The sequence below is a fragment of the Xyrauchen texanus genome, chromosome 7 (assembly GCF_025860055.1).
Source record: "Xyrauchen texanus isolate HMW12.3.18 chromosome 7, RBS_HiC_50CHRs, whole genome shotgun sequence".
Lineage (NCBI taxonomy): Eukaryota > Metazoa > Chordata > Actinopteri > Cypriniformes > Catostomidae > Xyrauchen > Xyrauchen texanus.
In genome coordinates, this window is record NC_068282.1 from 26692742 (window position 1) to 26751200 (window position 58459).

Sequence of the window (58459 nt, forward strand, 5' to 3'; positions counted from 1 at the left end):
ATGAATCTCCAAAAACCTTGTTTTCTCAGGGGCAAACATCACTAAATAATTCCACAAATTGACATCAGCCTTCAACATGCTCCAAATGATCAAAGGTTTAGTGTGTTCCAGTTAACCCCAATGCACGTCTTCCGCCAGTAGTGGACACTCGCGCAACATAAGCAGTGACGTAGCCTACATCCGAGTCGGTGAGACGGCCTCGATAACGTATGAGGCCAACAAATGCGACTTCTGGAGGATGCAGGCTTCGTAACAAGACACAGACGATTTTTCTCATGAATTTAATTCACAGCTTGGATGGAAGCATAGCTATTTTCAACATATTTCTAATAGATATTCTTTATGCATTTATGTGTAAAACATAAGCAAAAAAAATAAATAAATAAATAAAGCTAACAAGCAAAAACTTAGCGTACCATTTAAGAATCATTAAACATTCGCAAATGGAAACTTGCTATTTGTCAGTTGCAGGCTATAAATGTATGTTACTCAAGATAAAAGACAACGAGAACATGCTTGTATTCTTAATTTTAAAAGAACTGTTATTTAGGAAATTAAGAAAAATACTTTATATTATCCAGCTTTGAAATCAGTAATGTGAGAATGTCACTAGATAAGATGTAGAGGTGTACGATTTGTACCTCATAATTATTCATGAAGCGGTGGCCTTTATAAATCAGGCACTTTTTCTGCCATCCTGAAGAATCTGCCGATGTTCAATTGCATGGTGCAAAAGCACAAAGTTGCATGTGACCACACCTCTGTATTGTTTGTTTGCAACATGTTTTTTTTACTCAAGATTTTCTAAACTTATGGACAGGTGGACAATGGCTTGTTTGAAATACATTATTAATACAAGCAGCTTGGTATTTATTTGTGCATTACTTTAGTAATTTATTTTAAAACAGAAACCAAATGCCCTGTGTGTATTTGTGGATTCCATTAAGCATTTTTAATTGAGTATCAATTTCAATTGCTCCATAAAATTCAGACCTCTCAGATGCACTAGTTATTACCTTTGACTGATTGGTGATGTATTTAAGAATGCAATCATGTAATACATAAAAAATTTTCTATTACACTACGATTATGCACTTTATAAAATTTCATGGAATCCAATTACTCTATTTTTTAATCTGGTTACATAATACAGATTACATATAATCCTTTAATACCCAGCAGTATGTAAATAATTATAATAATAATGTAAAAGTTGGACATATAGTAATCTTTTTTTTTTTTTTTTTTTGTGAGAATGGATGTTACCATAGGGCCTAGTCTTCTTGAGTAATCCTGAGTAATATACACACCACACACATGACAGTCCTTGTTTGTTTTGTTTTGGTTTCGTGAGAATGAATGGCACCAAAGGGCCAGGTAGTATTGATTAATCTTCAGTAATACACACCATGCACATTACAGTTCTTCCTCCCTTTCAGTCTCTTGCTCTGTGAAGATGCCCTGTTACGTTAATGAACAGGAAGCCTTGCTCAAATATTAGAAAAGAGAAGCAAAGACAGTGAGTAAGTGCTTGATTGAGAGAGAGAGCGAGAATCTGCTGACAGCCCACATTTTGAGTCACATGATGAGAAATGAGAACCTAAAGACTACCACAGTCACTTCAGTCTGGTGGTTTCCGTCTTGCCTTTCTCTCGCACATGTATCAGCGCGCACACATGCACACGCGCACACACACACACACACACACACTGTAAAGAAAGCAGTTATGTTCTATAGGCCTACTGTAAAGAAGACCTCTGTGGTATGTTTTCACAAGATTGTGCCTATTGTCATTAGCAGCTATCACACGAGAAGATACTCAAATGTCAAGTGTTAATAATACTAATGGGAGTTGTATGCACCGTGACAATGTTCTTTGTCATTGGGGTAATGACTATGGAGAAGTTCACATGTTGCATCCCTCTGAAAAGAGAGATGTTAGAAAAACAGTTGCACTGATTCTTTCCTCTGGTTTGGTGAAATTATGTATTCATAATGTTGTTGAAATTGCCAAGATCACATTTCCATAGCTCTGATATGATGCTTCTTTTTAAACTTAAAAAACACCATAACCATTTGAGGTTGAATTTATTGTGGAAAATGTACACACATTTACAAAGTGATTAACCTGAATGGATGTTGCACTTGAAATACAGAAAGCATTTAAAATAAGACAACAAAAAGGCTCAAAGTAAATAAATACAGTAGATATAGATGGGCTTAAAGTACTTAAAATGCACCACAAAAATGTTAGTAACATTTATTTGAACAAGTAAAAAAACATGTAAAAACTTTGCCTGTACCTTAATTAATAAGAGGTTCATTACACATATTATATTATTAATTTCACATATAGTGTGAAGTATACATCAAGATGGCTTAATAACAAGTGTAGCTGTCATGGAACGTAAAAATAATTATTAATTTCCACTCCTCACGGTTTTGGCACCCTTTCACGTGCTTTACCACAGTTTAACCTTTATTTTTTGTGTAGTGTAGTATTTACACAGAGTATTAAATGGCTCATTAGTCAGTTTCACACTGATGTTATTATAGCTGCTCAAGTGCTTATAACAAGTATGAGTCAAAGCATGTCATCAGTAAACAGGTATTATGCCTATAAAACACGTTTTTTTTTAAAAATTTAAGGCTCCGCACTCTCACATACACTTTTGTAGGGAATGTCAATGTATTTCGCCACCCATGATTGCTAAATTTGGCATTTGGCTGATACACTAACATGTCACTAGTACTGAAAGTTCAGTCACTTTAGTTTTTTCCCCCCGCCCAAGTTACTTTTACCTAAACATGCTCATATGACATGCTTTCAAAACATTTCACATTTTGTTTGAGTGAACTGTGCAGCTAAACACAGAAAGACCAATCTAATCGCAATGTAAATTCGCTAAAAGTACGTTGAAATTTCTACTTCTGAAATTGGTCTTTGCATACCGAAATTCGAACAACTGTCCTTAGTGGCCGAAGCAGGAAGTATTGTTGAACAGATGGGCACTGGTGAACTGCAGATTCCGGATGAAATGTCCACAGAGTGATGCCAAATCTAGTTACAACAATTTTTTGTTGTAAATTATGTAATAGAGTCAAAAGGAAGTCATATTATATTTACCCCCAATCTTCAACCCTTAACCTAACCTTCAGTGGAGTAAAAATGTCATTTTAAAGCGAAAATGCAACAACTGCTGTTTAAGCAAATGCGATTACTTAATGGTTTCCACAGTAATGCCAGAGATAAAGGAAAACGCATTTGAAATTATGTAAAAATGTCTGATTGGGGATGCCAGTAATTTTTTGTTATGGTGTCAATTTTATGGCACACAAACGTTCTGAAACAACATGTCGATTTCCTGATTGATCTTGTTGGCAATAGTGGCTCAACCAACGGTATGAGTTTGAGGCTTGACTATCTGTTTGTCCAACCATTGGAAGATTGGGTGTTTTCTGGAATCTGTTTTTTAACAGTGATTATTTTAGCAATTCTGTTTGGTGCTGCTAATGGCGCAGAAATTGCACACTTCAGCTTTAATTGACCACCAAACAAAGTGTTTATAATCAGGAAGTGTGAGCCGAATCACTTAAACGGATGGTAAGTAATCATACCACTGCAAAAGCAAAACCACCAATGTACCAATTACCCATTCTCTCAGACCTCAGACTTTGCACTCAGAGAGCTCTCATGAGTTCCTTTCAGATCTCCGCTATTTGCACTGGATCCCCCTGACTTCTCTCTGCAGAGAAGCCTGCGAACACTCCCCCTGAACTTCTCAGCAGCAAACAAGTAGACCAGGGGATCCAGAGCACCATTTAGGCAGGTTAGAGAAGAAGTAAGCCGGTTGGCCAGAGCAAGCCCTCTTTTTATTTGGCAGGACAGATCTGGGTGTCCATAACCCAGAATAAAAATTGCACGACTTAAGTGATAGGGCAAAAAGCACACTATGTAGATTAGCATGACCAAGCCGATCGTGCGGAGAGCTCGGAGTTTCAGAGCAGGTTCCAACCTTGAGCCCTTCCGCAGACTGTGCACTATTAGCAGATAGCAAGAGAGGGTGGCAAGGAAAGGGGGTGTAAACGCCACAATGAGGGAGACAAGAGCACGGCTTGAGGCCTTTTCTCTGTACAACTGCAAACATATAGTAGAGCCATTCACTTCTGCAGTCTGATGGGTGACCAGTAGGGGCGCCATAGACACCGTCACCAAAGCCCAAATTGCAATGCTGACTATGTGAGCATAGCGAGGGTGTCTAACCTTGAGGGAACACACAGCATGTACTACAGCAAGATATCTATCACCTGCAACACAGGCCAGAAAGTACAAACTAGCATACATGTTGACATAGAAGAGGAAGCCCGCGAGACGGCAGGGGATTTCACCAAATGGCCAGTGTCCACCAGTTAAATGATAAGTGGCCCTGAGGGGTAAGATGAAGACATAAGACAGGTCAGCTACAGCAAGATGGAGCAGGAAGACATTGGCTGGAGAAGAGGGGCCTCTCTGGCGAGTGAAGATCCACAGAGCGAGACTATTGCCATTCAGTGCCATGAGGAAAATGATGATGTAGTAGAATCCAAACACCATATTCTCCACTGTATTATCCACAGGTGGACAGCTCTCCATGGAATGATTGGACAGCACGGTGGGAAGCTCTGTCAGGGGGGACTCCATCTTCATTACTAAAAACAAAAGGGAAAGTCAAACCAATTTATACATTTTTACAATTTATTTTAAGTGACGTTAGGGTTATTTTGTTGTCTATTCCAGAGATACCTTGCAGCCTTTCAAAGAGACTTATCACTAGAAAACCAAATAAATAACCTCAGGCTATTATAACATAAAATGAAATAAACTGTAGGTTATTTTACATACACTGTCACCAAACCGTAATTGGACACATTTTTGGGACTTTTTCAAACAAAACATTTGTTAAAAAAAAAGTTTGTTATGTTTTAAATTAAACAATATAAAAATATGTAACGCCCTAAATTCAGATTAAAAAAATGTGTTTGGACACTTTCTGATTGCCATACTAAAGGGAACATGTGATGTGATAGACTGCACTGTGGTTAATCTGATACCTGTATAAATTTAAAGGGGACTTCATACATCTATTAAAAATCACCAATTGGTAAATATTAATCACAAAAAGTAAGTCAGTTCTTATAAAAGGTCTAGCATCATTTATTTCTGATGCCACTTGACTTGATATTTTGTTATTAATGTATTTTATAAGGGTAGTTCACCCAAAAATGAAAATTATTTTCCTTTGTGAAAGTGGAGATTTGGAGTAAAAAAAGACTTTGATCCTTTTCTCCCCCATGCTTATATCACTTCTGAAGACACAGATTTAGCCACTGGAGTCATAGATTACATTTATGTGTCCTTTATGTGATTTTTGGAGCCACAAAGGTCTGATCACCATTCACTTGCATTGTAAGGACCTACAGAGCTGAGATATTCTTCTAAAAATCTTAATTTGTGTTCGGTAGAATAAAAAAAGTCATACACATCAGTGATAGTATGAGAGTGAGTCAATGATTTTTGGGTGAACTATCCCTTTAAGTGTGACTAAAGTGTCCAAATACATTTGAGGGCTACTGTCTCATAGATTGCGTTGAAAAAATATCAACAAAGATTAAGTTCCTAACTGTTTTGGGAAAGTTTCTCATTGCCATAACATTCTCACGAAAACTGAATGAGGACACAGAAGAGATACATAAAGTAACAATTTATATTATGCCAGTAATAAATATTTTGCCCTTCTGCTTTGGGGAGTAAGGGAGGGAGTGTCTCAGCTCCTTAGAAATAAGATATTTATGTGTCTCAGGGGACTAAGCAGATGTCCCTGTGGAACAGTTGACTACACACTCATTGCACCTCCACACTCCATACATGCTGCACTTACAGTGGAGGGCTGCATGTAGGTGCTGGTCATCTGGGGGCCACACCTTTGTCATGGGACCCCAGATTCACTCCCTGCTATCTGCTTACCATCTGATCCAGCTGTCCTCATGGAATTCTGTTTTTTATCTTTGGCAGCCTGCCTAATATTCGATAAGCACATTCTGTATGGAAGAGGCATTCATTGAAACCCGCCAACCAAATAACAGTTGTTCTAATAATAATCAAGCCAAAGAGATTAATTGAAATAAAGACCATTTTAAGATAGATTGAAAGTAGACACAAAGTTTAGCTTTGCCTGCTATGTTGTACATTTACAATATTGTAAATAAAATTGTAAAATGTATTATAAATAAACATGTAAAAATGTAAAATACAGAGTCGTTGCAGAAAGGAGTAGTGATGTTTTTTGTTTTTTTGTGACATTGCTAAAGTTTCAATTAAAGTCAGGTTGGAAGTCAGGAATTGACTATATAAACATTGAAAACATTCAGTGGGAGGGTCTGAATTGAAGGAACACAAATATGTTTTACATTTCATTACCATACACCTTGCAATAATTAATCAATAATCAATAATTTTTAGCAGTTTGTGTTAAGCACCAATAGAGCTAAATAAAAATCTCTTCATGACTAAAATCTTACAAATCTCTGCCAACAAAATGTTTCCCAATGACCTCCCAGTAATGTGCTGGAATCATGGATAGACACATTATTAATATTTTCACAACATTACAAAGAAACAATGAAATGGGTGTGTACAAAGGAGTGTCTCAAGATCCTTTGGGGTTTTGCCATAGAAAAGTGCTGCAGTATTTGGAACAAAGGGGGAGGCAAATATCCAAGTCTCAGAACATGCTGAACCCCCTAGTAATTTAAACAGATAAAAGATAAAAGGAAACTAAAAAACTTACATAGAATGAAAACAAAAAGATGTTCAGAACTGCAGTTCCCTATAGAGACAAGGAATGGTGTGATTGTGTGGAGAAATCCAGATGTTGATAGATGACTCTAGTTCTTGGGTGTGTGGAATTAAACAGACTATGGGTATATTGTGTGGTCCAGGACAAAAATTTTTTTCAAAATATTAGAATTTCAAAAAACCTACAATCCAATAGCACTCCAAAAAATATTTTAGCCTATTTTCAAGATGTATCAATTTCAATTGTATAACAAATTTCCATCTAATTTAATTGCCTAATCTTTAACAAATTGAAATGTACAAAAGTTTCAAGTATTAGTTACATTTTCTTCAAGACTATTCAATTAAATTAGATGGAAATGTGTTATTCAATTGAAATGGATACATCTTAAAAATAGGCTAAAACATTTTTTTGAGTGAGCGCTAATACAAGTCTTTGTGTGGTTTTAGCTGCTAACGTCTTGGAAAGCATGCTACTAAATAGAAATCTTTGCAGAACAAGGCAGCTCCAATGACTGGCAATAATACAAAATCACTTTTGTATTAAAGAAATAAGTGGGGTCAAGCTGGGGTTGCGCTTTGACACTAATGCCTCTATACTAGCAGATCACACAAAAGAAGTATAATCACAGGCATGAGGTATTCTGCAGATTAACCAAAGCTGAACTGAGGCTCAGTGTGCATGAACATGCTTCCAGAGCACAAGTTCAAGCCAAGCCCTAATTTTTTGTCTCACACACAAGCACATGAAATGCGTCCTATTAGAGGTTTTAAATCTGATCCCAAGTATGACTTGCTCTTGTTTCACAGACATAAGCAAAGAAAATGTTGAACAACTTGTAGTTGCTAGGTAATCCAAACCTTCAGCTTTCTTGTTCAGTGCTAAAATGAGCTTCAAACACTTTATACCTTATACTTCAACCGAAAGCAACCTAATAATTATTTAATCGATAACCAAGTATAACCTAAAAATACCTTGAAATTAATCAAACTGGTTGCTCATGTCCTTATTAAGTGCAGACTTTAAAATAAAATCTAAAAAGTATATTTTGTTCATGTCATAAACTTTAACCCATGAAAACAAAATATAGGGTCAATCAGTAATATATAGAAACAAGTAAATAATTCTTAAGTAGATGAAAAACAATGCCAAATGAGCAACCTCAAGACAGCAGTCAATAAGAGAAAGTAAGGAAGTATATTACCAGAGTGTTGATCTTTCAACAGCCTGTGCAGCAGTAAAGGACAGTAGTAGAGCAGAGGAGATGGAGCTCTGCTGCTGGCGTGGCTTTATTACAGCTGGTTGAGGAGCAAGAGACTAACCAGTAGCTTCTGTTCAGGGGCAGAGTTTAATGGAGTTGAATCTCTACTCTCCCAGGCTGGGCTGTGGTAACTGTTGCTGGCATACCATGCTGTCTCTACACTTGAGTGTGTTTGATATATGATACAGTGACTTTTTTGTGTCTCCATCAAATTTGATCACAGAAACGTGGTTCCTGATGGGAAGGCTCAAATATGACCCCTGACCTCAGCCTTTCTTTGCAAAGCTATTTTCTTCTGAGGGCCACTTGTGTGCTCCACAATAAATTGAGTCAGAAGAAGCGGCACATTTTGATGGGGGGTAATAATGGCATGCCTGGCCGCAATGTGGATCTGTGTGTGGTGTCATGGCAACGGGGCTTAGTGGTCTGCTGCATGCCTTTAAGTTAAAAGCCCCCTTAAGCAAATCAATAAACAGCTGAAGATGAACTGAGCCTTTAAAGGGCCAGTTTATGAATAAAGAGAGAGATTATCTATTGTAGATCATCGAAAGCCAGATAGAGGAGGCCCCTTGGAATGAGTAAGAAGCAATTTGAGCAGAAAACACAAGGACGGGTGGGTCTGAGAAAAACAGACTGGGGTCCTTGTTCCTCGGGTCCCTGCTGTGGACTGTTGGGGCATCATACACTGGGGGGCAGAGGGCAGAAATAATTCCATCACGTGATCCTTTGACAGATGTGGAGAGGAGCCCCATTCGAGCAGCAAGAGTAATAATCTGTCTTTCATTCTGGAAGAGCACAGCTGTGTAGAATACACATCAACTATTTTTCTTCTGTCTGGGCCCGTCCTCAACGATATGCTAATATAGTTCACTTTACTGAATGAGCCCACTATCTAGTCCCCTCTATTCTACAAAAGTAGGGAAAATAATACAGTGCCAAGTCTTATATATATATATATATATGTCTCCAAGCCCCTTTATCTGCGGCCCCACCTTAATCAAGATTTTGTTGTCCTTCCCCTCTTGCCCCAAAGGTTGTATTAATAACATTGTTTTCATATTTGAGCTAACACAAACCAAACAGACATATCCCTCTCCCTCCATGGGAGAATTAGCATATCAAAATATCAAATGCAGGGAGTTCCCCATCTGTCACTCACTTCGACGTTGTGTCGAAGAAGCGACACTAGGGGTCTCTCTTGAGCACCGAATATACCTCTGATCTATGAAAAAAGGCCAATGAGAATTTGGCGGACAGAATTTGCATGTCCCGCCCCCGGACATACGGGTATACAGGCGGGGAAATGCGTCTGTTGCATTCAGAAATTTTCTTCGGAGCCGATGGTCGTGTATGCAGTGAGCTGCGATTCACACACCTGTTCCTCTTATCTCTGGTCGAATCTGCTGTTGGATCTATGGCGCACATCAGCGGCTTTCTCCTTCTCTGCACGGCAGTGCAGTTTGCCCCTGGGCGCTTTGACAGCGCAAACTTAAAAGAGTTATAAAATACTGATTTTCTCTAAAAGAGTATTTTCCTCTTAAAAGAACAATACACAGCGGCGTTGAACATCCTTTTCAGGACGTGTCTTTGTAAAGATGCCTTTCTGCCCCTGTGTAGTTCCTGGACGCTATAGAGTGCTCTCCCATTCAGACGGCCACAGTCGCTGTCTTGTGTGTCTGGGCTGCGATCACACCGAGGCAGCATTTGTAGATGGTTCATGTTCTCACTGCGAGAACATGACCATGGCAATGTTGGTGGCTTCTTCTACCGAAGAAATGCCACTCCAGTCCCCTCCGCATCGCTCCTTCTTCCCACGGGATTGAGGATGACACAGCTGGCAATGGAGGCGATCCGGGGATGGCCGCGGGCGCGGTTTTGCCTGGTACGTCCCCGCAAACCTCCCGCCCCCCGGCACGCTCGATGACTTCCATACGGGCTCAAGGCAACAGTGGCTCGCCTCACAGCCAGCCTGCCTATCCTTTTGAGCCCCCCGAGCTGGATGAGCTTGCTGCTGCATCAGAGAGCAGTCCGGCATCTGAAGTGGAGGACTCGTCTGGGCTGCCGCCTTCGGGGTTTCACTGGAACCCTCCGTCCTCCCCACAGCCGTCGCGGCTGGATTATTGGTTCCTGGGGTCTGCGCAATGGAAGTGCATGATGAGCTGATGACTGCATGGAGAGCACCCTTCTCTGCTTGTCACAAAGCCCCTCGCTCATCCACTCTCACTACCCTCGACGCCGGAGTGGCCCACGGGTACACGATGATTCCCCAGGTGAACAGGGTGGTTGCGATCCACCTATGCCCCGAGAACGCCGCCACCTGGTGGGGTCGCCCTGTGCTCCCTTCCCAGGCCTGTAGGACAACGTCATCATTGACCGCCAAAGCCTACAGCGCCACCGGACAGGCCACTTCCGCCCAGCATGCCATGGCTCTCCTGCAAGTCCACCAGGCCAAGGCACTTAAAGGCTTAAAGGGGGGCCCCCGCTCCCCTTCGCGGGCGTCCGCTTTTGGCACGGCGAACATGCCAAGTCCCTGCATGTGAAAATCGCGCTCATCGTACCCAAGAAAGGCGGTGGCTTACGACCGATCTTGGACTTGCGAGTTTTCAACCGGGCCTTACACAAACTCCCGTTCAAAATACTCACGCAGAAACATCATTTAACTTGCGTCCGGCATCTAGATTGGTTCGCAGTGGTAGCCCCGAAGGACGCGTACTTCCACGTCTCAATACTACCTCGAAATCGACCCTTTCTACGGTTCGCGTTTGACGGCCAGGCGTATCAGTACAAGGTACTCCCCTTCAGCATGTCCCTGTCCCCTCGCATCTTTAAGAAGGTCGCAGAGGCAGCCCTTGCCCCACTCAGAGAAACCGGCATTCGCATACTCAACTACCTCGACGACTGGCTCATCCTGGCCCACTCCCGAGAGTTACTATGCGCCCACAGGGACCAGGTGCTCAGACACCTCAGCCGTTTAGGGCTTCTGGTCTACTGGGAAAAGAGCAAGCTCACCCCGGTTCAGAGCATCTCTTTTCTCGGCATGGAGTTAGACTCAGTCTCAATGTCAGCGCGCCTCACCAACAAACGCACACAGTCAGTGCTGAAATGCATGCCACTTTCAGGCCAGGTCCAACGGTCCCTTTAAAACTATTCCTGAAGCTCCTAGGGCATATGGCACCCACCCGGGCTTGGTTCTCAGACCTCATAGTCCTCGCGACAGCCCCTCCCTAGCAAATTCCCCTGAGGAAAGACCTTCTTTCTCAGGGACGGGGCATGCTCTGGGATCCGCACCCAGACCTCTGGAACCTCCACGTCTGGCCCCTGGATGGGATGCAGAAATCTAGCTGATCTGCCACCTACAGACACGATCAACCAAACCAGAGCCCCTTCTACCAGGCAACTTTCCACCCTAAAGTGGTGCTTGTTCGCGAATTGGTGTTCTTCTCGGGGCAAAAACCCACAAAGTTGCGAAGTCAGGTCAGTGCTCTCATTTCTGCAGGAGAGGTTGGAGGGGAGGCTGTCCCCATCCACCTTGAAGGTTTATGTAGCTGCTATCGCAGCCCACCACGACGCAGTAAATGGCAAGTCTTTGGCTAAGCACGACTTGATTATCAGGTTCCTAAGAGGCGCCCGGAGGTTAAATCCCTGTCAGTCTCATCCAGTGTTTTCTCAGGTCTGAGCCGGTGGAACTCGGTACACGCTGACGGACTGACCGGGTGAATCGCTTGCACCTAGCACCTTTTCCCTCGGCTGAGGTAATACCGTGCGCTTTTTCTCCCAGGAGAGCCCACTCACTCGGCTCCCTGGATGACTCCTCCCTAGCCCTGTGGGTCCGCAATTCGACAGAGGAATTCACCGACCCAATCCACTGCGGGTACTCAAATCTACCCTGTACTGGAATAGGTGTTCCACAGGTTAGGGCTCCTACGTGGACATTCAGCCTGTGTGTATTTTCCGCAGTATGGTCTCCTTATGAGTGGACCCGCGTCTCCCTTGGGCAGTTCCCACTGCCCCCCAGTCGCCGTGTCTGTAGCAACTCCTCCCTCCGAAGAGGCGGGATCTACCACCGCGCCACTTCCCACATGTGACCTAAAAGCCCATGTGGTGTATTTTGCCACTTTTACCTCCCCCTCTCTGGGCGGGTGTGGTCTCTGCAATGTCCTTTCCCCCTGAAAAAATAGGGAACTGGGTAAGACCCCCTTCCCATGATGCGTGTAAGGGCCCCAGCCGTTTTGCTCTATGCGAGAAACATAGAGTGAAAAGAGGCCCGGTTACTCTCGGCCTGTTCCCAGGTTGTCAAGCCTCGCCTTGTTCCCCTGTTTAGGGTAACTATAAGGGTTCTGTCGACTTTATGGGGCATTGGGGAAGGGTACGTGCAGTCTGATACAGCTGGTCGTTTTGGCACGTCAAGTACCTGCCCGCTCCTGTGTCAGCAGTGCACGTACACGGCTCAGCACATGGCGTGATTTAAATTGGACCCCTAGTGTCGCTTCTTCGACACAACGTCAAAGTGAGCGACAGACGGGGAACGTCTAGGTTATGGATGTAACCTCTGTTCCCTGATGGAGGGAACGAGACATTGTGTCCTCCCGGCCACGTCGCTGAGCCGAGCTACTGTTGTGGCCGGACCATTTCCGGCTCCTCAGAAAAATCCTGAATGAAACAGACACATTTCCCCGCCTTTATACCCGTATGTCCGGGGGCGGGACATGCAAATTCTGTCCGCCAACTTCTCATTGGCCTTTTTTCATAGATCAGAGGTATATTCGGCACTCAAGAGAGACCCCTAGTGTGCTTCTTCGACACAATGTCTCGTTCCCTCCATCAGGGAACGGAGATTACATCTGTAACCTAGACGTTTTGTCTTATTAATTTATTAGACAATATTTAATGAGTAAAAAAATTAATAAAAAAACATGAAATACATCAATAGTATATTATTGTAGCATATTTCTATGATTATGACTGATTCATTTATAACATTAAACATAATTTAAAAGTGCACTTATACCATAAATAAATTAACTTTTGAAAAATATGATTCAAATCATGTAAACTCTCATAAGATTAACAGTGCTGTAAACAGGATTTGAAAATTAGTGAGGTTTGGCATGAAGTGACAAGAATTGTACCAATTTTACACCTACAAAAGCAATCCATTCTTTACACTACATATTAACTTATTATCTATTATTACATAAATAGAGACAGACATGTAGCTGTTTGCAAAATATTTTGTACTTGAGATTTAGGGATGTGAATGAGTAATCGACTAATCGAGTGATAGTTCTGCACCAGCTAGTTGACTATTAAAAACACTACTCGGAATATCGCAAATTGATTTTCCTTTGTGCATTTGCCTGCAGTGAGCAGTTTGGAGATCTCCAGGCTGCAGCAGTACCAACTTGGCTTACTAAATATCACTGTTAAAATTGTGTCCCCTGGGGAAGCTGTGGATGTGTGTCATCAAGGTTTTGGATCAGAGAAGGAACTATTTCTGGACAAGTGTGAAGTCAAGTGTGGCAATACTTGTTATATTTTCATATTATTTCTTATTGTATTATACTGTATTGATATTCGGTTCACGTTGGAGTCATGCAAACCAACAGATAAAAGACAGCTTTTGGTGGAAGAAAACGTGAAGCAGAATGAGAAATTCGGAAGCTTATCAGACAAGTATGTGTGTATGTTTATTAAATCTCTGAACACGGGCAGAGAGCATTCTATGAAAAGCCAACTTTTACAATTTATTTATTTATTTATTATAGAAATGTGACAGTCTTTACATAGACAGAGTTTATATATGTGCATTACCCTAATGCCATCAGTAATGGTTTCTATATAGGCCCTGGGTGAATGCAAATGTTTTTGCAGTTATTTTTAAATCTTTAAAAAAAAAAAAAATGTTGAGACCACATGACCACCAGCTAAAATTTACTGACTTTATCTCTGTAACCGCCTTATACTAGTGGACATTCTCTCTCAGAATAAATTAATCATGGATGACTATGTATTGTGCATTTATTCATTGGCATTGGTAACTGAAGACCTTAGCTTTTACATGATGCTGCATAAACACAACTAGTTGCTAGTATAAGTTCAAGACAACAGCCAACACAACATAAAACATTACTGAGTGCATCTTTAACCAGAAAACTTACATAAATTGTAATTACAGTCTTTTACAGGGAGCAGGGAGAAAGGGGTATGATTCTGTTCTTAAAAAAAATATTTTTTCCAAAAAGTTTCTCTTATTAGCTACAAAGTTTTTAGCACATTTGTGAGTGTATGGCATTAAATGAAAGACAGAGAAAACTCCTCATTGTTGATCTATTATCATTAGTCATAATGTTGATTTCTTCTTGGTCCTCTCCTGTCAATAAGATACATGTTGACATAAGAAGTCAGCAGGTCATCCATTTTATAGCCCTTAAAACAAAAGAAAAATATTTCCATTATTTTCAGAATATAAACATGTTAAAAGACTATAGCTGGAGAATAATAAACCTGTTTTCCTTGATATTAATTCTTATGAATTTAGTCACTTACCAGGGAGGTTTCACATAGGATTTTGTTCCCTTTCACAAGATTTCCAATAGTCATGTGGAAGTAAGTGCTTCCACTGCACCAGTTTGCAATCTTGTTATATGGATGCACTGCCAAGATGTCCTTGAAACCCAGTGGAATTCAATTAGTCATTAAGAAGAATTAGTAATTTCTAACAAAATAACTGAAACTAGTGACAGTGTAATGATACTGAATTTAAGCTCAAAATGTAATTTTTAAATTCAAGCTTATTGGAACACAGATCTGTAGTGTAAAATAATTTTTTCTGAGGGCAATTCACGTACTCAGAAGATAAAAAAAGAATACAATGCTCACTTAAAAGAGTTATCAATTGCTGATACCTTTGTTTTGGGGTGGATGATTGTGACGCCCTGTTTGCTGATAGCAATCCTCAATATGTCAGGAAAATTGGGCTCTGATGTTTGCTGTAATATCAGACATAATCTTACGCACAGGTTTTCAAGCAAGTAATATCAGCATAAGTGTCTGTGCAGTAGAGTCAAATGTCCTTACTTTCACATCAAAAAATGCGCAGCCAAATGTGGGCCATTTATAAACAATCTTTAAAAAGCCAACCATGGCCTGTTCCACTGTCATGCCGGCCTGTTTGTTGTACTCCGCAAAAATGTTCTGTTGATGAAAGTTTGTATACAAGAATCACTTGAGAGAAATAATATTACTGATATATACTGATGATTTTAAGTTCAGTCACGAAACTCTACAGGGCGCAGGCAGATAGGTCCTTTGACTTGAAATCTGTCAGCCAATTGACTCACACACTCAATGGTGCAAGCTAATAGGTCATTAACTTGTAATCTGTCAAACAATCATTTTGCATACTCCCTCTTTAATTGTCTTGCAAGTAAGCTGGTCTTACTGCTGTGCTCTATGAGAGTTCTCTCTCTGAAATCTTCCTCCTCCCCAGCACAACCTGTCTAGATCTACTTAGGGGACATTGTATGTATCTCTAATTATGCAGCAACATGTCTTACATGATGTTCTTAGCAGTAGCAAGTCTTAGTACTTGCTCTACAGCACTAGTGTAAGCAGATCTAGTTTGCCTAGACTAAGCCTACTCACTCATAGGGCTGGACATGAGAACTCGTGTACTCATAAATGACAGCAATGATCAATCATGAAAATGAAGATCAATCATGCGTGACATATTTCACTTAATTCGAAATTTTGTGACAACTAAACACAAACCTGTCAAAGAGGGGCCTTATTGTTTAAGAGTTATCTTACACATACATACATACATGCCTAGATATAGTGAATTTTCTTATTTAGCGACTTTTTGTGAAAAATTTAGACTTTCGAGATTGTTTCTGGAGATTTGCAGAGAGATGAGTTTGGCAACATTGCGCTCAACACTGGAGAAGCGCACACACACACACCAGGCAAGTTCTTCCTATCAAAAAGCTAGATGGAGCACAGCTGAATGGAACAGAACAAAGGGTCTTCAAAACTATTTTAAACTTAACATGCCATATTAAAAACACGAAGGTTATAGTGTCTCGTTCACCCAGCCTCAAAGAAACAGTGGTGCATGCTTATTAAGATAATTATGATAACTTGTAAGAAGAGCAGAGAGACACGATTTCTGAGCAGTTTTTCATTGAGCTGGCCAGCGAGTCTTAATATAATGACAAAATACGATGCATTATATATTGATTATACCATCTTTTGTACTTTTTGTAACAGATTATGTTTTAACAACATATAATAATGAATAGGCGAGGCACTGGAACAACGAGTACTTGAGCAGACAACCAAAATTTCCATCCCTACTAACTTGTCGTATACATTAAAATACTTCATAATTTTTTCCGATAGTTGTCATGACTGAAATGCATTAATTATTTACATACTCATATTGTATACTCATATTGGGATAAATAGCAATGCTTAGAGGAGCATTGTTCTGGAAACTGACCTTCTTCCATTCATCAGTAGACATAGCTTTAAGCTGGTCATTAGGAACCAGGTCTTTAAGCATCTTAGGAATCATGGGAAACTGAGTTTTATCATTGTCCACCTTCACTCTGAAGAGCAGAGCACCGAGCTGCACCATGTCTTCTTTCTTGCAGCGATGAAAGCCTCGCAGGTACTTGGGCAACTCCTAAATAGTGTGATAAATAAAATACCTCCAAAAAATCTTGTACGTTTATCAAGGCTTCAAGGCATTAAGGAACTGTTTTCTGTGAAACTTCTTTTAAACAATAAAATAGGTACTGTGAAATGTGCTCTACAAATAAAACTTGACATGAACTAAATGGAATATTAAATGTAGAATCGTCTCTAAGCTTTTAATTTTCAAAATATACTTCCACCAGTTTTCAGTTTGGTGTTTAAAATACACATAGATGACACTCAGTAAAACACTACAAGATTATTTGTACGGTACCTGTGGGTAATGAAAGATGAGATCAGCCTCCACATCTCTCCCAGGGCTAATGTTGAACCATAGTTTTCTCATAAAGAACACCATGTAAGAAACGTTCACTGGACCACCTACCATTTAAAGGGTATATCAGATGTTTTAAATTTCAATTAGATATTTTCTATTTGACTCAAACGTGATCTGTTCAAGCTAAGACGCACTTAAACTGATATAGACCAGAGGTGCCCAAACGTTTTCCTAGGGTGAAAAATCAAACTTGATTAAGGGCCGTGGGCCAAAAGAGGACATTGCATCTGTACTGTATTGCATAACAAACAGTGGATACACCCCCCCCAAATGACTCAAATGGGAGGCATTTTTTTTACATTAACAAAGGTATTTTTTTTTCTAGCATTACGACTCCGTCATCCCATTATATGACATATAATTCAGCTTAAACAATTCATTCAATTTCAATCTGCCATGTTTCAATAATTACAATTGCATGATCTCTACATTGCATAATGTGCATTGTTACTGATACAATTTTTCTTTCTCATTCACATGTTTCCAAATATTTTGGCTATTAAATTAATAGCCTACAAAACAAATGTACTGACCCAGAGGAGTAGATGACAGCATTTCTCCAGATTTGTAATGATGGGCTTATATATACACACACAACAGTTAGTTCTGGTCCTCAAATCTGATTGGACGAGAGATGTTCCATGAGCACTGATGGTGTGACAGCATCAGCACTCGGACGCTTCACTGTGTGAGTGTGTGTATCAATCCGCTTGTGTTCGTGCTGTTCATATGTGTTTGGAGTTACTGTCTTTATTTTTGAATTACATATGTTAGCCAGCAGGTGGTGGCAAAAGATAATTTTTGTGTGTAGTATGAGCCAGCTGGTGAGTGAATCCGTTAGTCATTGTTTACATAGAACAGTGCTCTGTGATCGCTTGAATTACCACAACATTACTTAAGCTAGGACATTGTTTAAAACGGCTTTAAATGAACAATTTCAGGATTAAGGCTCATCACAGCTGAGAGACACAACAGACTGTTTGATTACAGATCTCGAGGTACTTACCGAGTTTCCACATTGGATACACTCTGTTTAAAATGGCGGAGGACATCGCTGTTTCTATTGTGAATGACTCTTGCGCGGCTACCGCGAAATAGAGAGAAATACCCCCGCTTGGATGCTATTTTTCCACTGAGAAAGCTGACCTTCAGAACGCTGAGAGCATCTTTGCTTGGGAGTGGCAACAGGTGAACACACATGCTCCATCTCTCTCTCTCTCTCTCTCTCTACACACACACACACACACACACACACACACACACACACACACACACACACACACACACACACACACACACACAGACAAAGACACATAGACACGCACACACCCATCAATCCATCCTTGTTTATCCAATGACTTGTTAGAAACAGCACAGGCCGTGATGCTATTTCTGAAGTGAACTTTTTGAATTACTAATGGAGGCTTGGACACATAATTTGTTTTGAACCAGCAACGGCAGATTCTGATCCATAGCGTTCCATGCACAAATGCGTTTTTATGACCTTGGTTTTTCCTATTTTTTATTTTATTTACTTGTTTATTGAACTGTTGTATATAAGCAATATCACACTCGCATTCATGCTGCCCTACATCAGCACTGCTGTGTTTACCTCATGCCTGCGGCCAAATCACAGCAGCGCTGATGTAGGGCCATATCGCACTCTTGCTTGTGATATTGCTTAAATATACGTATATATAATTTTTTTTAGCAATTCCTTAGCAACTCCAAGTCAATTTAATAAAACAATGAACATTAGACAGAGATATGATTCATAAAATTAGAGTAGTTAATGTTCTGTAAAATTATTATCGTATCCTTAATAACGCTTTATTTAACACATCCAGATATTATTATTGTTAATATTATGATTAAATACATTGGAGCATTTGATAATTTTAGAGCGTGAGCACGACATCGAACTGATGCTGAGTGTTAGAATCAGAGTGCCCATGTGTGCTCGTTTATGGTGCAAGCATCTGCCAATGACTCGGCACCACAACGGACGGCACGAAGCAAATATTGTTAAGCAAAAATTCAAATGAAGAACGCAATGGATATATTAATTTGGAACTATATCAGTTTGCAGGGGTTTTTATTTTTTTTTTGTCCAGAGCCTCCATTAATTTCCGACCCTGAATCGAACGAGAGCTTTTACTGTTTCTGCCTTTCTTGCGAATGTGCTACATTATGAATAATAAAGGAGCGCCAGGATATGAAAGGAGCACGCGCTTGCATGTTGATTATAAAAAGGAACTATATAGTTTTATCGCATCGCTCGTGGAGATGTGGTATAATGCCTTTTGCGTGTCGAATTAACAGGTTTAGAAAGTTTTATACATCTGTAACAACTTCAATTCAGTAACTACAAAGCACTTCCTCACGGCGCGAGCTTACACTTCTGACACTGCTGACAGCTGCACGAGAAAGAGAAAGAAAGAGGGGATTTACTCGCGCAGCTTCTGGAATTACAGTTTGATACAAAAACATGTTTATTTGATTTGTTAATCTGCATCTATTGGTTTACTAATTCACAGCAGCACTGTAAAGTGAATAAAAGTGTGCGGGAATTTCCCGCAATTTGAATGTGGAAATTGCGGGAATTATTAAAATGATGTGTAATACCTGCAATCCCGCGACAAATTTCAGGCTCTGCAAACTGTATTATATTAAAATATTAAAGTTGCCCTTGTTCTCCTCCTTTATGATTTCATTATACAAAAAAATAAAATAATAATAATAATAATAAAAAAAACATTACTCTAAATTAATGCAATGAAAGCTTTTTTCCCCCTCAATTGTTTTCCACTCTTGTCATTTATGTCAAGGTGGGCCAACTTTGGGGCCCAAGTTTGGGCATCTCTGATATAGACTCACTCTGATTTACTCTCTTTGCTCTCTTAGACCAATCAGTAATCTGTCTCAGGCTGTCAAAGAAGTAGTCAGTTTCATTCAAACTCAGAACCTGAAAGGGAGAGAATATCAGGCAGTTAACATGCAGACAAAAGCATGTACTTTTTACACATGGAAAAGGTGCGTGATGTTGCAGTATATTATTAAAGAAACAAGGATATTGTGCTGTTGGTCACAAACCATGGTAGCCTTGGTACAAACCTTATCTGGAGTTTTCACAAAGAGGCTGAAACCGTCAGCTGAGACTAACATGAGTTTCTTGGCAATGGTCTGAACCAGGTCTTTTATCTTGGTGTTGGTTGCCACCTCAAAAATCTGTCCAGGGAGAGAAAAAGAGGTTTAGGGACACACGATTGATTATGTCATGAATAAAATTCATGACTTGCATTGGGGATAAATGTTGATAAATCTGCTGCAATCAGTTTGCCTGCAGTTATGACTGCAAAAATAAATGCCAGCACAGTACAAAAACAATTGTGGTGTGATGCAATACGTGATACTGCATTCTAGTCTGTCAGTTACCTCTTGAGTGTCATTAGGGAAGAAAATTTTGTGGAAGATCTGGGTGCTGTTCTGTTGAATGGCATCTACTTCTACATGGTGAGGTGGAAGCTTCCTAGGTTCCATTCTAACACAGAAAAACAGAGACAAATTTCATCATATACATACTCAAACATATGGATCCTATATATAAATATGATTGTACAATGCAATTCACATTATCTGTGACAGCTTTTAAATGAGGTTAACAATAGAGCTATATTAGTGTTTATCAAATGTGAAAGTCTTTGAAGCAGTAACAGATTAAGCCACTGTAAATTCTGTACTATCCTATCCCTCAGCACTGACACTTTCCTGGCATTTGCTCGAGTCTGGCAAAGGCTAGCAAATGAATAAAAGTAGAGGTGTTGCTGTACTAACAGACACACAGTGCCTTACTTTAAAGCACTGACATGCACAGAACAGGGGCAGGAGGGGTGCAAGCCCGTCCCTCTGCCACTTTCGTTCACAAATCTAAAGGAGCCCTTTCGGTCATCCAGAAAAAGGGGAGAAATGTTAATAGTTAAATTAAAATAGATAAATAAAACAAAATTAAAATTTCGTCATAATCTCACAATAACAGTAATAGTGTGTTATTATGAAATTTCTTTGTAAATCGCGGGCGTATTTAAGAAAATTAAGCGGAGGTGCCTTTAAGAGCGTGTGCTACAGCAGATTGGGGCGGATTCCAAGTGATGATCGCAAGTGATCATCCCTATGCCCTATACTCGCTCCGTACTGCAGAGCCCTTGAAGTTGGTACTCTGAAGGAAACATGGCATTACTGTATGAATGTACCCTTCACTAACAGTCTTGTGGAACGAGCATTCGTGCCATTACCTCAGACGAGTATAGCTGCGTTCACACTGCCATCGACATGCAGCGACAAAACAACCTCATCTCATTCATTTTCAATGAGAGCTGCCGACATCTGGCAACAAGAGCGAAGGCGACCATTGGCTAAGGATGTGGGCGTGGTCAGCGACGTGACAGTTGAGAAATGTTTAACTTTATGCAAATGAAGAGCGATTTTCAGGCGCGACAGCCAATACGAGAGAAGATGGTAGAGCTCACGTCATCCTAATATTTTAATAATAATATTTATTGTAAAGAAACACGTGCTGTTTAGACTCTCCATACACACCACTAGCGACCTAACTGCCAGCCACTGGCAACATGCAGCAACAAAGTAGCTGGCAGTGTGAACACAACTTAACAGGTCAGATTAAAAAGTCCACTCCATGTATTGTGTTGTAAATTCATCAAAAGAATAATACTTGATTGCTACCAAATTTCTGACATCGTGTACCACAAGTGTATACAGATTATTAATTATAATGGGAGCGGTCACGTTACTTTCAGTGATATAAATTCAATTATTCTTTTATAGAATGTTGACATAAACTGAAGGAGCTGTCAGGTTCATCCAAAGCCAGTTTAATTTTGTTGAAACTACTAAGCCATCAGAAAATTATAACTTTCAGAAAAATATAATTAAGCTACCAAAGTACCGCTATATGCACATTACGCAGTCTGCTTAGAGCATCAACTCTCTAGGGGGGCACCAGAAACTCCACGGGCTGCCCTTACTCGCATGTTATACATTATTCAAGGTCCCAGTAGCATTTGTGGAACACAGTCGATTGCCCCGCCCTAACACTTTCTCATCGCGCCTTTGCACCGTGCACCACGTTACCAGGGTCATACCATGGACCTGAATGATTGATCATGTTCATATCTCATGATACTGTCATTGTACTCCTAGGTATTTAAAAAATACCATGGTTTTAATATGACACATGTCATAAACATGGGGTTATCACAGACCATGTATGAAAATAAATAAATAAACTAGTGTATTACCATTGGTTCTTTTTGTGAGAAATATAACCGAATAGGCTATTATTTGTGATAATTGAAAAATTGAACAAATTAATGTAAAGTATATACTGTAATACACAAAATGGTTAAATACTCAAAAAGCAAAGAAATTTGTTTAGTATTTATAATTACTACTCATTCAAAAAAAAATAAAAATAAATAAAAATGTGCTTTTTTATCCTTATGCCCCTGTCCGTGCGAAGGTCAAATAAAGGATCAAATAATTAGAAAATACAATCACTAAGTTGTATTTAACTTACGTTAGACCATCTATGTGCTAAGTTGCCTTCCCAACTTAACACACCTATTCAGTAATATAACACAGTTCATACACTAAAAGAGCACACACTTTCTATTCACAAGCTTTTATCTAGAGTTTAATGGTGAATTAAAAAATTAGGCAGAGGCTATAGATGAATATATATATACATATATATATATATATATATATATATATATATATATATATATATATATATATATATATATATGCTTTTAATGTATAAAGATGCCTTTATAAAGACGCTATAAATGCTGTAAAATGCTATAAAATATATATACGTTTTTTTTGTTGCTATTTACACTTAGTGTGATTGGAACTTCAAAACTCTAGATAGCCCACCACAGCAAATGATGAGAAGTATGATATAATTTGTAATTATAAAGATGTGGATTGAAAAGTTCATTTTAAATGTCATTCAAAATATGCTTAAGATTCTGACCATACCTCCGAGCCCCTTGCAGTCTCTGGAGGCAATCTGGGGCAAGTGGCTCTCGTTTCCGTGTCTCAATGAAACGCTGAGCATGTTTCAGCAGAGAGTTACTCGGAGAGAAGAGACCACAACACAGCCACAGCAACTGCCAGCCCTGCTCCACACTGTACCTGAATGAGAAAAAAACACTTGCACTGTTAACTTACCATCTAAATCAAATATACTGTGAAAGGCCAAAGCTTACAATGATGAGGCATATTTAAGCTGAACTGACAAGGTAAATACCTGTCAAGTGATAAAACACCACTGCAATCTATACTTCAAACCTAATTCTAACAGTTCCAAGCTTAGATAAATAAAGAATAATACTGAGAAATCTGAATATTAACAGTGTTAAAGGTTGCATAGTGTCCCCTCAAAGTTACAAAAGGCAAGATGATTTTGTAGCAACACAGAATTATTATTTTACGTCCGTATAAAAAGATTTGTGAATGCGTTCACAGAGATTGTGATTTTAACAGATGTGGCTCTTTTAATGTAGTGTTTACCTGTATAAGTATTACATAGACTCAACAATTTAAATAAGAATGACACATATGACATTAGAATATACACAAAACATTTATTTCTGTTTGAGCATGAAATGTTCTTGTTTACCGGTTGTTGTTGCTGGACATTTGTTTCATGATCTGGCAGTAGATCTCATCTCTGAGTGCTTCATTCTGTGTAGGTGGTCCAAAGATCTGGTCTGTGAGTTCCAGAGGGCTCTGGATCTGTCTAGTGGGGTAGTCGCCCATGTATTTCAGGATAGGTGCACACCATTTCAGTCAAGGAATCAACACTTTCCTGGATTATACCCTACCTGGAAAACAGGCCCTATTAAGTTAGGTAAGCCTTAAAACCCCACACCCTCACCACTGAGGTACTGCAATGATCAGAGCTTACTCAATTCATCTCATTCTGATTCTTTCCTTCTATTTATCCATGATCACAAAAAGGATCTCAGAGTGCCTTTCCAAGATCTCAAAGTGGAGTACTCATCATCTGAGGTTCAATTTGGTCAAATCCCTCTCTAACTTAGTCAAAGGCCACACAGTCAAAAGCTCCAGGTTTGTTAAAGGGGTCATGACATGAGAAACCAAATTTGCCTTGATCTTTTGGTATATAAGAGGTCTTTGTATCATTAAAACGTCCTGCAAGTTTAATATTTTAAGACGTCCTCCCCATTCTAAACGAATCATTTATTTAATCAAGCTCAAAATACAGCTCGTTCTGGATTCATGGTTAGAAGTGACGTGTCGGTTAGAAGTGGCGTAACAGCGTTTGCATATGACCGCCTCCAGCACAAGATAACTACGCTTTAAGCGCCAAGACAACTACGCTCATTTCAGTATCGCCGTCGCCTCACAAGTGTTCAGTCGATGGACAGCGAGCTCTGACAGAGACTACTTGTGCACAGGAAAATTACGATGCCACACAGATGTGCTGTTCCTGGCTGTGGTCAAACAAAACCTCTGAATAAGCTGCTGAAAGATCCAGACGTCAGGGAAAAATGGATGCAGTTTATTTTTTGAGGACGTCCTAGTCACGGCAGTGTTAACTTAAGCGTTTGTTCTGTACATTTTAAGGATGACTGTTTTGAGAACAAATCTCAATATGATGCTGGCTTTGCCAGAAAACTGTTGCTCAAAGATAAGTCCGTGCCGACTATTCTGGGAACAACGACGGCGCTAAACTGTAAGTAATCTATTTTAAACTTTAAACTACTTTTTAAAGCGCAATTTCATTCATTATGAATAATCACAGTGTTTTTACTTAGTTTACTTGCATATTGTTCTGGCTGGGAGCGTCAATAATTGATACATAGGCACTGGCGTTAGCCAATCATAACAGTGAGCGTTAACACTGAAGTCTTAAATGGAAAACGCCCCCAAAACAGACTGTTTGAATCAGAGGATGAGAAACAGGGTGGGAAAAGGTCATAAATCACTAGATTTTAAAAGTTTTTCTTAAAAAAAAATATATTAATACTATAATTGCACCTAAGGGAACATAATAATACAATAAAAAAAACCATGTCATGACCCCTTTAAGATGCTTGGTGTCATCCTAGATGACCAGCCCTTCTTTGACTGACCCTATTAACTTTCTTCATGCACATTCCTGGTCTTATTGTGAAAGGTTCATCAGTGCATACTTATCTTCGTAATATTTAATCAAAATGTAATCCTTTGTTTATACTCAGAAAATACTTGTCTTTTCAAATGACAACAGTTGCAGTCATGCAGGCTATATGATAATGTTCATTTTATCAGAAAAGACTCTCTGGATTATTGGGATTAATACGAACAAAGAAATACTTATATAATTTGGCATAAACCTCATCCTATGGTTCAGAGCTCGGATACTTGCTTGAACCATCAGATCCTGACGGAAGCGATGACTGGACCAAAACTGGTGGTGAGGGGGTGGAGGGGGGTGAAAACAACGGAAGTATGCCAACAATGAGAGACAGCTGAGTGGGTTTATAAAGTGGTGGCTGTATTGTGATTGGATGAGATGCCTGACTGAACGAATCCCAAATTCTTCCTGCTAGAACTACGCTTATTGTTTTAGCAAACACACAGAGGGTCTGGCTTCATTCTGGTATGTAATACCCACTTACATAAAATTCTGATGGATAAAAAGTCATGCCTTACATGATTTTGTTGTTGTTGAGAATCCTGTTTCACTCGGAAATATGTCACATTACAGAAGTAAAATGTGTTGAGAACGGCAATTCATGTTGACCTTAATAGTTATGTTTGTTAACGAGAAGTTACATGTAAATGAATCCCACATTTTAAACTCTTCTACAAATAGTTTTTACCATGGCAATAAACCTTAAAAAAAAGTTTAAAAAATGTGTATCTCCCTATTTCTCCCCAATTAGGAATGCCCAGTTCCCAAAGTGCTCTAAGTCCTCAAGGTGGCGTAGTGACACAAACCTCAATCCACGTGTTGGAGGAAGAATCTTAGTTGCCTCGGCATCTGAGACCGTCAGTTCACGCATCTTAACACATGGCTTATTGAGCGTGTTACCACTGAGACAGTGCATGTGGAGGCTTCGCGCTATTCTCCGATGCATCCACGAACAACTCACCACACACCCCACAGAGAGCAAGAACCACATAATAGCACCACTAGGAGGTTACCCCATGTGACTCTACCCTCCCTAGCAACTGGGCCAATTTGGTTGCTTAGGAGACCTGGCTGGAGTCACTCAGCACGCCCTGGATTCGAACTCATGACTCCAGGGGTGGTAGTCAGTGTCTTTACTCGCTGAGCTACCCATACTGTATAATGTCTCTATAAAGTGTGCCAAAGGATATCAGTGAAGGCCTGGCAGGCTTGTGGGCTTAAATCTGGATTTCCAACCAGTCTCTTGAGCAGGGGCTGTCTGATAGGTTCTCTGGAGTTGGCCCACAGCCTTTCAGGTGCTGCATTCTTAGCGATCACCTGTCTGTTCACATCTTTAATGGGCTGCCTAGACACAATGACAAAAAAAACTGGTTGTTACTGTTGTTTGCTTTTGAAATACTATTGTGTGTTAATATGCTGTTGCATCACAGTTCTTTAACTTCTGAAACGGCAATACCAAGTAGAAACAACAATGAGATCTAACAGCTAATGCAAGTACCTGAAATATTCAATGGAGAACTCTTGAAGGGTTGCAAGTGCCACTCTCTCAGTCACAGTTCCTTTGAAAGTGTTATCTATGATGGTCTTTCTTTGATCTGGGGACAAGCTGATCAGGCTCTGAAACAGACAAAAGAAGCGGGAGAGATTTGGTAACACTTTGCAGAAGTTTTAGGCACAAGATGTTTCACAAAAACATTTGCTTTAAGATGGGCATTTACATATATCTTCAGATTTAGTATGTCAATAGGAAATATAAATGTAAGACTCCCAAACATTCCTTTAGCAAACAGAATAGAATAAAAGAACAAGGAGCCCTGCAACAGATGGCATGCCCCCCACAGAGCCCTGATTAAGTCTAGGGTTAAGTTACACTTCATTGTCCTTTTGCAAGGAAATTTGTCTTTGACACGAAAGCTGCAGTGATACACATCAAATACCAACACAATACTAAACAGTGACAATTAATACAATCATAAAAGATTACATGAAGAGATAGAGGCAATTGAGACTGCATACATGGATAGAAGAACTGTGGCAAATTCTCCAAGAAGCTTAGAACACCCTATTTGGCAGCAACCAAGAAAAACTGTGTTAAGGTGTACCTAGGAGTATTAGTGCTGTTTTGAAGGCAAAGGTTGTCACAATAAATATTAATTTGCCTTATTTATGTTTACTGGACTTTGTATGATCTGATCTGATAAATGAAAATTATTGAAGACATCATCACTATGCAACATTTTTCACACGTGCCTAAAACTTTTGCACAGTACAGCATATATAGGTATCTTATAAGTGCTGTCATGCAAAAGCAGTCACTGTACACAAGGTTTTAAGATGTAGTCATATACCATTATAAGGGGTCTTGGCCTGCTTTAAGTACATAACCAGTGTATTAATATAAACAGCCATAACATAAACTTGTAACATGCAATACATTACAAGTCAAGCTTATGTAATGGAAGTTAGATAAAAATGCACAGAACAGGCATTCACAATGTACATTTTGAGACTTTAAGTCATTTCCCATGTAATTTTGCTCAACACGGTGTAATAGAATTGGAACTTAGGCCATGGGCCTAATGAAAATTTATAATAAAACATAGCATTTATCATAAATCAAGACAAGTACTGAGACTAAACAGACATTCTTTGTTGAATTGAATTATATATCTGGGTTTATGTCTTAAATGGATTGGACGATACCATACTTGTTTTTAAATCTAGTTCAATTAAATCCATTTGTGCATATCAGGACATCAGCAGTTCTGTAGGTATGTTCACAAATAATATGCACAAACATTAGGGTTTATTAAATAGAGTCCAGTATAGAATCAGTTTAATTTGTTTTATTCTTGGGTGTGTTTTTTATTAGTAATAAGATTTGGTTACATGTGTGATCAACATGCATATTATTTTTCAAATGAGAGCTACTGATATGTTTTGATATAATATAACAGTGTTTAAGTAGGCAAGAAATCAAAATGTGTATTTTCCTTGAGCATGTTACTGGTCTTTTTGTGAACGATATATCCATGCATAATTGATTTTTTATTTAAAAAAATGTTGACCTTGCAATTTCAAATCAAAATGTCATAACTTGCTCTTCCACTGATATATGACTGACTCTGCAGACGTATGTAAGGTTTCTCAGCATTTAAACCAAAAGTCATATTTTTTTAACCCCTACCCTTTAATATTACAATTTGATATTGATCATAAATTTTCCACCACTTTGGATTGTTTTCAAAATCTACTTTTTAAACTCATCCTAGGCCGTTTGCCTGATCGGAACCAAACCAGTGCAGAAAGATTCTCTGGAGTCCCATTATCAATAACTATAAAAAAAAGTTTTATTTATCATCACAACGGTATGTCAAAACTTATGTAGCGAGAGTGGCCACTTTAGCTTAAATTAATATAACTTGCAATATTGCAATATTATCACCAAATTTGGTATACTTCTGTATGAAAAGTTAGATCATATGTCGATTCACAAAATATTTTTGTATGATCAAAACATTTGGCACTTTGTTGGGGTGCCACTTAATACCCAATATAAAATCTGGGTCCTGAAGCCAAATAATTTGAGAAGCACAGCTTTAAATCTTTTTCAGAGCCATAACCCAGCAGCATCAAGACTTATTTAATCACTAAGCCTAATGTAGACCTTAATAGATCTAAATACTGTATAATAATATCAGTAAGCTTTGCAATAATCAAATTTCAACATATAATAAAGTTCTCACCAGGACTTCATTGGACGGCTTGGTAAGAGTAGGAATAATCAAAACAGCATCTGCAGGCACTGCACCGATATCTCCAGTTCGTTCATTCTTACCCTTCAACCAGCCACGGTCAAAAGAAAACTCATCATCTTTAATGAGGAGGAGTAGCTCTGCCTTCTTAAAGCTGAGAAATGTCTTATCATCTTGAAGAAAAACCCATATAGTTTCTTCATTAGACAATGATACAAATACCCATTTTCAAACCTTTTATAACAAAAACGATTTTCTAAAATGTATGCAGCTAATTGTCTCTCCTGACCTGGTCTGTTAACCTCTTTTAGAGTAACAGCATAATGTGAGCGTTCTATAAGACCTGCCAGGAACATGGCTACCAGATCAGAGATGTCCATAGCCATTATTGCATTCAGTGTGAAGTCTCCTTTCAGAGTCAGCAAACACACAGACTTCCTATCTCTGGAGGAAATGAGACAGGGGGAATTCAGTTAATTCAGATACAATTAGGAAATTAATCATGCATATTTTTGTCAAAACTAAATCGAAAACCAATAATCAAAGAACACCTGACAATATTTTTATATTGTAACTGACAACATGATACAAGCACATCATACATTAACTGATGCACAAACTAACCTAACAGTGTTGATCCCGGTGACTTCTGGGTAAGACAGTACCAAAAGCTTCTTTTCGCGTTCATCTAGGAATGTTATTCCCATTGAGTTTATGGCCAGTATAAACCTGTTCTTGGGTAGGGCAGGACCTGAATATAAAATGCTAAAATGTTTATTTCATACAATACATACATATAAAATAAATATTAATAATATATATATATATATATATATAATTAAGGTTTTTACAGATTTTTTAAATTATTAGTTATTGTGGAAAACATCTAATTTCTGAATTAGTTTGCAATGTATTTAATACAGAATTTATATAAATAGATTAATAATTCATACCAGATAACTTTGCAACTTCAAAAAACTTGGAGAAGAACATGGACCACTTCTGACGAGCATAGTCAACCACCTCGGCTTTCACAAGAGCAGATTTGGTCCGAGTGTTTATAAATGGGCCCTGAATAAAAGATAAAATTCTGTCATAATTTACTCACCCTCACACTATTCCAAACCCATATGACTTCTTCCATGTAAAAATGTATCAATGCATCCATCTGAGAAAGAAATTTCAATCCCAGTATTTACAAATTGATTATCACCAAAGAATATTGGGATAAGGAGCGATTTCAGATGGTTCTGAAGGGAACTAACTAATTAGCCAAATGTCTGTTGATTACAGTAACCTGTGATTAGTTAATTACACGTGGCGACCGCAAAAATATCAAAACATTTTAGCTAGCGCTGAGTCTTGTGAATGGAGCTGCCACCTCCGTTCAGCCGCCTCACTTCCTATCCCAAAATGAATAGGAAATTGTAAAACCACCTTTATACTCTACTAATAGATCGTTTTTAAATCTATGACCCTGCTCGATTTAAACATGGATCTTATCTGCCTGTACACAAAATATTTCATTCTTAATTATGGGTGCAATTAATGTTAACGCTGCATATATGCTAATCATAATGCTTATTCCACAGTTTACATACTGTCTGTTTGCATCAAGTCATTGTGATGAATCAGACATTGTTATCCTTTATTCATATTGGATATCTATAATGGATTTAACATATCTATATGTACCATATCATGTCTATATACAACATATAAATATTTATAACCTTGTGCGACCCTGAGTACACATGCCTGGACATATTATGGCTTCGCTACACACAATGCATAATTTTAATTAATTTAAACTGACTGATCTCAGTTCAAAAGACTCTGAGCTGTCAGTAAAGGGTTGAACTTTCGATGTCTGGACAACATTGCAACATGGTGAAAAACATGGCACTGATCACAGCGGAGTTTATCTTTGGGAGAAATGCCAACAAAACTACATCTGGTAAGAAACCTAATTAAGTTTTTACATTGAAACCTGTTTGAGTCAAAAAATGAGAGTCCCTAGTTTCATCCGATATGCCATTTTAAAGAATTGAGAGATTTATCGTGAAATGCCACACTGATAAACACAATGTACACTAATGTGTATAATAGTACAATGTTTTCATTTGAAATCCTATATTTATTGTGCATTTTCACATTGAGAAAAAAAAAGTTGGCTTAATTAGGATGAAAATATGGTGCATTTCGAACTGTTCTGAGACCATTGCAGACAGACAGCACAATGGGGCGGTTAAGTCATTTACTAAATAGGGAGCAAGCTTTCAATACATTGGTATTATTTTAAATTTCACAAATTAGACTCACTGTCAACATATGTGAACATAATTTTTTTCCATATTTTTTTTTTTTGCATGTTTATTAGGTGCTAATATTTACAAATCAAAAAGTGAAATTGAAAATGCACACAGCAGTCACGTTTGGATCTCAGGAGGATCATTATTTTTCTGTTTATATATGCAGCCACATATATTAGCCAAACTTTCTTGGTACTAAATGCATCTGTGACTCTAGTGCTCAAGTCTGGTGCATGTTTTTAGGCAAGTTTTTACTGCCTAAATTAAGAAGGTTCAGTAAAAACTTGAATCTTTTCTGCATACTTTTTACAATAATTATGAATCATTCCAAAATAATCGAATCATGAGCAAATTTCAGATTTCATGAGGAACTGTTATCGATAGGTAAAGAATCGTAATCAAATGGAATCATTGTCAGAGCAAATAATATTTACACCCCTAATTGGCAGAATTTTAGCCTTCAGTCACATAAAATTAATTGTGGTTTGGAACAACAAGGGTGAGTAAATGAAAGAATTTTCATTTTTGGCTGAACTTGAGAAGTAATCGAAACATCTCTACCTGGGCATGTGCTGTGCTGATTATTTGGACCCACTTGGCTTCAGACTTAGCTTCTACAAGTTTTGAGTTAATGCACTCCTGAACTACAGTTTTGGCACTCTCCATACTGCAGTCCGAGCCAAATTGCACATAGAAGTGCTTTGCTGCCAGCTCAATGTGGTCCGTCTCCTGATAGGCACATGAAAATAAACTCATATGAATTAATGGCATATAATATCATAGTATTTCTATATACGTTTTATGGTAATAAAAAGCTAAACAATAATTTTTAATATCATTCATACTGCGGTTGTCCTCAAGCACACCTTCTCACACTGGTATTCTCCATACTTCAGGCCTCTGATGACCTGTCTGTAGATGAGGTCTGTGCTGACAGTATCCTCGCTGCAGTCATGCCAAGGTGTAAAGATCTCTTTACGGAAGTAGAGGCGCCAGGGGGCGTGTTGCTCCTGGCCACCCTTCCTCTTCACTTCCTGCTCACACTGAGAGATGGCATCCATCACATGCTCACGGCCATTACCCAGAGACCACACCTACAGAGAGTACCATACAATCAGTGTACTACTGCTCCTAAATCAGATGAAGTCTTGAAAAATCTTGAAAGTCATTTGAAGTCTTCATCATTTTCTTCAAAAATAACTGAGGGCTCAATACCTTGTCATATAAAGCCACATAAAGTGAGAAGCCAAATATGTCTTGAAGTTTGACCTTCTGTGAGAGAACTTGGCAGACCTCTTTGGATGTGGATGCAGAATCTACAGGCAGACTGATAGTTCTGCCATCCATCAGAGTCACCGAGATTGCCATGGGTTTCTTGGACTTTGTGGCCTATGAGTGAACAATAAGTGCATCAATTATATAGTCTAGCCTAACCATAACCTTTGTGCTGGACCACAGGGTAGTTAAGTTTCAGTGTCTTCACCTGGAGTTCTAGCCAGCTGGGAGGCTCTCCACGCACTCCATTGGCAACAGTACGCCTCAGTCTTTCTGCACAGTAGGGCGCGTATCCCACAGGACCAAAACGAAGGAAACTTTGGAGGTACTGTGAGAATAAGTGACATTATATTCTTATTCTTATTTTTGTCTTATTTCCAGTTAAAATATATTAACATCCTTAAAACATGATACATTTACTTGAGAAGCAAAATTACCTAAGATTTTGTTTTATATGAGAAACATAACAAAATTCAGTGAGATTTATGCTTTAAATAAGAACAAATAATTATTATTTGCCAATGGGGTAAGAAAAATAAACTTAATTCAAAGGGAAAGTGTACCCCATTGGTAATATATATATTTGTATTTTATTTTATTTTTATTTATTTATTTTTTTAATCATTGCTTATTGTTGCTGGATTTATATGAAAATATAATCTCTTAAATCATTTTGGTTTTCAAAGAAATGGTTCTTGTTTAAAGGATGTTTAGATATTTCATCTAGAAAACAAGATCAAAAGGCTTGAACACACCTTAGAGACCATTGCAAATGTGTTACTATGTAAAGACATGATCAACACCTAAAAATACCTTTATAAAGCGCTCATTAGGAGGGAAGATGCCCAAGCAGATTGACAAAAGGATCCAGCCACGGAAGAAGCTTCCACGATTCGGGTTCTCCTGGAGCTGCTTACAGATCTGGCAGTAGATTTCATCCCTAACCAGAGATGGTAAGGACTTAGAAGAAGAAACATCTGACTGCTAAACAATAAATTCCTTATTATTTTTAGCAATTAGTAACCTGAGGTCGCGTCTGACAATGGCATATCCAACGATAATATGCAGCTTTTCTAGAGATGTCATTGGTCGGTCCAGGGTGAGTCCCTCTCCATTAATGATTTCATCTTCTTCATTAATAGTTTGTACAGTGGGTGGTTTGGAAATTTCAGACCCTTTCTCTGACTTCATATGAAGAGTAAATGAGTTAAGATGATGAATAATTTATCTATTTGAGTAATTTTGAGTTTTTTATCCATGTTCTGGTAAGAATGATTAGGTGTTGTATTAGTGCAGAAGTGTATTTACTTTTTACAGCATTTATGTCTGTCTCACCTCTTCTTCAATGGTAGATGGTTTTCTATTGGATCTTCTGTTTGGTGGCACCCCCTCAGGTGTTGAGGAGGTCTTTCTGTTACGGGACATTAGATCAGTGAAAGTAGAAGTCTTTCTGTTTTTAGGACCCTGCTGAGCCTCTTCTAGGATAGATGTTTTTCTGTTTTGAATTGAAGATTTTCGGGAAGCCTCTTCCGGAATTGTAGAAACATTTGTGTTCTGAGTTTTCCTTGTGTTTCTTATCCTCTGAAAATAAAAATATGGCATTATATTTAAAATAAACGCTTTCAGAACATCATATACTCTGGACTGAAAACAAGTTAAACTCAATCGACAGAATTTGTGGCATAATGTTGATTACCATTTTCATTAAAAAAAGCAAAAATCGAGGTTAACGTGAGGCACTTAACATTTTTGGAGGGTTTAAGGCAGAAATATGAAGCTTATAATTTTATGAATGCACTTACATTAATTATTCTGTTAAAACAAGTGTATTATTTGAGCTGTATTGTTGTTTAAATCATAATTTTTACAGTCAGTTTAGGCTTTAATTACATTATATCGTCATGGCAACAAAGTTCTAAAATTGGCTATAAATTTACACAGAAAAGGTTAGTTCGCGATTTTATCACACTAAAATCACGTTAACATGCGTACTGTTTACATCTTGTGGCTATACTTTTAAAACAGTTCGTATTTTAATGTTTACCAGTTGGCCCCCATTCACTTCCATTGTAAGTGCCTGACTGGAAAAAATAATAAAATCATTTTTGTGGTAATGAATATTATGCCACAAATGATGTTGATTGAGCTTAACTTGTATTAAACCTGGAATATTCTTTTAAACATACAACTGCTGAATACTTTTCTTTTTAAAGAAATAATTAACCTAAAATATACTCGCCCTCATGTCATTCTAATTGCATATGACTTTCTTTATTAGAACAGAAAGGGATAATTTTTGCTATGAAAGAAGCTTGTTCACAGTGGCTTGTTCAAATGAGAATGTGCTGTTAAACATAAGTTATCACACCATCAAACATGCCACTTTGAACAAGTTTCTCTAATGCCCTCAGGAATGCGCAACAGATGTCAAGATTATCACAAAAAAATTACTTAAATCTCTTGCTTTTGCCTTCAGAAGACTTGGAATATGATGCATGTCTTGGAATACGAGTTGCATGGACTACTTTTATGATACTTTTGGGTACTTTTTAAGCTTCAAAGGGATATTTCACTAAAAAATTTAAATTCTCGCATCATTTATTCACGTTTATGCCATCCCAGATGTGTATGACTTTCCTTCTGCTGAACACAAACAAAGATTTTTAGAAGAATATCTCAGCTCTGTAGGCCCATACAATGCAAGTGAATGGTAGCCAAAACTTTGAAGCTCCAAAAAGCATATAAAGACAGCATAAAGGTAATCCACATGACTCCAGTAGTTAAATCCAAATCTTGTTTGGATGAGAACCAGATAAATATTGAGGTCTTTTTTTTACTATAAAGCTCCACTTTCACATTCTTCTTTTGTTTATTGGCGTTTCACATTCTTTGTTCACATCGCCACCTACTGGGCAGGGAGGAGAATTTATAGTAAACAATATTAAATATTGATCTGTTTCTGACCCACACCAATCATATCGCTTCTGAGGATATATATTTAACCACTGAAGTGTTATGGATTACTTTTATGCTGCCTTTATGTGCTTTTTGCAACTTTAAAATTCCAGGCACCATTCACTTGAATTCTATTGACCTACAGAGCTGAAACATTCTTCTAAAAATCTTTGTTTGTGTTCAGCAGAAAGTCATACACATCTGGGATGGCATGTGGGTGAGTACATCATTAGATCATTTTAATTTTAGGGTGAACTATCCCTTTAAAGTAAGTCACTATCAACTGCCATTGAATTTAAAAGACAGGCTGGGATATTCATAAAGAAAATCTCATTTTGTGTACCAACTAAGGAAGAAAGTCATATGAGTTTGGAATGAACAGACAGTGAGTAAACTATGAAAGAAACTTTTTTGGTTAAATTATCCTTTTAAGAAGCAAAATGTGTTAACAAGAGTGGAGTGTTGCAGAACCCCTTGAGTCGTCATTAGAGATAATTTCACATCATTGTTTAGTCATAATATGCAAGAGTCCTCTAACCTGGTCCAGGCCCACCATATGGCTGAGGCGTCTATCCTGTCTGGATGCCACATCCTGCTGCAAGGAATGATCAGCAAAGTCTGGTCTACTTCTTGAGATCTGCTGAGCCTTAGGTTCGGGGAGATCACCCATAAACCTCAGAATCATCCACCAAACTGTTAGTGAAGCCTTTGGAGAAACAGAGGAACAGTAGTACTAAGTTGTGATTCTTCATGCCTTGCCAGAAGAAAAAACACAAAGCAACCAAAGATTACAGCACTGGTCAATGTCAAAGGTAGATTTACCAGGACATCATTTTCCTCCTCATGGTAGAGCAGGGGCTGACGTATTCTCTGGCGAATATGTGTGGGTGTGGCAGCACCCTGGAAGTACATGGAAGCAAATTTGAAGAAAGAATACTCATCCAAATCATCATAGTCTTCCTCTGGAATGTCCATCATTGGAGCATCATCAAGATCCACCTCCTCAAGCAGTATCCGTTTTCCCTCTAAATCCTGAAAAATGCAACAAACAAATCTTCAGCTGGCACCAGTAGTTCTTAAATTAGTGTTTATATTATGCATCATTGATAAGCTTGATCTCTGACCTCAAAGCCCACAGGTGCCTGTCCTTCTAGTCCTCCAACCATGCTAGGCAAGAAGCCAAAGATATCATCCACCATTTCTTGGTCATTGATGGATTCTAAGCGCTCAGACGCCTCTTTTTCTTTTTTCTGACGCAGAACTTCCTCTAGCTTCCTCTGTCTCTCTAGAACAGCAAACTCTTCTGCCTTGCGTTCCTGAAGTGAGAGGAAAGTCTACAAACAACAGAGACAGTGAGTAAGACACAACAGCCACATTAAGGGATTTTGTGATTAATTCAGCCATTTGACCAAAAGTATGTGGACATCCAAACACCTCACCCATTTGTGCTTACTGAATATTATATTTCAAAACAATGGACATTTATAGGGAGTTAGACTTCCGTTTTTTGCTATAAAAGTTTTTACTATTCTGAGAAGGCTTTACACTAGATGTTGGAACATAGCTGCTTAGGATTCACTCCCATTCAGACACAAGAGTATCAGTGAGGTCAAGCACTTCAATGGGGTGTTCAATAGGGTTCAGGATTAGGCTTTGCATAGGCCAATCAAGTTCTTCCACACCAGATTCCATAAACCTTTTTTAAGGACCTCACTTTGCACACAGGGTCATTCTCATTGGAAAAACTTTGTCTAAGGAGTTTATATGGCTGCATGCTTCATTTTATGCACCTACTAATAATAGGTGTAGCTGAAAAAGCCAAACCCGTCAATTAGAAGGGGGTATCCACATACTTTGGGCCATGTTGACAGCTTGAACTACTGTATTTCACAAACTGTCATCTAATCATGGCAAGTCTATCTATCGGGAAACAGCTTACATCTCTCTTCATCTTATTGACAGCTCTTCTGGCTAGAGTTCCTCTGGTGTAAGCCTGCAGGAGGACAACTGCCTCTCTCTTTCGTCTCCACTCCTTTCTCGCCAGATAGCCACGGGTCTGAGTCTGAAGCACTAGAGTTGCCTGTCGTTTCTGTTTATACTGCCAGGCCAGCTGACGAGAACGCACTTGAGCCCGCAGACGGGCAAAACCCAACTGGACCTGCAGAAAGAGAAGTGACACTCTACATGTACAGTTCATGCACCAGGGTTATGATAGCTTGAAATTTTAATTGATAGTTTTCATTTTCAATTTAGTTTTATTTTAGCTAGCTAAAACTGTACTCTGACTTTTTTAAGTTTAGTTTCACTTTTAAAGTATATATATATTTTTTATTGTAATTTAATATTTTATTGTAATTTAGCATTTTAGGTCAGCCAACATGAATGTGTTAAATCATTAATATAATTAAAATATGTTTAATGTTGTAAAATTTCTCAGGGCTTTCTAATATAAAAACTGAAGTATGTTATTTCTGCGACAGTAGCGCCACCGAATGGAATTGCAAACATAAACAATGTTTACAGAACAGATTCATGAATTCTTCCCTCAAATGCTAAAAACTGTAAAAAAATAAAATAAATAAATTAAAAAATGATAGGCCCTCCCCCATCTTACACCATTTGTTGAGTAGCGTTGTTTGGGCAGGTCGATCAAAACAAACAGAAACATTTTCATAGCGCTACAGAGACACAGTGTTTACAGTTTTTGAGAAAAATAACCTAATTAATGGCTTACTTATAGTTTTCTCTGCATATTAAGCTGGGATAGAAGAAAGTATTTTAACACTGAGAAAGGTACATACCAGTGATGTAGTACTCGAGACCGGACTCATATTCTCATGGTCTTGGTCTTATAATGGACTCAATTTGACTCGATCTTGACTCGAACTCAAACAAGTGTGGACTCGGACTTAACCTAGAGTACAGTCTACTTACAATACCTTTTGACTTACAATAACAAAAAACTTACAATAACAGAGATCTTGACGTTTGTCCCTTATTTTAATCTGCTGTGTACAATCAGAACTAGTGATGCAAATAAATAATTCTATTGAGTTTTTTCAGCAAATTGGCCAAACAGGTTAGCAGAAATATCTGAATCGATTGGCTATTCAGTCTAATTCGATTGGACTGCTATCTCACTGAATAATTTGCAGCAGCTTCTCACTCATTAAAACAGCATTGCGATATTTTAGAAAATGGAAAACAAACCAATTGTTGGATAAAGTGGATATTAAACAACAGTCAATAAAGACAGCTTTTTTGAGAGGTAACTTTGAGAAACCTCTATTGGTGCTGTGCCTTGTTAATAAGGTGTTGTTCACACCAGACACTTTATTACATCCAACCATGCAGTTTTTCTATGTAAACATGCTAAACTGATGTCTTTGACCATTGCATTATGTATCGCTGTGTTTTTGGCATCTTGTGCAGGAGAGCCACAATTTTGTTTACGTTTCTTTTTTAAGTTATAAAGAACAAAATCTAAAACGTTAAAAATGTGTCTCAAGACACCTGTGTTCCCTGATGGCACAAGTAGCACAACACCAATACATCTATTTGATGTGTGTGTTTACATCTGGAAGACATCTATTTTATGTTGTTTGCTCATCTGCAATACATCTGTAAGGCGTATGACAATAAGTATGTCTGGGATGTCAATAAGACATTTCGCAAATGTCTTTGAGACATTTATGATTTAGAATGATTGTAAATTTGATATTTTTAAGATATTTTGCAGATGTTAGATGCTTTCCAGATGAAAAGATCTAAAACAGACATCTTGGAGATGTACAGGCATGTGTGCTTTCTGTGCGTTGGTCTGAATGGCCACTAGTCTTTTAGAAATGCTTTAGCCATATATACTACATGCTACACAAACTGAATAAAAATAAAATTTCTCTCAATGTCAACAGAATCAAAAGGAAATTGTTAACAAATTGAATGGAAATGTTTATATTCACTTTCTGCATAAACATTGTCATATATAACAGATTATTGTTTGGTTTTTAGGCCCATTTAGTTAAAGTACAATAATACTGCATTTTGTAAAGCAGAAATGTTTTCTTGAATGGAATATAATAGTATACAGAAGCTGGTAATTTGTATTGCCATGCTATATGCACCTTTAATTTGAGTTTTTCACTTTGTTAACACTGACATGTCCTAATTGTAATACCAATTTGTTCACTTGACCTAGGATATGTCATGTATTTAATTTTTATACTCAACTGATAATATTGTTTAACCAACATAAGCTTAAGGAATTAATATATTAGGTTTCTTAGATATATACGCCTAGAGTCAATAGTTCTTTAAACTATACATTTAATACAATCATAAAAAACTCCTGTCTTAGACTCAGCCTTTACTGGTCTCCGTCTCAACTCAGACTCGACCCTCTCCTGTCTTGGTCTTGACTCGAACTCAACCTACTCTGGTCTCAGATGAGCTGGTTTCAACTACAACACTGGTACATACATTACCTTTAAGACTATCTTTTTGGTATTTTCATGTTTTATGAAGTAAAAAAAAAAAAACTGTCAACGGTGTAAATCTGTGGTAAGAAGACAGCTCACCACTCTGTAAAGTTTTCTGACTTTGTATCCACGCCAGTTTTTCTGTATGACCAAAGCTCCTGCTCTCTTTTTCAGGAACAGTTTCCTGCAAGAGAACAAAATTATAGAATATGTCTGATATAATTTACACTAGAAACTCAAGAAGATAAGCATCTTGCTTTTACCTGTGTTTGTACCCTCTCAGGACTCTCTGAACAAGAAGAGCTTTCTCATTCAAAGCTTTGTCTCGTGCCAGTTCCAAAACAGTATCATGGTAATCCTGGCACAAATAATTATAGTACATTATAATTCTGCTTTAACAATTCCATAAAAGTACCTTTAAAATCTTCTCAGTACCTTCAGAAAAACTTTGGTCTTGCCGATCTTCCAGTCGTCTTCCACCATAACATTCCCACAGATGCTTTCACAGCAGGTCCTGACACTCTCCTTTATCAAACCAAAAGGGCATTTAAACACAGACCATTTGGAAAGAGGGCATATGGCTGAAGTTATAGAACTGAATCTATCGGAAGTTAGCAAAATGGCTTCAATCGCAAAAACAGCTGTAACTGATGTTGAACAGTACAGATACAACACATCTTTATAATGTAAAGCATATCTCACAGTTTTTGGGTCACAAACACTGGATTTGAGCAGTGCACGGTAGCGATCCAGGAACTCGTCGAATGTGTGGCGGATGGGATAGCCGGCCTTCCTGATGCGAATAGTCTCCATCATGCCTGAGTAACGAAGCTGACGGATGCACAGCCCCCTGTCAAAGAGCTGAAACAGAAAGCTTTTCTCAGTATTGTGGAGAGAAGGCAACCATGTATGTTATCTGTGTATGGAACCTACCATAGGCTTCTTGTAATCATTGGGTTTAATGCAGCGAATGAAGAAAGGCTGACAGGCAGTTAGAGCCTTCATTAAAGAGTCCAACGACTGCCGAAACTGACCAGTTAATGTGGGCACTCGCTTCTTTGATTCTGCTGTTTGCTGAGATGGTGGCAAACCAAAAGGAAGGAGTATTCATCAGTGTACATCATGTTTATACACTTATATTAGGATGATGCTTAGCATTAGCTTACCCGAAGTGAGTTTCTTGGGGTGGCAATCATGCAACTAGTTTTTATATCTGTGGTGCTGAGCTCATTGTGGAAAATCTGCTTTAGGAGCTTATTGGATGATGTTTGGATCAACTGGATGATGTCACTACTTAGAGCATCTCTGTTCTTCTCAAGGAAACCTATAAGTACAGCAAATGTCATCAAACATTAAACTTTTTGATCGTTTTAAACCCAAAGACAAATGTGAAAGTACTTCATCAGATCAACTGACAGCTCAATATAAATTACTTTTAGAGTCATAGTACACAGCTCCAGCAAAATGCTTGATTCCAAACTGTGTGTCGTGATTACTCTTCGGAGGGATGTAAATATCACCCTTCCCGTGAACGTGATTCATTTTGTTAAGTAAAGTAGTGTCTGTGCCCTGGAAGAAATCAAACATTGAGATATATAAATGGGTAGTTCATGTATAAATGTTTTCAACTGTACATACAATTTAAATATAACTACTATATTGCACATTGCAATTATAGATGTGACATTTTAGAGATAGAAGTTAAAGATTAAAGGTAAGTTTATGTTTTAAAAAAGAGCAAATACATTTAACAACCTTAGGGAAGTGGCTCTCTTCATCAATCAGGGCGAGAATGTTGAGAGGCTTTATGGCCAGCACATCGAGTGTGCGTTGGTTGTCGTTAAAATCAATGTTATTCCAGACAATGTCTTCACGGGCATATTCCTCTTGCTCAATCTTAAAGACGTATTTCACAAAGAACTGTTGAAGCTGCTCATTGGCAAAGTTGATGCAGAGCTGTTCAAAGCTGCAAGAATTATACATAAGATTCAGATAACAATGTTCACAAGATTCGACAACACTTTATTTGACAATGTCTGTTACACATATTACATGTGACTAAACTCAGTTACTATTAGTAATAACTATATGAATATTTACATGTGTATTTACATGCAAGTGCACAAAACATGTACAAAGTATGAACATCTAGGTTACGGATGTAACCTCCATTCCCTGATGGAGGGAACAAGACGTTGTGTCGAAGATGCAACACTAGGGGTCTCTCTTGAGAGCCTTTTGCATCTCTGATCTATAAGAAAAGGCCAATGAAAAATTGGCAGACAGAATTTGCATGTCTGGACATACGGGTATAAAGGGAGGGAAATGCGTCGGTTTCATTCAGGATTTTTCTGAGGAGCCAACAATGAGGTTCGGCCGCAACAGTGGCTCAGTTCAGCGACGTGGCCGGGAGGATACAACGTCTCGTTCCCTCCATCAGGGAACGGAGGTTACATCCATAACCTAGATGTTCCCTGTCTGTCGCTCACTAGTCTTGGTCGGCAAATTCCTCCGCTGAAGGAAGGAGAGGTCTGACCAGGGTTTGAAAGTTTGGCGGCAGGCGGGGGTGATGAACACACGGTGCGTGCCGCGGCGCCATGCTCGTCTCGGGACTCGAGTCTGGAGCCAGTACTGAAGCGGTCTCATATGCATCAACCCCAGCGGCACAACCGCCGCGGAGCCTCTGGAAATGTTTTAAGGGGACCGCCGTGCATGGCCTGAACATGGTGAGGCATTTCAGCACTGACTGCACGCGCTCGTTGGTGAGGCGCACTAACACTGAGACTGAGTCTAACTCCATGCCGAGAAAAGAGAGGCTCTGAACCGGGTGAGCTTGCTCTTTTGCCAGTTGACCTGAAGCCCTAAACCGCTGAGGTGCCTGAGCACCTGGTCCCTGTGGGCACATAGTAACTCTTGGGAGTGGGCCAGAATGAGCCAGTCATCAAGGTAGTGGAGAATGCGGATGCCTGCTTCCCGAAGGGCTGCCTCTGCGACCTTCGTGAAGACGCGAGGGGACAGGGACATGCCGAAGGGGAGGACCTTGTACTGATATGCCTGGCCATCGAACGCGAACCGTAGAAAGGGATGATGTCGAAGCAATATTGAGACGTGGAAGTACACGTCCTTCAGGTCTACCGCTGCAAACCAATCTAGATGCCGGACGCAAGTTATAATGTGTCTTTGCATGAGCATTTTGAACGGGAGTTTGTGCAAAGACCGGTTGAAAACTCGCAAGTCCAAGATCGGTCATAAGCCGCCGCCTGTCTTGGGTACGATGAAGAAAGGGCCGTAGAAACCCTTCTTCATCTCTGTTGGAGGGAGAGGCTCTATCGTGTTCTTGAGTAAGGGTGTTGCGATTTCCGCACGCAGGGATTTGGCATCTTGGCTGTGTACTGCGGTAAAGTGGGGGGGGGTGGTGTCTGGAAAACTGAATTGCATAACCGAGTCGAATGGCCCTGGCCAGCCAGCGTGACGGATTGGGAAGCGAGGCATCCTACGGAGGAGTCCTCTAGACTCGTCTGGCCCGAAGACGGCAGCCCAGTCGAGTCCCTTCAGGCGCGTCAGACTCTCCGATGCAGCGGTGAGCTCATCTGGCTCGGGGGTCTCAAGAGGATAGACAGGCTGGCTGTGAGGCGAGCCGCTGTTATCTTGAGCCCGGACGGAAGTCAACGAGTGTGTTGGGGGGCGGGTGGTTCGCGGGGACATACCCGGCAAAACCGCATACGCTGCCATCCCCAAATCTCAATCCCGTGGGAAGAAGGAGCGAAGCAGGGGGGGCTGGAGTGGTGTTCCTTCTGAGGAAGGAAAGCCGTGACCGCAACGTTGCCATGGTCATGTTCTCGCAATGAGCCATCCACAAACGCTGCCTTGGTGTGATCGCTGCCCAGACATACGAGACACCACATATGGCCGTCAGGAGCGGAGTGCACTCTACCGCATCCAGGAACTACACAGAGTTGGAAGAGCATCTTTATAAAGTCGCGCCCTGAAAAGGACGTTCAACGCCGCTGTGTATTGCTCTTTTAGTGAAAATACTTTTTTATTGGAAATGTCTCTTTCAGTGCGCTGTCGAAGCACCCTGGGGCAAAGCTACACTGCCGTGCAAAGAAGGAGAAAGACGCTGATATGCGCCGTGGATCCAATAGCAATCACACTCAGAGATGGGAGCTCACTGCATACTCAACCAGAATTAAATTAATGAATGAAACCGGGGGCGGGACATGCAAATTCTGTTTGCCAATTTCTCATTGGCCTTTTCTCATAGATCAGAGATGCAAAAGGCTCTCAAGAGAGACTCCTAGTGTCGCTTCTTGGACACAACGTCGAAGTGAGCGACAGATGGGGAACAAGTAGTTAATGAATTTTACTTTGTACCTACCTACCTACAGTAGCTAAATACACAGTAACACAGATGCTGTAAAATAAAATGTGGTCTAAGATTCCCCAAGAGAACTACCTTATGCATGCATTTACATTACAAACCTGTTGTTTTTGAAGTTTTCAAAGCCGAAAATATCCAACAAACCAATTGAAAGCCGGAGATATTTGGGGTCATCAGAAGGCGGTTTGAAAATGGCACTGTTGATTTTCTCCACAATCCACACAAATAGCCTTCCATAGATGGCCTGCTCACACAAAGAACATGACAACTCTATACTAGAGTGGGGACACTTTTTTATTTTTTACATTTTCCTTCATAACTCAGACTATTAAAAATCAAATTGCCTTTATCCTTTGGAAAAAGATACATTTAAATGTGTCAAAGTTAACTGTACCATTAATAGACTTATGATAAGAAATACTGGTAACACATTACAATAAGGTTGAATTTGTTAACATTATTTAACTACATCAGTTAACATGAACTCCCTCCAAACCCCCTGTGTAAACTGCCCCAGAAAACCAACCCATTCCTTCCGAAAAATGGACAAGGTAAGTCAAACCAGTTTTTCCTCTATGAACAGTAGAAATCTGAGTAGAATCTGAATCAATGATCTGATTCAAGAACTACAAATCCAGAAAATCCTTTATTCATCACTACTAAGGGTCACTGCTATGAACAACCAACCTGAGATGGACTCATTACTGAACAAACTGTTCTTCTCAAGCTACAGATTGGCATTTTACAAACAGATATAATTTATTTCTATGTCATTACTTGCCGCAGGAATCCTGTGGTGCTTTGCTATTTATGGCTAACTCAACATAAACCAATCATCATCATGGAAGGATGGTGAAATAACATATGGTCCAACCAAAAGGTTGTTGTGCACATTGTTCCTTGCATATCCTCTATTATTGAGGGTCCTGAGGTAAAGAAGAAAATTAACATTCCTGAAGAATACCAAGACCTAGTGGAAGTGTTCAGTAAGATAAAAGCCACTTTAGTCCCAACCAATCAACCATGGGACTGTAATATCGAGCTGCTGCCTGGAACTTCTCCACCAAGTCAAGTTTATCCTTTGTCATCACCAGAAAGTCTAGCTTTGGAAATGTATGTGGAAAAAGCACTTTCGATGAGATTCATCAGACATTCATCCTCCCCTGCAGCAGCTGGATTCTTCTTTGTTGAGAAAAAGGATGGTGGTCTGCATCCTTGCATCATTTACAGAAATCGCAACGCTGTCACAGTAAAGAATCAGTGCCCCCTTCCGCTCATTCCATCTACACTGGAGCAAATACTTGAGACAAAGATGAGTACCAAATTTGAATTGCGAAGTGCATATGACCTTATTAGAATCAGAGAGGAGGATGAATGGAAAAGTGCATTTCTTCACCACTAGAGGGTACTACGAATATCTCGTCATGCCGTATGGTCTTTCAAATGCTCCTTCAATCTTCCAATCTATCACTAGTGAGGTCCTCAAAGATGTGATTAACCTCTTTGTTATTGTATAGATTGATCATATTCTCATTTATTCCAATGCAAGGGCATACCTCCCACGTAAAAAAGTAGGAAACAGGCCCAGTAAAGCCATTTCCTGTCCTGGGTGGAGTATGATGAGAACTCTTTAACCCATTCCTTTACAGGACTTTCACCATTCCAATGTGTACTGGGATACCAGCAACCACTGTTTCTATGGTCAGAAGAGCCCCTCTGAGGTCCCAGTGTTCGAAGATTGGAAGAGGAGAAGCGAAGAGACATGGGATTCTTTCCATGAATGCTATCAAAGAGCTGTCAGACGAGAGACAACCACATGGTATGGCTCTCAACAAGGGACACCCATCTGTGACTCCCCTGTAAAAACTCAGTCCCAGGTACGTAAGTCCATTAAAGATTATCAGACAAGCAATAGCTGAGCCTGCAAGGCTCCCTCCAAACTGCCATAGGGAGCCCTCCCTTGAGTACTAACTGTGGTTTCACTTCATGTTTCACCTGTTTAAATAGTTCACCTCGTTCACGTGTAATCTTGTGAAGTCTGAAATTACTGTTACAATTGCCCCTGTCTGCCCTATACCAGATCTGTCATAAAACAGTGGTCTACATTCACTTGCACAACCTTAACAAAGGCGTCTCTGCCATCCACTGCTTGTGCTGTAGTCAGAGGTTTAGATACACTCTCCCTGTTGGTCATCAGAGAGCGCTGTGTCAAGCTCACCTCCAAGACTTTTGGGGTTACCTGCAAAAAAACAGGTTAATGGGCATGATAGATAAAATGGTTAAAAAGTTATGTGTGTCTTTTGTGTGTGTTCATGTTGTGTCTTTTTGTTTAAGTTCTTATTTAATATTATTTTGATGGTTCGTCCGGTTCCCGCCTCCTCCTTTTCCCATTTGAACCATGTTACAGATAATTACACAACAGTTAATTCCAGTCATCTAATTGGACAAGCAGCATTCCAAGAGTGCTGACATGACATTGTGTCTAAAATTTTATTTTATTTTATAGTAACTTAACTTCTATTACAACAGAACTGTTTGTAAAAAAAAAAAAAAAAAAAAGAAGCAATATCACGCTTGCAGTTGTGCTGTTGTACTGAATATCAGTATGGCTGTGATTCAGCAGTAAGCATGATATTAAAGTTATTGATTCAGCAGTAAGCATAACACACAGCACTCTTGCTCATGTGATATAGCATAATTATCTAAATAGATATGAAAATAATCTCAAATTGTAAGATTACCTCTATTAAATTTGCAGTCACGTTGAAATGGGAAGAAGTTGGAATATCACAGCCCTCCATGTTGTCCTTAATGGTGACTTAAAAATTTAAAATAAAGCCAAAATAAGCATTAACTTAATCAAAGTCTAAATTCTCTTGCATTTACACTTGAGTATACCTCACCTTCAAAGTCTAAATTCCCCAGATGGAGGATGGCTGCCAAAAGCTTGCTAATTTCCCAGGTGTCATTTTCCGTGAATGTCAGGATCTTCATTGCTGAGCGGAAGCTGGCGTACTCCTTTATGTCATCCCGTCCTTCACATGTAGTGCTCTGTCCCTAATCCAACATAACCATGTTTAATGCTATGGATGACGATCCTTCAGTCATATCGACTGCCTAGTTCATATACTCTTAGAATGGCTTTGATTAAACAACTTTAAATGTACACATGAAGAGTGTGTGAAACAGATCAAATATGGACTTCATGATGATCAATACCATAGTGAGATAGTTGTATTCTACTGCACTTCCCAGTGACAGGACCTTCTTTTGGTCAGGTGGCATGCCCATCAGCATGCAGTAAAAGATGTGGTAGTTTCTCTCTTCCTGGGCCTGTGCCAAATATACTATCATTTATTTGGTGATAAGGCAGTTCTACTTGCATAACTTCTATTGTTACCTTTATCCTAAAAGACCACAAAACATTAAGCATAGGTTTCCCACTCTTTTAACGATTAATTCCCATAAATTGTAATTAGTGGATACAGTTTTTCAAAAATCATTCAAATTCAGACTAATTTGCTAACAAATCATTCAGACAGATTTGTGAATGGGTTCAAACGAATCTTTGAAAATAAGTGACTCAAAAGAATGATTTGCTAACAAATCAGACATGCTCTACCCAAGAGCAATATGTAGCCTAAGAAATATATTAGAGCAAAGCATAACTTGCAAAAAATATATATTCATTCATTTATTTGCCCTGACTTATAAGATTTAATTATAATAAAATACAAAAATTGGAAAGCACAATTTTGAAATTCCCTGATATTTCCTGAATTCCCATTACTGTGGGAACCCTGATTTAATTATAAACTCTGATCATATCACTGTGGTGTACCTGTCGACAAACACGAGATTTCTCCAGCAGATACTGTTCAATGCGGGCGCCCTCTATAGCTCCACCTTTAGTGAAGTGGATGTCAACGTATTTTCCAAAGCGGCTGGAGTTGTCATTGCGAATGGTCTTCGCATTACCAAATGCTAAAAAATAAGAATTGATGTCAATACTAAAATGCTTACAATAAGTGTCTGGAGAACTTAAAGAGTCAACTCTTTATTTATTTCAAGACCCCATGAAATCAAAATTAGAGTTGTGTCTATTATCCCATATCTGTTAGCTTTGATGCCATATATATGCTAGTGTACTCTGAAACGCTAAATTAACTTTTTGCAGATATACACATTTAAAATTTACAATCTTTAAAATATTGATGACTCATCTTGCACTAAATAGATTTTTGTCCAATAAAAAGCTCTCTACAATGAGAATTTCCCTCCATCTGAAACCACTAAATATTGGCTATTTAAAAAAGGGGAAAAGCCTTTCGATATGTCCTGCCCAAATTTCCTGTTTCAATATGAAATACGTCAACATAGGAAAGAAAATTTAATGGGGTCTTTAAATGGTTTTTTTTTCTCCCCAATTTGGAATGCCCAATTCCCAATGTACTCTAAGTCCTCCTGGTGGCATACTGACTCGCCTCAATCCGGGTGGTGGAGGACGAATCTCAGTTGCCTCTGTGTATGAGACTGTCAATCCGAACATTTTATACCCTTCCTAGCAACCGGGCCAATTTGGTTGCTTAGGAGACCTGGCTGGACTCAGCACACCCTGGATTCGAACTTGTGACTCCAGGGGTGGTAGTCAGCATCAATACTGAGCTGAGCTACCCAGGCTCCCCAGATCTTTAAATGTTTAGTGCCCAACCAAATCAATTAACTGTACCTTCCAAGATAGGATTGGCTTCTAAAATCTGCTGCTCAATCCAGGAGCGCTGTCCACTCACTGCTGCAAGATACTGCAGCATTAATTTGGTGTTCTCTGTTTTTCCTGCTCCAGACTCCCCACTGACAATCACAACATACAGACACTCTCAGAATGCATCAAACACAATAACGACAGATGTTTGATGTTACAATGTAAGTCCACCTTTAAATCAATATACAGTTTTTACTGGGTATTTGCACAGCTGCCAATGGCACATAATCATGCCATTTGCAATATTATTGTTAAAGAGATTTTCACCCAAATGTGAAAATTCTGTTATTCTTTACTCACCCTAATATTATTCCAAACCAATGTGACTTTGTTTCATATGTAGAACACCGAAGGAGATGGTAGGCAGAATGACAGTCACCATTTACTTTCATTGTATGGAAAAAAAGATGCCATGAAAATGAATGGTGAGGCATTCTGCCTATCATATCCTTTTGGGGTCCATAGTAGAAAGGAAGTCATACATGTTTGGAACAACATGAGGATGAGTACATGATGACAGAATTTTCATTTTGGGGTAAATTATCCCTCCAACTTTTTTTCTTGTGACTAAAAAATCTGTCTTTTAGCTGGGTACAGAAACAATGAGCAAGTAAATTTGTTCTAATGCAACTGACAGTAAAATTAACAGAACATATCAATAATAAGGTAATACATGTTTTTTTTAACCCAAAATAAATGAAGCGAATTACACTATGTAGGTATAAATGACTGAAAGACCTAATAATGCAGCACTGATCTTTGTGATTACGGCGCATGTTAAAGAAACAGCTCTCTGCAATGGCGAAAACGTGAGGGGGGAGATCACCCAAACGCCGGTTTGTGTACTGCTCCACCTGATCTGGAGTGTAGATGGGCAACAGCTGGTAAGGGTTCACTGCGACCAGAATGGACCCTGTGTATGTCTGATGAAGAGAGAAAGAGAAAGAGAGAGAGAGAGAGAGAGAGAGAGAGAGAGAGAGAGAGAGAGAAAGAAAGAAAGAAAGAAAGAAAGCACACACATTTGTTTTAATGTTTTTAAAATCCCTGGGATATTTGTTATACACCTACTTTTATTTTTAAGTCCACAGTTTGGGTAGTTGGCAGCTTAATATATGTTTGTGGCTTTTAACTTTAAGCTGATACACACATTTACATTTTACAGTCTCTATCTTTCGAGAAACTGATGAAAATTATAGATGACTCATCTCACTACATAGATTTTTCATCAAATGCTCTCTAGAATGAGAATGTCCCTTCCCCTAATACCACCTGCAACAGAGTTCCCACCCTTTTTGACCAATGGATTTCCATGACTTTTCCATGACCTTTCCAGGTGCTTGTGCTAACTTGATATAGTTTATATACAGTTGAAGTCAGAAGTTTACATACTGTTAGTTCGAAGTATTTAAAACTACATTGTGGCAGGGCGGAGGGCGGGGCCAGGTCCTACACACCCGGTCCCGTATTAGGCTAATTATGCCTCCGTGAGGGTTAAAGGTCGACTGCAGAGGATCGTGTGGGAGAGCGAGATCGTTTACGGACATGTCCGTCATGTGTGTGTTTAGGTTGTCTTTTGAGTTTATCATTAAACTATTATTTATATTGAAAAGCCGGTTCTCACCTCCTCCTTTCCATTGATCACGTTACACTGGTGCCGAAGCCCGGGAAGGAGGAGGGATACGCCGTAGTAGAGTTCTCGCCACTACCGTCCACCCCAACGGAGCAGCCATGGCCATCTGCCGGGGGACGAGGAGCCCAGCCGCCTGAAAGAGGACGATGGCCGCCGCTGCCAGGGGCGCAGGAGTCGCCTACCGGCCGACTCCTTCGTACATTTTAACCACTCCACAGATTTCATATAAGCAAACTATAGTTCCCCTTCTGTCGCTCTCTCCACGTTGTGTCAGAGAAGCGACACTAGGGGTCTCTCTTGAGCGCCGATATTCACCTCTGGACTATGAAAAAAGGCCAATGAGAGTTGGCAACCAGTATTTGCATGTCCCGCCCCCGGACATATGGGTATTTAAGCGGCACAAATACGGGAGTTCATTCAGAAAATTTCTTCGGAGCCGATGGTCGTGTCTGCAACTGCTGCGTGTACACACCGAGTTCCTGCTATCCCTCTGCTGCATGCTGTTGGATTCTACGGCGCACAACAGCGGCTTTCTCCTGTTTGCACGACTGTACATTCCTGCCCCTGGGCGCATCGACAGTGCAGATTAAAAAACTCTCACAAGTTTTTTCCCTAAAAGAGTGATTTTATTTAAAAGAGTAATTTCCTCTAAAAGAGCAAAACACAGCGGCGTTGAACGTCCTTTTAAGGACGCGTCTTTATAAAGATGCCTTTCTGCCCCTGTGTTGTTTCTGGTAGTTGCTCTATGCGAGAAACATAGAGAGAAAAGAGGCCCGGCCAGGCTTGGCCCATTCCCAGGTTGGCGGCCAGCACCTTGTTCCCCCCTCCAGGGTAACGATAAGGAATCCTGATGGCTTAAATAGGGCATTGGGGAAGGGTACGTGCAGCCTGATACAGTTGGTCGTCCTGCACGTAAGAATACCTGCTCGCTCCTTTATCAGCAGTTCACGTACACGGCTCAGCGCATGGCACTTTTATAAGTGGACCCCTAGTGTCGCTTCTCTGACACAACGTGGAGAGAGCGACAGAAGGGGAACGTCTAGGTTACGTATGTAACCTCCGTTCCCCGATGGAGGGAACGAGACGTTGTGTCTCCCCTGCCACATCGCTGAGCCGAGCCACTGTTGTGGCCGGACCATTTCTGGCTCCTCAGAAAAATCCTGAATGAACTCCCGTATTTGCGCCGCTTAAATACCCGTATGTCCGGGGGCGGGACATGCAAATACTGGTTGCCAACTCTCATTGGCCTTTTTTCATAGTCCAGAGGTGAATATCGGCGCTCAAGAGAGACCCCTAGTGTCGCTTCTCTGACACAACGTCTCGTTCCCTCCATCGGGGAACGGAGGTTACATACGTAACCTAGACGTTTTGCAAGTCATTTAGGACATCTACATTGTCCATGACATTAGTAATTTTTCCAACTGTTTACAGACAGATTGTTTCACATTTAATTTACTATATCACAATTCCATTTGGTCAGAAGTTTACACACACTAAGGTTGGAAAATTCCAGAAAGTGATGTCAAGCCTTTAGGCAATTTGCATATTAATCCCAGAACAACAGCAAAGGACCTTTCTGGAGGAAACAGGAAGACAAGTATCTATATCCACAGTAAAACGAGTCCTATATTGACATAACCTGAAAGGCTGATCAGCATGGAAATAGCCACTACTCAAAAGCCACCATAAAAAAGCCAGACTACAGTTTGCAAGTACACATGAAGACAAAGATCTTACTTTTTGAGAAATGTCCTCTGGTCTGATGAAACAAAAATGTAACTGTTTGGCCATAATGGCCATAGTTATGATTGGAGGAAAAAGGGTGAGAATTGCAAGCCGAAGAACACCATACAAACCATGAAGCATGGGGGTGGACACATCATGTTGTGGGGGTGCTTTGCTGCAGGAGGGACTGGTGCACTTCACAAAATAGATGACATCATGAGGAAGCAACATTTCAAAACATCAGCCAGGAAGTTAAAGCTTGGTTGCAAATGGGTCTTCAAAATGGATGTCCCCAAGCATACCTCCAAAGTTCTGGTCTGGCAAAATGGCTTAAGGACAACAAAGTCAAGGTATTGGAGTGGCCATCACAATGCCCTGACCTCAATCCGATAGAAAATGTGTGGGCAGAACTGAAAAAGTATATGTGAGCAAGAAGGCCTACAAACCTGACTCAGTTACACCAGATCTGTCTGGAGGAATGAGCCAAAATTCCAGCAACTTATTGTGAGAAGCTTGTGGAAGGCTACCTAAAATGTTTGACCCAAGTTAAACAATTTAATGGCAATGCTACCAAATACTAACAAAGTGTAAATGTAAACTTCTGACCCACTGGGAATGTGATGAAAGAAATAAAAGATGAAATAAATAATTCTCTCTACTATTATTCTCAGATTTCACATTCTTAAAGTGATCCTAACAGACCTAAGACAGGGAATGTTTTCAACGATTAAATGTCAGGAATTGTGAAAAACGAGTTTAAATGTATTTGGCTAAGGTGTATGTAAACTTCTGACTTTAGAATGGCCAGACTGGTTCTAGCTGACAGAAAGGCTACAGTAACTCAGATAACCACTCTGAACAATTATAGTGAGCAGAATAGCATCTGCTATTCTGTAGCAATCCACAACACATTGAACCTTGGAGCGGATGGGCTACAACAGCAGAAGACCATGTAAGCATTTTTGTAGGTTACTAATAAAGTGCTAATTGAGTGCATATTCATTATTGAAATGTCCATGACTTTTCCGTGACTCTTGAGATTTTGTTTATCTGAAAAACATGATGTGGCAGGGTGGAGGGCGGGTCGTGATATCACCCGGGTCCTCTTATAATTTCACAAGTATTTTAGTATAACTGGACTTCAAGGGGGGAGGTTGGATTATCTACACAATGCATAGACATGGCCATGTCAGTCTGATACTACAATATGATCCTCTCATCAAAGTTGAAGCTGATTGTATCTACTTAGACAATCTTGCTATTTAACAGGAAGGGCAAAGAACAGCTGGTAAAAGAACTCATTAAAGTGGATAATTCAATCCCATAAATTCTATGCAAACAAACATATGAGGCTAGTTTTAAGTAAAAGGGAAACTCTCTAATGATATAATTACTTCTACTCTCAATAGTTTTTGACATATAATTCTTTTAATGCTTTCCTTTTTACTTTAGTGCATAAAACTCAATGCGTTTCTAGGTCAAAGTGAATCAAAATGATGGGGCAGATCACAATTTAATCCATTAATTAACCCATACATGGTTTATCTGATATGGTGTTTAATTACTCACATAGATGCTTCCCTCTTTGTAGCGCACTAGAAGGTTCCGTAATAGTCCAGCCTCATTAAGGTCACCCAGCCGTATCATGTCATCCACACCGTTCACAGAGGTGGGATGCATGGGTTTCAGAGAGTTCTCCTTCTTAATCTTGTGTTCCTGGAAATCACACCATACAGCAAATACACTTATAAAGATAACAGCATTTCTCTATTAATTAAAAGAGTTCTGGCTTCAGATATTATTACCTTTCCCTCATCATCAATGAGTTGCAGTTGGCCAGTGTCAGAGAGTTTGACTTCAGCTCCCAATGGCACCCCATCACTGCCATCCACCCACACATAATCTCCCTAAAGCAGTTGATCGACATTTTAGGATGTTATATTTATATACAATTGAATTAACCAGTGATTTATGTTGCTTAAAAAAATAAAACACAACTTTTGTTTTAGATGTTGACTAAACCAAATGCCTGATAACTTAAATTGTCACAAACATTATATATTGTGACAGTAAAACAGTCAAGTGCCAGAAAATGCTTCAAACAAATTACCTGTCTTAAAACCACCATGACTGAGTCCTTCCCTCACCTCAGTCTGAAAATTTGAGAAAAAATAGACAATTTGAAACCAGTTAATATCACTCCAGTGAAAATATGCCCTCTAGAATGCACCAGAACTTCCGTTATCTACATTACAATCAGGCAAAACAGTTTCAACCATATTGGCCAACTAAAGATCAGCAAAACAACCCAACTAGTCATTATATGCAGATTACAAGCTCATAAATTGATCCTCAGAGACTGGAACACATAAAGTAAATCCTAAATGATCTAATATAACAGTCAAAATTGATGTCCAAAACAAAACAATGAAAAAACATCTACATTTACCAGCAAATATCTACCAAAGAATTACAAAATTTTACAAAAACAATGTAATGTAAACAAATACGCAACAATGCCAGCTACATTTACCTGTGGATTTTGTATTTAGTGACAACCAAAAAATATTTTCTGTCCCTCTTCCTTGAAGAGACCCCCACAGTTCAAGTGTTGTGTAAAAAGAGGTGGCATCAGGTGTCTGTCTGTGGACAACAGGCGTTTATGATACTTTGACTTTGCTCCCATAATGCATCCATAATATAATTACGATAAAGGAGGTTCTGCCCTCTGTATCATGAAACTCGAATAGAAAGCAATGAATAGTTATTAACCAAATTATTAATGCAGCCAAACCACATCAGAGAAAAATATTAAGGACATAAGGCTTCACACTGTGTCTTTTAAATTTAAGCCTGTATAAATTCAGAAGAAAAACAATGTGGACCTTCAAAAGATTATCCCTGCTATGTGTCAATGTGCATAAACTCTTATGCATAATGTTTTTTTTTCCCATACAGGTAAAGTACTGAACCTTTGGACCTGTGTGACAGAGCTCATAAAGGGGTAATCAAGCTGTAAATATCAGAGGTGTCATAGTTACCCAGGGTGGAGCCATTCTGGTTAGTCATATTTCCACCAAGCAATATTGCACTTTACAAGGCAAATAAAGAACTGTATGATGTATACTCATTCAAATTAGTTTTCCAGAAGACAGATGGTTTACAGATAAAGAGAAGAAAAAAAGCTGAATGTATATCATTATCAAATAAAACATGTTTAACCATAAAATAAGGGAAGAATCAAAGAATCAATCAATTTAGTATTATGTATGTAAGAAGATCTATTCACATTTCATTAATTTTCCCTGAAACTTTTGAGGTATTTCTTCATCACACATATTTTTTAATGTGAAAATTTCTAGATTGCACAACCGAGTATCATCCATGATTGAATAACAATTCTTCAGATCTGAAGCTGACATTTTGCCAAGATAATTTATTCCTGCAGTGATAAGGTGGCCTTGCATAACCTATTATGATCAAATACCATCCAAACTTCTCAAGTTTACAAACAAAACGCATCCTGTATCGTATTCTAAACTCTTTATATACGCCTATAAAATGTTTACAGAAAATTGCACTCAATAGAGTATGCAATATCAGCCAGTGTTGTATAAAGTATCCATTTGTCATACTTGAGTAAAAGTAAAGATACCGTCATGTAGAGGTCGACCGATTAATCGGACGATTTTTTGAATTTTTTAACATAATCGGCATCGGCCAATATCCAAGTATATCAAGCCGATTATTAGGCAGGCGCATCTGTGGGCAGCCTAGTGTTGTTGTGGAACACGTGTTCGAAGCACGCTGCCCCTAGAGTCATTTTCCAACAGAGTGAGCAGACCTCAGCCAGTGCCTAAGGAAGGAGCTAAGTTCCTTGGAGAAAACAGTAAGGATTAAATTTGTATAACTCCTTTATATTTAATTAAAAACTTTTGATATATTACTGCCAACCTCAAGACAAAACGCAAAAAACGTGACGTTCGGCTACTTTGGATATTGATAGCGTAGCTGAAGTTGCATTATCACAGCAGAAGGGTGACTATCATGTCACAATAAGTAAGCAAGAATTTTGCAATTACAGACAGTGAATCTGAGACTTTTATTTGTTCTGTTTGTGTGTCTTATATTTGAGAGGGTTGTCACTCAATGCAGAGAAATAAGTAATAAAAAAGATACCAACGCACTATAGGCTATTGAAGGACTGGCTTTGGTAAGCTCGGACGTTACCGGTTCTGCTGTCGGTACTGGAGAAATTAAGAAAATACATTTATTATTGCTATAAAGGGAAAGTTATTTTATCTCGCCAGCCATTTCTATGTATAATAATATGAAACCATTTGTCTGTGATCCAATTTAGCTATTCGCAGAGAGAGAGAGAGATCTCTCACGCGCTGCCACAGCGAGCACAACACAAGCCCTGCTTAATGAGTGACAGAACTAAACATTAAAACATAGCCTGGTTACACTTTAGATCTGTGATATTAGTCTGATTTTATTTTAGATTTCGCATTCCAAAGATTATACATAAAAGAATATTTATACATAAGCCGCATTCTGTCTAGCACAACTCCCTTCCCTTCACAGCGGTGCACTGACATTTCTCCCTAAAACTCAAACTTAACGTCAGAATCAGCACGATCAGTGATTGTTGTAAAATGCAGTCTGAAGCCCTGCATTAGAGACTTTCACATTTATTTTGTTACCTTTTTTTTCTCTTCTAGGTGCTTGTGCCAAACAATTTCCGAAAAACATGGAAAAGGAAATCGATACATGTATAGGGGAAACCCTCAAACATGCACCTCACCGTGCCAAGGTGGTCGTGACACCTGTAAGTTGTTTTAGTCAATGAGCTCTCTCTCTCTCTCTCTATTCTCTAGAATAACATAACTGCTTTGATTTATCCCTTCACTTATTTACTTAGTACTTATACACCAAAATGAAGTTAAAAGTAATTAAAAAGTTGTTGAAGTGATTGGTAAATATAATTTACGATTTTTTCAGGCAGCGGAAGAAGAACTTCGGGCACCTCCTGAGGATGGAGACAGTGACTGACACACACGCGCGTGCGCGCGCACACACACTGTATATATTTAATAGTTATTTAATTTAATATATTTAATAGTTATTCTTGTTACTTGTTGTTCAGCATTTACAGAACATAAAATAAATATAAATCTTTTTCTTGTTGTTATTGCCGTTTCCTAATTTTATTTACTGTGTTTGATTTAGTTTCTATACGCTTATGCATGACCACATTAATATTAATTTATAATCTGTTTTTGTTCACACAAAATAAATAAATAAATGACGGATCCCTGCTTTGTATTTTATCTTTGAATGTGTTAAATGTGCATGCTTATTCCTGATTAAGGTTCTGCAAGAACAAGTGTGAAAGAGCAGTTACATTCTAGTTTGGTTCCCTACAGGTCCTTGACAACACTGGGGGCGGTCTTAGAACGTTCTGGGAACATCACATTTCCAAATAAAACATGGTCCCCTAAACGTTCCGAGAACGTCCCGAATGTTCCGTGAAGGTCCGCAAAATAACGTCCTCCGAACCTTTAAAGAACTCCACATCATGACCGTCTCCGAACGTTCCTGGAACGTTACTAGGCGACGTCCTTGACACCAGTGGGGTGTAACATTTCTAGTTGGGTAGCTACTGTTGCTAAATTGCGGGAGGCGTTTAATAATAAAAAGAGCGCAAGAGATACCGTTCCCAAGGCGGCGCGCGCTCCGAAACGGACCGCAACTTTGGGTTTCATGTGCGCGTCTAAACGATCAACTATACACAAATATATGTCAAAACGACCGGATTGGAGATT

At 39.2% G+C, this 58459-nt stretch overlaps 2 protein-coding genes across 2 annotated transcripts; both read right to left on the bottom strand.

The window, feature by feature from the left end:
- Positions 1-2101: 2101 nt before the first annotated feature.
- LOC127646496 (uracil nucleotide/cysteinyl leukotriene receptor-like) lies at positions 2102-8244 on the bottom strand. Its single transcript, XM_052130201.1, has 2 exons — positions 8041-8244; positions 2102-4689 (listed from the first exon to the last, which is right to left on the bottom strand). The coding sequence occupies exon 2, from the start codon at positions 4685-4687 to the stop codon at positions 3662-3664; it is 1026 nt and encodes a 341-aa protein (XP_051986161.1). The 5' UTR covers positions 4688-4689; positions 8041-8244; the 3' UTR covers positions 2102-3661.
- Positions 8245-14433: 6189 nt separating this feature from the next.
- LOC127646096 (unconventional myosin-VIIb-like) lies at positions 14434-54759 on the bottom strand. Its single transcript, XM_052129555.1, has 47 exons — positions 54742-54759; positions 54437-54538; positions 54201-54347; positions 50015-50199; positions 49244-49365; positions 48356-48498; positions 47734-47847; positions 47418-47571; positions 47256-47332; positions 46634-46753; positions 44616-44758; positions 41889-42099; positions 41567-41702; positions 41300-41457; positions 41067-41207; positions 40836-40994; positions 40569-40658; positions 40397-40491; positions 40233-40317; positions 37595-37813; positions 36780-36989; positions 36478-36687; positions 36194-36361; positions 34036-34281; positions 33725-33885; positions 33514-33640; positions 32909-33028; positions 32641-32814; positions 32292-32519; positions 31987-32154; positions 30067-30184; positions 29730-29864; positions 29403-29555; positions 29105-29286; positions 26857-26975; positions 26549-26703; positions 23835-23988; positions 23192-23347; positions 20567-20672; positions 20246-20359; positions 20009-20096; positions 17069-17175; positions 16598-16783; positions 15175-15291; positions 15003-15086; positions 14644-14763; positions 14434-14523 (listed from the first exon to the last, which is right to left on the bottom strand). Exons 1-47 carry the CDS (start codon positions 54757-54759, stop codon positions 14434-14436), a joined length of 6615 nt encoding a protein of 2204 aa, XP_051985515.1.
- Between the last annotated feature and the right edge of the window lie 3700 nt (positions 54760-58459).

What these genes read in the sequence shown, in the direction of transcription:
- LOC127646496 (XM_052130201.1), bottom strand. Translation starts at nt 4,687, where the DNA reads ATGAAGATGGAGTCCCCCCTGACAGAGCTTCCCACCGTGCTGTCCAAT.
- LOC127646096 (XM_052129555.1), bottom strand. An exon ending in GCAGAGACGCCTTTGTTAAG is followed by an intron (nt 44,759 to 46,633) that starts GTTGTGCAAGTG and finishes TTGTGTGAGCAG; the next exon opens with GCCATCTATGGAAGGCTATT. An exon ending in TCAGAAAACTTTACAGAGTG is followed by an intron (nt 37,814 to 40,232) that starts GTGAGCTGTCTT and finishes CTCTTTCTGCAG; the next exon opens with GTCCAGTTGGGTTTTGCCCG.